Source organism: Schistocerca americana, chromosome 2 (assembly GCF_021461395.2).
Source record: "Schistocerca americana isolate TAMUIC-IGC-003095 chromosome 2, iqSchAmer2.1, whole genome shotgun sequence".
Taxonomy (NCBI): domain Eukaryota; kingdom Metazoa; phylum Arthropoda; class Insecta; order Orthoptera; family Acrididae; genus Schistocerca; species Schistocerca americana.
Window position 1 is genome coordinate 615,003,931 of NC_060120.1, and position 60,948 is coordinate 615,064,878.

The 60,948-nt window shown below is 42.0% G+C and overlaps 1 protein-coding gene across 1 annotated transcript; it reads left to right on the forward strand.

Annotated features, from left to right (window-relative positions):
* Positions 1–19,293: 19,293 nt before the first annotated feature.
* LOC124595912 lies at positions 19,294–60,225 on the forward strand. The gene is made up of 3 exons (XM_047134823.1): positions 19,294–19,449; positions 53,646–53,732; positions 59,873–60,225. Exons 1-3 carry the CDS (start codon positions 19,405–19,407, stop codon positions 60,050–60,052), a joined length of 312 nt encoding a protein of 103 aa, XP_046990779.1. The 5' UTR covers positions 19,294–19,404; the 3' UTR covers positions 60,053–60,225.
* Positions 60,226–60,948: the final 723 nt, after the last annotated feature.

The window sequence follows — 60,948 nt, forward strand, 5'->3', positions numbered from 1 at the left end:
AAATACAAATTACCCATGGCATCTTCTATATTCATGGCGAAGGCAGTAACAATGTTAGAAGCCCTTAAATTTATAATTTCAGCTTCACTCTCTAGGATTTTAATTGTGTTGGATTCCCAGAGTATCCTCAAAAACATCGAGTATCGATGTTGGAATAAAGCACCTAAGCAATACATTCCAAATGTTATTAAGGAAATTAATTGCTTTCATAAGAAAGACCAGATTATTAATCTTCATTGGGTACTTTCTCATACAGGTTTAAAATGCAATAACCTGCTCGACACCTAAGCTAAGCAAACAATATCAATGGGTCATACTCTTGACTACAAAACACTGTATATGAATTGTATTGATGATGTCAAGCATCTTACCCTACAGCAATGGTAAGATAAATGCAATGTATCTAAAACTGAAAGGTAGCTATTACACAATGCTTCAATCTTAAGCCATCTTCATACCATGGTTCATGAGGATGCAACTGAACTGTTCCATGACATCAACCATAATTCATCTTCGATTGAACCATACTTCCTTCTCACTTCAATGGCAAGAGAAATGCAATGTATCTAAAACTGAAAGGTAGCTATTACACAATGCTTCAATCTTAAGTCATCTCCATACCATGGTTCATGAGGACGCAACTGAACTGTTCCATGACATCAACCATAATTCATCTTCGATTGAACCATACTTCCTTCTCACTTCATTTATATCTAATCAACATTTACAGTTTCCCTGCATGTGAGTGTAACGCCGAGACAATCACATATGTACGCTAGTAGCTACTCATCTATTATCCTCTAAAGACATTTATCTGTATAGAGTAATTGGTAATTTCATTAAGAAGATCGGAATAAATCTATAGGACAGGTATAGGTTGAAGTGAGCTAAGCTTCATATTACTAATATGATCCTTTATATTTATGCTGTACTCGATATTGTGATACTCTTTTGATGGCTATGTAGAGAAGATTCTAGGGTCAAATAAATTTGAAAAAAACACGAAAAATCTCAACCTGCTTGAAACCAGCACACTGCGTAGTCACAGAATAGACAACATACAGAAAGGAAGGCTGAGGACAATTCCTTGGTATGAAGTCATTTATTGTTAATGACAACTCGGCCCTAAACAAGAATAACCAATAGTATTTCATGGCATTTGGATCACGCAACGTCGCTTGCTTGTTGGTTTTGGAAGACTGTATTAGATTTCATTGTATTCTGTGCTTTCTGTATTAAAACTTGTATGTTAGCATGCCATTTCAAGGCAATGGCACGTCGAAGATTTATCACGAACGTCATATTTTCATAAACTCAACTGTCAAGACAAAGATCACAGTCACAGCGTATGATAATGAACTTTGTGCAAAACAGAGAATGGAAACTGATGTTATGGCGGCCATTGGCGATTTGTAGCCTAATTTTCATACTCCATGTTTTACACTCCACTAAATGATTATTAAAATATGAAATATGCTTTAAATTAAGTAAACAACACTCTTGGCCAAGACAGCTATTCGATACACTGACTTTTACAAATTAAAACAAATTCTGTGAATCTTTACAAAATGTGAATCTTCCAGAAGTAGACGTCAGAAACAGAAGCACTCACGGATTGAAAATATGGACTAAGTTTTACTTGTCTCCCTTTTTTCACAAAAATAGTTGCAGTGTCAAAATACACTATTTCAGGAATGAGTTGCTGATAAATAGTTCCTGCAGTGTGAATATTCTTTTTTCCTTACATCTGACACACACAGAACATCAAAGATAAAATTGCTTTCTCCAGATCGCTCATAGGATCATCAGAAATGAAACAGTCCTATTGACTTTCGCTATCCTCTGTAACTATTTGTTATTCGAGTATCAGGCTGTTCCTAAAATAAGTTTGAAGCCAAGCTTTGTGCTCAAAACCATAACGAAACCAAGCAAATGTGAAATGATAGTTGTTTACTGCTACAACTTTAAATGGATGTTCTTACGAAATGGAAGTGACTGAATGAAATTCTTTACAAAAGAATGCTAATGAAACAAGTTGTGATAAATGTTTAGTTAAAAAGTTATCACATAAGCTCTTAAATTCATTAATGTTCACATGTACAAAAGAATTTAAATTCATTCCAAGCTGTCACTGCATTCATCTCCAGATAACAATTAAGCTTGTTTTGTAAACATAATGGTAAGGCAGAGATTTAGGAACCAGGTTTTAAATTGTAAGACATTTTCAGGGGCAGATGTGGACTATGACTACAATCTATTGGTTATGAACTGTAGATGAAAACTGAACAAACTGCAAAAAGGTGGCAATTTCAGGAGATGGGACCTGGATACACTGACTAAACCAGAGGTAGTAGAGAAATTCAGAGAGAGCATTAGGGAACGATTGACAAGAGTAGGGGAAAGAAATACAGTAGATGAAGAATGAGTAGCTTTGAGGGATGAAGTAGTGAAGGCAGCAGAGGGTCAAGTAGGTAAAAAGACGAAGGCTAGTAGAAATCCTTGGGTAACAGAAGAAATATTGAATTTAATTGATGAAAGGAGAGAATATAAAAACGCAGTAAATGAAGCAGGCAAAAAGGAATGCAAAAATCTCAAACATGAGATCGACAGATAGTGCAAAATGGCTAAGCAGGGATGGCTAGAGGACAAATGTAAGGATGTAGAGTCATATCTCCCTAGGGGTAAGATAGATACTGCCTACAGGAAAATTAAAGAGACCTTTGGAGAAAAGAGAGCCACTTGTATGAATATCAAGAGCTCAGATGGAAACCCAGTTCTAAGCAAAGAAGGGAAAGCAGAAAGGTGGAAGGAGTATTTAGAGAGTCTATACAAGGGTGATGTACTTGAGGATAATATTATGGAAATGGAAGAGGATGTAGATGAAGATGAAATGGGAGATATGATACTGCATGAAGAGTTTGACAGAGCGCTGAAACAAGGCCCGGGAGTAGACAACATTCCATTTGAACTACTGACGGCCTTGGGAGAGCCAGTCCTGACAAAACTCTACCATCTGGTGAGCAAAATATGTGAGACAGACGAAATACCCTCGGACTTCAAGACGAATATAACAATTCCGATCCTAAAGAAATCAGGTGTTGACAGATGTGAAAATTACCGAACTGTCAGTTTAATAAGTCATGGCTGCAAAATACTAACTCGAATTCATAATAGACGAATGGAAAAACTGGTAGAAGCCAACCTCAGGGAAGATCAGTTTGGATTCCGAAGAAATGTTGGAATACGTGAGACAATACTGACCCTAAGGCTTATCTTAAAAGCTAGATAAAGAAAAGGCAAAGCTCCGTTTCTAGCATTTGTAGACTTAGAGAGTGCTTTTGACAATGTTGACTGGAATGCTCTCTTTCAAATTCGGAAGCTGGCAGGGGTAAAATGCAGGGAGCAATAGGCTATTTACAATTTGTACAGAAACCAGATGGCAGTTATAAGAGTTGAGGGGCATGAAAGGGAAGCAGTGGTTGGGAAGGGAGTGAGACGGGATTGTAGCCTCTCCCCAATGTTGTTCAGTCTGTATAGTGAACAAGCAGTGACGGAAACAAAAGAAAAATTCGGAGTAGGTCTTAAAATCTATGGAGAAGAAATAAGAACGTTAAGGTTCGCCGATGACATTGTCATTCAGTCAGAGACAGCAAAGAACTTGGAAGAGCAGTAGAACGGAATGGACAGTGTCTTGAAAGGAGGATATAAGATGAACATCAACAAAAGCAAAACGAGGATAATGGAATCTAGTTGAATTATGTCGGATGATGCTGAGGGAATTAGAGACACTTAAAGTAGTAAAGGTGTTTTGCTGTTTGGGAAGCAAAATAACTGATGATGGGCGAAATAGAGAGGATATAAAATGTAGACTGGCAATGGCAAGGAAAGCGTTTCTGAAGAAGAGAAATTTGTTAACACCGAGTATAGATTTAAGAGTCAGGAAGTCGCTTCTGAAAGTATTTGTATGGAGTGTAGCCATGTATGGAAGTGAAACATGGAACGATAAACAGTTTGGACAAGAAGAGAATAGAAGCTTTCGAAATGTGGTGCTACTGAAGAATGCTGAAGATTAGATGGATAGGTCACATAACTAATGAGGATGTATTGAATAGAAATGGGGAGAAGAAGAGTCTGTGGTACAACTTGACTAGAAGAAGGGATCGGTTGGCAGGACAGGTTCTGAGGCATCAAGGGATCACCAATTTAATATTGGAGGACAGGGTGGAGGGTAAAAAACGTAGAGGGCGACCAAGATATGAATACACTAAGCAGATTCAGAAGGATGTAGGCTGCAGTATGTACTGGGAGATGAAGCAGCATGCACAGGATTGAGTAGCATTGAGAGCTACATCTAACCACTACAAGAATAACAACAAGTTTTTTTTCCTAGCAGAAATTTTATTTTACTACTTAATTTTCATCTGTCACTTTGAGATGATAAATCAACTACTCTTTCAACAGAAAAAGATGTTGCGTGACACCCAAGGAGTTTCAGGGTCTTTGTCACTGCTGGAATTTTCTTTCGTGTTTTCAGCCTTACAGTAACACATATGTATTGTTTTAATTGAAGCCAGTAGGCTGTATTAAAATTTGATTTATAGGCATGTCTTGAATTAGGCCCCGAGAAGTAAGTTCACTCAAACATATTATGCAATATTAATCATATTTGTTTAATAAATGACAATTGATAAGAGTCATAAAGAAACTTTTGGCAAGTATTATCCTAAATATGTTATTGTTTCAGTTTTTGCTTTATATAACTTTTGGTGTGATATTTCTTCTTTTTCATTTTCTTCCAGCAGTAAGTATAACAATAAATCACAATCAATAATTTGTGAAAAACACGTTTCTATATACAGAACTGTTTACAGTTCAGCTGCAGGCTACCTGTTCATGGCACAGTCAGGCAGCATGCTCAGATAAAATACTTAACTTCTATTTTCTGCATATCGTAGTGAGATGTGCCTTTCGTTCCAACTATTAAAAAAATTCAAAATGTAGCTACATTGAGAACATTGCAACTTGTCGCAGATATAAAATCGTTCCCCATTTGGATCTCTGGGTGGGACTCTTCAGGAGGCTGTCATCCTCATGAAGAACAAAACTGATTTCTGTGGGTTAGAGTGTGGAATGTTGCATCTCTTAGACAGATATGTAGATTGTTGTTGTTGTAGTGGTCTTCAGTCCTGAGACTGGTTTGATGCAGCTCTCCATGCTACTCTATCCTGTGCAAGCTTCTTCATCTCCCAGTACCTACTACAACCTACATCCTTCTGAATCTGCTTAGTGTATTCATCTCTTGGTCTCCCTCTACGATTTTTACCCTCCACGCCGCCCTCCAATGCTAAATTTGCGATCCCTTGATGCCTCAAAACATGTCCTACCAACCGATCCCTTCTTCTAGTCAAGTTGTGCCACAAACTTCTCTTCTCCCCAATCCTATTCAATACCTCCTCATTAGTTACGTGATCTACCCACCTTATCTTCAGCATTCTTCTGTAGTACCACATTTCGAAAGCTTCTATTCTCTTCTTGTCCAAACTGCTTATCGTCCATGTTTCACTTCCATACATGGCTACACTCCATACAAATACTTTCAGAAACGACTTCTTGACACTTAAATCTATGCTCGAGGTTAACAAATTTCTCTTCTTCAGAAACGATTTCCTTGCCATTGCCAGTCTACATTTTATATCCTCTCTACTTCGACCATCATCAGTTATTTTACTCCCTAAATAGCAAAACTCCTTTACTACTTTAAGTGTCTCATTTCCTAATCTAATCCCTTCAGCATCACTCGATTTAATTTGACTAGATTCCATTATCCTCGTTTTGCTTTTGTTGATGTTGATCTTATATCGTCCTTTCAAGACACTGTCCATTCCGTTCAACTGCTCTTCCAAGTCCTTTACTATCTCCGACAGAATTACAATGTCATCGGCGAACCTCATAGTTTTTACTTCTTCTCCATGAATTTTAATACCTACTCCGAATTTTTCTTTTGTTTCCTTTACTGCTTGCTCAATATACAGATTGAATAACATCAGGGAGAGGCTACAACCCTGTCTCACTCCTTTCCCAACCACTGCTTCCCTTTCATGCCCCTCGACTTTTATAACTGCCATCTGGTTTCTGTACAAATAGCCTTTCGCTCCCTGTATTTTACCCCTGCCACCTTCAGAATTTGAGAGAGTATTCCAGTTAACGTTGTCAAAAGCTTTCTCTAAGTCTACAAATGCTAGAAACGTAGGTTTGCCTTTCCTTAATCTTTCTTCTAAGATACGTCGTAAGGTTAGTATTGCCTCACGTGTTCCAACATTTCTACGGAATCCAAACTGATCTTCCCCGAGGTTCGCTTCTACCAGTTTTTCCATTCGTCTGTAAAGAATTCGCGTTAGTATTTTGCAGCTGTGACTTATTAAACTGATAGTTCGGTAATTTTCACATCTGTCAACACCTGCTTTCTTTGGGATTGGAATTATTATATTCTTCTTGAAGTCTGTGGGTATTTCGCCTGTCTCATACATCTTACTCACCAGATGGTAGAGTTTTGTCATGACTGGCTCTCCCAAGGCCATCAGTAGTTCTAATGGAATGTTGTCTACTCCCGGGGCCTTGTTTCGACTCAGGTCTTTCAGTGCTCTGTCAAACTCTTCACGCAGTATCTTATCTCCCATTTCATCTTCATCTACATCCTCTTCCATTTCCATAATATTGTCCCCAAGTACATCGCCCTTGTATAAACCCTCTATATACTCCTTCCACCTTTCTGCCTTCCCTTCTTTGCTTAGAACTGGGTTGCCATCTGAGCTCTTGATATTCATACAAGTGGTTCTCTTCTCTCCAAAGGTCTCTTTAATTTTGCTGTAGGCAGTATCTATCTTACCCCTAGTGAGACAAGCCTCTACATCCTTACATTTGTCCTCTAGCCACCCCTGCTTAGCCATTTTGCACTTCCTGTCGATCTCATTTTTGAGACGTTTGTATTCCTTTTTGCCTGCTTCATTTCCTGCATTTTTATATTTTCTCCTTTCATCAATTAAATTCAATATTTCTTCTGTTACCCAAGGATTTCTATTAGCCCTCGTCTTTTTACCTACTTGACCCTCTGCTGCCTTCACTACTTCATCCCTCAAAGCTACCCATTCTTCTTCTACTGTATTTCTTTCCCCCATTGCTGTCAATTGTTCCCTTATGCTCTCCCTGAAACTCTCTACAACCTCTGGTTCTTTCAGTTTATCCAGGTCCCATCTCCTTAAATTCCCACCTTTTTGCAGTTTCTTCAGTTTCAATCTGCAGTTCATAACCAATAGTGGTCAGAATCCACATCTGCCCCTGGAAATGTCTTACAATTTAAAATTTATGTAGATTAGAAAATTTAAAAAGAAAAATGGATAGGTTGAAGTTAGATATAGTGTTAACTAGTGAAGTTTGGTAGCAGGAGGAACAGGGCTTCTGGACAGGTAAATACATGCATAAATACAATATTGGATAGGGGTAACACAGGTGTAGGTTTTTATAATAAATAAGAAAATACAAATGTGGATAAGCTACTATGAAAAGCATAGCAAACACATTATCATAGCTGATATAAACAGAAACAACAACCACAATAGTACAAATTTATATGCCAACTAGCTCTGTAGATGATGACAATATTGAAGTAGATGAAATAAAAGAAATTATATGCATGGTTAAGGAAGACGAAAATTTAAATGAGATGGAGAACTCGAATTCGATAGTAGGAAAAGGAAGAGAAGAAAAAGTTGTAGGAGAATATGGCTTAGGGGAAAAGAATGAAAGAGGAAGTCACTATCTGGTAGATTTACAGAGAGCATAATTTAATAATCACTAACACTCTGCTTAAGAACCATGAAAGGAGGTTTTATATGCGGAAGTGACCTGGAGACACCATAAACTTTCAGATTGATTCTATAAAGATAAGAGGTTTAATAATGAATAAAAAATAGGAACACGGATCAGCTACTACGAACGGCACAGTGAACGCATTATTGCAGCCAAGATAGCCACAAAGCCCACACCTACCACAGTAGTACAAGTTTATATGCCAACTAGCGCCACAGATGACGAAGGGATGAAGAAATGTACCATTAGATAAAAGAAATTATTCAGAATGTAAAGGCAGACGAAAATTTAATAGTCATGGGTGACTGGAAATCGATAGTAGGAAAAGGAAGAGAAGAAAAAGTAGGTGAATATGGAATGGGAATAAGGAATGAAAGCGGAAGCCGCCTGGTAGAATTTTGCACACAGAATAACTTGATTATAGCTAACACTTGGTTTAAGAAGCATGAAAGAAGCTTGCATATGTTGAAGAGGCCTGGAAATACTGGAAGATTACAGATAGATTATATAATGGTAAGACAGAAATTTAGGAACCAGGTTTTAAATTGTAAGACATTTCCAGGGGCAGATGTGGACGCCAACCACAATCTATTGGTTATGAACTGTAGATTAAAACTGAAGAAACTGCAAAGAGGTGGGAAGTTAAGGAGATGAGACCTGGATAAACTGAAAGAACCAGAGGTTGTAGAGAGATTCAGAGAGAGCATTAGGGAACGATTGACAGAAAAAGGGGGAAGAAATACAGAAGAAGAAGAATGGGTAGCTCGTAGAGGTGAAACAGTGAAGGCAGCTGAGGATCAAGTAAGTAAAAAGCCGAGGCCTAGTAGAAATCCTTGGATAACAGAAGAGATATTGAATTTAGTTAATGAAAGGAGAAAATATAAAAATGCAGTAAATGAAGCAGGCAAAAAGGAATACAAACGTATCAAAAATGGGATCGACAGGAAGTGCAAAACGGCTAAGCAGGGATGGCTAGAGGACAAATGTAAGGGTGTAGAACCATATGTCGCTAGTATATGATATATGCTGCATAAAGGAAAATTAAAGAACCTTTGGAGAAAAGAGATCCACCTGTATGAATGTTAATAGCTCAGATGGAAAACCAGATCTAAAGAAAGAAGGGAAAGCAGAAAGATGGAATGAGTATATGGAAGGTCTATACAAGGGCGATATACCTTGAGGGTAATATTATGGAAATGGAAGAAGTCGTACGTGAAGATGAAATTGGAGATATGATACTGTGTGAAGAGTTTGACACAGCACTGAAAGACCTAAGTCGAAACAAGGCCCCTGGAGTAGACAACATTCCATTAGAACTACTGATAGCCTTCAGAGAGGCAGCCATCACAAAACTCTACCATCAGGTGAGCAAGATGTGTGAGGCCGGCGAAATACCCTCAGACTTCAAAAAAGAATATAATAATTCCAATCCCAAAGAAAGCAGGTGTTGAGAGGTGTGAAAATCACCGAACTATCAGGTTAATAAATCAAGGCTGCAATAGTTACATGAATTCTTTACAGACGAATGGAAAAACTGGTAGAAGCTGACCTTGTGATAGATCAGTTTGGATTCCATAGAAATTTTGGGACACTTGAGGCTATACTGACCCTATGACTTATCTTAGAAAGTAAGCTAACGAAAGGCAGACCTACGTTTCTAGCATTTGTAGATTTAGAGAAAGCTTTTGAGAATGTTGACTGGAATATTCTCTTTCAAATTCTGAAGGTGGCATGGGTAAAATACAGGGAGCGAAAGGCTATTTAGAATTTGTACAGAAACCAGATGGCAGTTATAAGAGTTGAAGGACATGAAAGGGAATCAGTGGTTGGGAAGGGAGTGAGACAGGTTTGTAGCCTATCCCCGATGTTCTTCAATCTGTGCACTGAGCAAGCAGTAAAGGAAACAAAAGAAAAATTTGGGGTAGGAATTAAAATGCATGGAGAGGAAATAAAAACTTTGAGATTTCCCAATGACATTTTAATTCTCTTGGAGACAGCAAAGGACCTCAAAGAGCAGCTGAACAGAATGGACAGTGTCTTGAAAGGAGGATATAAGATGAACATCAACAAAAGCAAAACGAGGATAATGGAATGCAGTCTAATTAAATCAGGTGATACTGTGCGAATTAGATTAGGAAATGAGATACGTAAAGTTGTTCGTGAGTTTTGCTATTTCGAGGCAAAATAACTGTTTAATGTTGAAGTAGAGAGGATATAAAATGTAGATAGCAATGACAAGAAAAGCGTTTCTGAAGAGCATCGAGTATAGATTTAAGTGTTAGGAAGTCTTTTCTAAAAGTATTTGTATGGAGGGTAGCCATGTATGGATGTGTAACATTGATGATAAGTAATTTAGATTAGAAGAGAATAGGAGATTTCGAAATGTGGTGCTACTGAAGAATGCTGAAGATTAGATGGGTAGATCTTGTAACTAATGAAGAGGTGCTGAATAGAATTGGGGAGAAGAGGAATTTGTGGCACAACCTAACTAGATGAAGGGATCAGTTGGTAGGACACGTTCTGAGGCAATCAGGGATCTCCAATTTAGTGTTAGAGGGAAGCGTGGAGGGTAAAAATCGTAGAGGGAGACCAAGAGATTAATACACTAAGCAGATTCAGATGGATGTAGGGTGCAGTAGTTACTTGGAGAGCTGCATCAAACCAGTCTCTGGACTGATGACCACAACAACAACAACAAGAAAGACAACACAGAGATTTTGGAACTAGATTTTACAATTTAAGGCATTTCCAGGGTCATTTGTGGACTCTGATCACTATTTGTTCGTTACGATCTGTAGATTAAAAGTGAAGAAATTGCAAAAAGATACGAAATTAAGAAGATGCGCCCTAGATAAGTTCAAAGAACTGGAGATTGTTGAGAGTTTTAGATGCAGGATTAGGCAATGGCTGACCAGAACAGAGGCAAGGCGTGCAGTAGAAGACGGATGGGTAGTTTTGAGAGACAAAATCGTTAAGGTAGCAGAGGATAAAATAGGTAAAAATACAAGACCCAGAAGAAATTCTTGGATATCACAGAAGATATTGAATTTTATTTATGAAAAGAGAAGATATTAACGTATAGCAAATGAAGAAGGCGGAAGGGAATACAAATGTCTAAAAAATAAGACTGATAGGAAGTACAAAATTGCTATGCAGGAAAGGCTAGAAAACAAATGTAAAGAATCAGAAGCATTTTTCACTACGAGAATGATAGATTCTGCCTACAACATAATTAAAGAGGTTTTTGGAGAAAAGAGAAGATGGTGTAAGAATAACTAGAGCTCAGATGGAAAACAAGTCCTAAGCAAAGAAGGAAATTTGAAAGGTGGGAGCATATACAGGGTGCATACAAGGGAGATGAACTTTAGGTAATATTATAGAAAGGGAAGTGGACATAGACGAAGATGAGATGGGTGACATGATACTGTGAGAAGAATTTGACAGAGTGCTAAAAGACCTAATTCGAAACAAGGCCCTGGGAATAGACATCATTGCATCTGAATTACTGATACCATTCGAAGAGCCAGGCATGACAAAACTATTCCATCTAGTGCACAAGATTAATGAAACAGGCGAAATATCCTCAGACTTCCTGAATATAACAGTTCCAATTCCAAAGCAAGTGGGTGCTGACAGGTGTGAATGTTACTGAACTATCCGTTTAATAAGTCATGATTGCAAATAAAAAAATGAAATCTTCACTGAAGAATGTAAAAAGTGGTAGAAGACGACCTTGGATAAGTTCGGTTTGGATTCTGGAGAAATGTAGGAAAGTGGGTGGCAGTAGTGGCACTAAGACTTCTCAGAAGACGTGTTAAAGAAAGGCAAACTTATGTTTATAACAAATGAAGACTTAAAGGACGCTTTTGACAATGTTTACTGGAATACCCTCTTTGAAATTCTGATAGAATTGCGACTTGAGCAGAAACCAGATTACTGTATTAAGATTTGAGGGGTGTGAAAGGGAAGCAGTGGTTGAGAAGGAAGTGAGACAGGGCTATAATCTATCCACAGTTACATTCAATCTGTAACTTCAGCAAGCAAGAGATGAAACCAAACAAAAATTTCAAGTAGGGATTCAATGTCAAGGAGAGAAAATAAAGACTTTGAGGTTTGCCAATTACATTGTAATTCTGTCAGAGACAGGAAAGGACTTGGAAGAGCTGTTAGATAAAATGGACAGTGTCTTGAAAGAAGGATATAAGATAAACATTAACAAAATCAAAATAGGGATAATGGCATGTAGTCAAAGTCAGTCAGATGATGCTGAGTGAATAAGATTAGGAAACGAGACACTTAAAGTAGCAGGCGAGTTTTACTATTTGGGCAGTAAAATAACGGATGATAGCTGAAATAGAGAGGATATAAAATGTAGAGTGCTTAAGGCAAGAAAAGTGTTCCTGAAGCGGAGAAATCTGTTAACACAGGAATATAGATTTAAGTGTTTGAAAGTTTTTTTCTGAAGCTACTTACCTGTAGTGTAACCTTGTATGGAAGCGAGACATGGACAATGAACAGATTAGACAAGAAGTGAACAGAGCCTTTTGAAATATGGTGCCATAGAATAATCCTGAAGATTAGATGGGTATATCTTATAACTGATGAAGGGAAGAAACGAGGAGACAAGAAATTTGTGTTCAACTTGACTAAAAGAAGGGGTCAGTTGCTATGACATGTTCTGAGAGATCAAAGGATCGCAACTTTAGTACTGGAAGGAAGTGGGGCAGGAGGGGTAAAAATCGTACAGAGAGACAAGGAGATAAGAAGGGCAGACAGATTCAGAAAGATGTAAGTTGCAGTAGTTATTCAGAGTTGAAGAGGCTTGCACAGGATAGAGTAGTTGGAGAGATGCATCAGACCAGACTTCCGACTGAAGACCACAACAACAAGAATGATCTTTTATTGTTTACAGCAAGCAAATCAGAAAACTCATTCCTCTCACGAACTGCTATCAGCCATTTCCTGGAAACCACTCATGACAATCCTGTATGGTCGTCTCTCTTACTAGTGCTCATTACTTACTTCCACCTTTTACAGTGTATCAAGCAACTGTTTACTTGTAGATAGGCCCAGAAGCTAAAAGGCATAGTTAACAAAATAAAGAAAATGTATCCGTTTGCATTTGCCTCAAACAAAACCATTTATTCAGTTTCAATAGAGCATATTTTGCACTAAATTTGGCTGCATGGATTGCTACCAAGTTTCCATTCTGTATACTCTCTATTCTGTAGTAATGTTGTGCTCATGGAGGCAAGAATATTTCCATGGTTGTGCTGTTATTTTTACGAAGTCGTTGGTTGTGTTGTACACTTTCACTGTGCCAATCAGTGAACTTGTTCACTCAGATCATCGATCTATACCATAGAGTATAAATATCTATGGTGTGAGCATTTGGATAACCAGAACGAGAATTCGGTCCACAACACTTGTTCCAGCTCAAGTCACTTGATATTGGGATGGCACATTTTAGCCTTTATAGCACTTAGAGTATTTTGAGTGTTATTACTTCACTGCTACAGACAGATCCCCTTCAGTGTACTGTGAGACTTTGTATTCACTCCTTATAGAAAAATTTGAGACCAAAAACCGAATTTGACTTTAAGACATGAAGAGCAACGGTATCCTGCTTTTCCACTGTGTTATCGTCGCTCAGATTCCACTTTATTTGTGTTTGCTCAGTAACAGAATAAGAAGTGACAGCTGACAATATTTTTTTTGCATTGCAATTGTTCATATTGCCAGATGACTGTTTTATTAATTACATTACAGTGAACTGTAGAAGGCGCTCAAGTGACATCAAAAAACGATGTATTTGGAACTTTGAAATTGTGACAGTAAATACAGTAAGTGATTTGTACCACCTGCTTGTCCATTATTATTTTCAGTTTTTTCTGTATGTATCCTTTTGCTTTTTATAGACATGTAAAATATCTATAACATTTTTTCGCCATCTCGATAGAAAAGTAAAAGCATGCACTATGCAGAAAAAAAGAAAAAATACAAGATCAATTGCTCGAATTTTGCAGTAATTATAGAAGTGTCAACTAACAATATTTATATGTTTTCTATTGCGCTGATTATATTGTTGACTTTGTTCTAATTAATTACTCACAGTTACACTCTATAGAAAATTATCTCATGCAGAAATACATAGATACACACAAGGGTTTAAGAATCTGTATAAATTGGAAGAAATTGATGAGACTGTTGTGTACAAATTTTACTTGCATATGAGCATAGCACTAGCACACTGACTGGTAATTCGCTGGAGCACATTCGCAAATTTATCCCGCACTCATCTTTTAAACACATGGCCATAAAATGCAGAAATTATCTCTACAGTACAAGACTTTATAATACCATGTCTCGATATTTTTCAACATAAAAGGCCATATACGATAATGCTTTTGTTGTACATGCCTATGAAAAGTAACTGGTGCTCCTTTCATTTACTTCTCTTTATATCCATAGCAACGGCAATATCGCACCATAACTGTTTCTAAAACTCGAATATGCAGAAATGTAAATAAAACAAGCCAATATGTGTATTACTCAAGTTTCGCTATTACAGCAAATTGCAGACAAGTAGCATCGTCCCAAAATCATGTGATTCGCGCGGTTTGACATGAGAACATGCACAGTAGGCTATGCTCGCTCGATAGATATACATGCTATAGACTAGACCAAATATAAACTTACTAAAATTTGCAGGATTTGTTGTCAAAAATATGGCAAACAAGTTAAATTGCAATACTTGCATACATTTATTTATTTATTTAGCATGGAACCTGTGGAGTATTCAGAAAAGTTAAGAGGAAAAGATAATGATTGTTTGATCATGCCATCAGCAGTGATTGTTACTGTGGGCAGAGAGGCAGAGAAGCTAATACGGTTGCGATTTCTGTCGTCTGGTGATGTTCTCCGAAAAGGCAGTTTGGTCAGTGATATAAGGTCAAATGTTGTGTCAGTAGTGATGCAGGAAGATTCGTTGCCAGTATTTAACAGAAAGTGTTTTTCCAGCGAATCAGATCTACATTATTGTAAAAAGTGCAGTAATATAATACATTAAAATTCGTTGTCACGACAGAACAAATATATGCAATGCCAATTTGCACAGGAAAACATTTAGACAGACACTGACAGCATTTTTTTTTTTAATAATCACTTATGTATGTCGCACATAAGATGTCACTTTATTAAAAATAAGTTTTTCAAACTCTGAAAACGTCAGTTTTCTTATAACTTTCCAGCTTCTATTTTTTACTTTGTTTGTAAACAATAGCAATCAACAAAATATTAATTATCTTTCTTAATTATTTCGTTATGAATGATCACAAATTCAGAGCAACTGTGTAAATTTAATTATACAGATCAGTGATTTGAGTTTGGTAGTGACCTTATTTCTCTGAAATCTTGGTTATGTTGATTGGTACATTCAGAACAGCTGTGTTCCATTGCAGACAAAAATTGCGACTGATATTTTTGTGCATATCATATCCATATATTGTACTTGTGCTACGAAAAATTGAAGGGGAGGGGGGGGGGCGATACATAACTCTTCTCGAAATTATAAACAGAGTAAAGTTCACTGAATAATTAGGTAGCTAATGTAAATTAGATTACAATGAAAATATAAAAGCATGATGCAGAGATAGATTGAAGACTTATGGCATATAGATGCTTGACATATATTGTCTGGTGGTGTTTGCACTACTCTTGCAAAATGTTTCCTACAGAATCACTTTGAAATAGAGTCCCTTGTACCAACTAGTGTGAGAATGAAATGTTAGGTTAAAGTTATAATGAAGCACACAGGTATTCAAGTCCTAGTAAGGTGGGAGAAAAATACTTCATATTGTGGAAAGGGTGACAGAAATTGTACCACATAAAAATAAGAGCAAAAAACAGACACACATGTTCCCAAAAATTAGATGGAATTGAAAGTGGAAAACATACAATACTATAAAATAATCTCTATCTGTAGAACCTCATAAGTTTAATGTAATTATCTTGAGCTAAAAGTTGTATTTTCGCTCGAAATTGTCAAAAACCAAGGATGTGTACTTGTGTCTTTTGATGGAAACCAATGTGATACAGAAAACTAGGAAAGTTCCTTCATTTAAGAATTTTATTTTGAGTTACAATGCTACTGTTATATCTCATATCTTTCTAATTACTGGGCATTTGGTCACATTCGTCCCTGCGGTCTGGGCCTTCAATCTGGGAGCAATTGCCTCACTTAACAGCTATGGCATGGTAGTGGCCTGATACCAAACAAGGGCTTGAGCAAGAAATATGAACAATTAGACGTGTTTGTAAATGAAACTATGCCTGATGTGCTTGGCATTAGTGAACACAGGTTATCTGATGCCAAATTAGCACTTTTTAAACCTCTAAACACGGTACTAGCTAATAAGTTTTGCAGATCTTCTATCAGAGGGGGAGTGTGTCAATGTGTGTAAAAAGCGCATTTGATTTGAATTCTGTAAATGTAAGTAAATGTTCATTAGAAGAAACAATTGAATTATGTGCAGCATGTATAAAGGTACCAAATGATGAAATTATGTTATATGTTTATATAGGCTGCCAGGCAGAAACTTCGAGGTTTTCTTAACAAAGTTTTGTGACATGATAGATAATGTTTTTATATCACACCTGAGAAAGTTAGTAATTATAGGAGATTTCAACATAAATGTATTAGCAAATAAGTTACACAGTAGACTATTCAAGTATACTCCTCTTGAATAAAATGTAAGATACCTGATAAACACTGCAACCAGGGAGACTGAAACATGCCAGTCGGCAATAGATAACATAATCGCTGGCATTCATCTTTACTATCTCACATCTTCTGTTATTATAAGTGCTTTGTCAGACCACCGTTCAGTAGAACTTAGTGTGCACATAAAAAAGGTTCCTACACACAGTTGCTATAGATATATTAGGATGAATACAGACCAAGATATAGCTCATTTGAACAATATGCTAAGGCATGTGGATTGGAACAGTATTCTAACAACACATCATAGTTATGCAAATTCTCAAGTGAACTATACTACATTCTCAACCAAGCCTGCCCATTAATAAAAAAGAGAATTCAGTCACATCCTGTAACCCAATACTGGATATCAAATTCAGTCACTGAGGCTAGAGAAAAACTAATATGATATGAGTATGCTGTGTTAAATGACTTGAGCAATAAAAAATTAAAAGAAGAGTTCAAAAATTATCTGAAATACTATGTAGACCTCTTAATTTCGGTAAAACAGGAACATTTTGAAAGTGTCATTCAAAACGCAAATAATATCTCCAAAATATCATGGTCACTAGTAAATAGAGAAATAGGTAAATCTGCGAAACATACAACTGAAAATCACTTGCTGATAAACAGCACAATAGAAACGGATCAGAATAGGATATCAGATCTATTTCACAATTACTTTGCTTCTGTTGGCTACAGCATAAACAATCAGCTTAAAAATCATAAATACAAATTCAGAGGAACACCAGTGCCAGGAAGTATATTTTTGACGCCAACAAGCTAAAGAAGAAATAATTAAAATAGTAAGTAGCTTCAAGAATTCCCATGCAGCAGGATATGATGTTCTTAGTCTGGACACTCTTAAGAAATGTATACATAAAATTGCATCATCTTTATCAACAGTTATCAACTCTCATATAGTAGATGGTCTATTTCCAGATATTTGAGAATTGGTCGAGTTGTACCTATTTTTAAGAAAGGAAACAGAAATCTAGTAGAAAACTTTCGAACCATCTCTGTTCTTCCAATAATACCCAAAATCTTTGAGAAAGTAATATACTGAAGAATCTGAAACTTCCTGGTATGCAAAAAAGTGATTTATAAGTAGCAGTATGTGTTGCCGAGGGGTCGTCCGCCATTACAGCAGCGTCCAACTGAATGGAAGGTGTCACTCAAGCAATAGATAATAACGAACATGTATGTGGCATCTATCTAGGCTTACAAAAAGCATTTCACTGTGTTGATATGACTGTATTGTTGGACAAACTGTGGAACTATGGCATTCGAGGCACAACCCATAATCTGATGAGGTCCTACTTGACAAAAAGGAAGCAGTTCATGTCTATTAGCACTACGGAGAGAGCATATAAGTCAAACACCACTGACATAAATTTGGTATTCCACAGGGGTCAATATTAGTACCATCTCTTTTTATTATTTATGTTAATGATATTCAGTCCATAACAAACCATGCAACAGCTATCTTATATACAGATGATACCACATTAATATGCCACAATCCAAGCTATTCGCAGCTCGAAGTGGGATCCAATACTGCAGCAGGCTTAATTCTGCAGTATTTTATTGAAAACAACCAAAATTAAAAACAAATAAATCTGTCTAGATTGAATTTGATCTTGGGAGGCAAAAAACTCATGAATATCAAACTTTAATTCGTGACGAATACATTAAAAAACAATACTTGACCAAATTTCTTGCCCGGACACTTGATGCAGATTTAAACTTGTCTGACCATGTAAACGATATTTGCAAAAAGCTATGCACTACCATATATGTCCTAAGAATACTGACACCTTTTTGTAATATCACCACTCTGCGGCAAATATATTTAGCACTATTTGAATCCCATTTAAGCTATGGGATAGAGGTATGGGGATCCAGCAGTAAAGGTAATATGAAAAGCGTACTTATCTTACAAAAGAAGGCACTTATAATTATGGGAAAGAAATGTGCCAGGGTGTCCTGCAGAAATTTGTTTAAAGAATTTAAAATACTAACTGTTCATATCCTGTGTGTACTGAAGGTAACCATTATGGCAGTAAACAGTAACAGAACTTAATAAAGAAATACACGATCACAACACTAGAGGTAGAGAGAGACCACACATCATCTCTCATAGAACAACACTTTATGAGAAAAGCCCTCGCTATGCAGGCATGAAACTACTGAATTGCTTCCATCCTAATATTTCCAAATAGCCCATTACAAAACTAAAAATGAAATTAAAATTATGGCTCCTAAACAATCCTGTGTATTCAATAGATGGGTTTCTAGATTTAGTACACTCGTGCGATGGAAGACCGTCTATCTAAAAATATATGTAATCTCAGGTCTGTGTCAAAAACTGTAAATATTTGAAGCTCAAATCTGAAAACTATGACACAAACTGTAGATTCCTTAATCTAAGCATTGCAATAACAATTTTTTTATGTATAGTTCATATATGTAACATTGTCCTCTCAATTAAATTTAGAAAAAGTTGTGTAGATAAAAGTGCCAGGCAATAACATGTAACTCTAGTAAGTAAGTCTCTGACTTATCAGAAGACTGGAACAAAAAAAACTTTTTTTGCAATCAGTTGATGTTGAATCAAAAATAAATAAATAAATAAATACCAAAGCAACAGGTTTGTGAAAAGTTCGGGATGCGCCAATTACTGGCGCGAAAACTACGGATTCCTCTATTTGGCAATCAACAAGTCTTTCTTGTTTTGTTCTTAGCCAGGATTCGGACAAGAATTCGAATAAGTGGCGGGGATGGTTACCGGGCTGGAGAGAGTGGTGCAGGATTTCGAAAATGAGGCAAGTATCTCAGTTGTAAATTTAAAGTTGTGGGCGACAGGTAAGCTCCATCGCGAGCAATAGAATTCACGTTCAGCAACATATATTTTTTAAATTTAATTGAATTTTTGTTATAGAAGGTAATAAATAGATGCTCGAAAGACTCTACACTACAATTGTGCAAGAATTATCTATAGTTGTAAAAAAATCCCTATCCAGTGGTATATTTATTATTTATAATTTTAAATGATTATATTACAAATTGTTTGACCGTGAACGGCTTGCGTACAGCTCAATTTCCAATTAGCTGGAAGCACTTTCGTACTATTTGCTTAGAATAACTGTTTGACAGCGACCAGGTATAAAATGCCAACAGAGTTTTTATCTACAAAATCAATCACAGAATCCCAAACTATTTAAATTTGACCTTTCAGATGGCCAGATAAATTCTGTTTAGTACCTCCTCATTACTACCATGATCGACCCATGTAATCTTAAACTTTCTTCTGTATCACCACATTTCAAAAGCATCTGTTCTCTTTTTGTGTAAACTGTTTATTGTCCATACACTTCCGTACATGGCAACACATCCATACAAACATCTTGAGAAAAGATCTCTAACACCCAAATCTATATCAGATGTTAATGAATTTCTCGTCTTCAGAAATGCTTTTCTTGCCATTGTCAGTCTAAATGTTATATCCTCTCTACTTTAGCTATTATCAGTTATTTTGCTGCCCAAATAGCAAAACTTGCCTACTTTGAGTGTCTTGTTTCCTTATCTAATTCCCTTAGCATCCCCTGACTTAATTTGACTACATTTGATTATCCTTGTTGTGCTTTCATTGATGTTCATCTTATATTGTCCTTTCAAAACACTGTCCATTACATTTAACTGCTTTTCCAAGTCCTTTGCTGTCTCTGGCAGAATTACAATTTCACCCGCAAACCTTAAAGTTTTTATTTCTTTCCCCTGAATTTTAATTCCCATTCCAAATTGTGCTTTGGTTTGTTTTACCACTTGCTCAATGTTCTGGTTGAATAACATCATAAATAGGCCACAACCCTGTCTTGTCTACCACTTCTTCCCTTTCATACCTCTTGAATCGTATAACTGTCGTCTGGTTTCTGTAAAAGTTGTAAATAGTCTCATGCTCCCTGTATTTCATCCGTGCTATCTTCAGGATTTCAAAGAGTATTCCAACCAATGTAGTCAAAAGTTTCTGTAAGTCTACAAATGCTATAAACTTAGGTTTCTCTTTCCTTAACGTATCTCCTAAGGTAGCCTAAGACCTACATTTCTAGAATCCAAACTGATTTTCCCGCAGGTCGGCTTCCACCAGTTATTCCATTCTTCTTTAAACAATTCATGTAAGTATTTTGCAACGATGACTTATTAAACTGTCAGCAACAGCTTTCTTTGGAATTGGAATTACTACATTCTTCTTGAAGTCTCATACATCATGCACACTAGTTGGAAGAGTTTTGTCATGGCTGGCTCTCCCATGGCTATCAATAGTTCTGATGGAATATCTTCTATCCCAGGAGCCTTGTTTTGACTTAGATCTTTCAGAGCTCTGTCATATTCTTCTCACTTAACATATCTCCCATCTCATCTTCATTGTTGTCTACTTCCTTTTCTATAATATTACCTTCAAGTTCATCTCTTGTTAATACATCCTCTCTATACCCCTTCCTCCTTTCAACTTTCCCTGCTTTGCTTAGGACTGGTTTTCTGTCTGAGCTCTTGATAATCATTCTTTTCCACAAAGGTGTCTTAATTTTCCTGTAGGCATATCTGTCTTTCCCCTTGTGAAATATGCTTCTAAATCCTTAAATTAGTCCTTAACTTTTCCCACTTAGCCATTTTGCACTTCCTGTCAATCTCATTTTCTAAACATAAGTATTCCATTCTGCCTGCTTCATTTGCTGGATTTTTAAATTTTCTCCTCTCATCAGTGAAATTTAATATCTGTGGTGTTATCCAAGGATTTCTACTAGGCTTTGTTTTTTACCTATTGTATCCTCTGCTACCCTCACTATTCCATCTCTTACAGCTACCCATTCATCTTTTGTATTCCTGTCCCCATCTCTAGTCAGCTATTGCCTAATGCACATTCTAAAACTCTCAGCAACCTCTTGTTCTTTCAACTTATCCAGGTCCTGTCTCCTTAATTTTGTATGTTTTTTCCAGTTTCTTCAGTTGTAATCTGCAGCTCCTAACCAGTAGGCTATATAGTGATCAGAGTTCACATCTGTCCCCTGGAAATTTAAAACCTGGTTCGTAAATCTTTGTCTAAGCATTATATAATCAATATGAAACCTTCCGGTGCTTCCAGGTTTCTTCCATGTATATAGCCTTCTTCTCTGATTCTTAAACCAAGAGTTAACAATTATTAAATTATGCTTTGTGCAGAATTCTACAAGATGGCTTGCTCTTTCATCCCCCACCCCCCCACCCTGACCCCTGTCCATATTCACTTAGTATCTTTCCATCTCTTCCTTTTCTCCTGTTGAATTCTGGTCCCCAATCACAATAAATTTTTGTTTTCTTCAACTATCTAAATAAACTTTTTTATCTCATAATACATTTCCTCAGTCTCTTCATCTGCCGAGATAGTTGGCTTATAAATTTGTACTACTGTAGGCATGGGCTTTGCGTCTGACTTGTTTGCGATAATACATTCCAGTATGGGGTTCATACTAGCTTACCTGCATTCTTGTTTTCTTATTCATTATTAAACCTGCAGCTTCATTACCCATGTTTGATTTTGTATTTATAACCCTGTATTCACGTGATATGAAATCCTATTTCTCCTGCCACCAAACTTCATTCGTTCCCACTATATTTGATGTCAACATATCCATTTTCCTTTTTCAGTTTTCTAACCTACCTGCTGGATTAAGGGATCTAAAATTCCACTCTCTGATCCATAGAATGCCGGTTTTGTTTCTCCTGATGACAAAACCCTCCTGAGTAGTCCCTCCCCCCCCCCCCCCCCCCCCCCCATCAGGAGATCCTAATGGGGGGATTATTTTTACCTCCAGAGTATTTTACCCAAGAGCACACCATCATCATTTAACCATACAGTAGAGCTGCTTGCCCTTGGGAAAAATTATGGTTGTAGTTTCCCCTTGTTTTCAGCTGTTCACAGTACCAGCAAAGCCAGGCTATTTTGTTTGATGGTAAAAGGCCATATCAGTCAGTCATCCAGACAGTTGCCCGTGCATCTGCTGAGAAGGTTGCTGCCCTCTTCAGGAATCACATGTTTGTCTGGCCTCTCAACAGATATCCCTCTGTTGTGATTGCACCTACGGTTCGGATTCATGGGTCGGGGGGGGGGGGGGGTGGGGGGGGGGGTTTAAGACTTACATGACTTACACCAGAAAAAAACTTTTAATGTGAACTGGTGCTTTCTCATCCTAGATTATATGACCTTACTAGTGAAGAGCATACTGCACTTTCTATAAAATCTGCTTTGACATCATAAATGTTGGCATAAGGCATGGACTTACATGAAAATGTAACATATGCCAGCATCACCTTCACTGACATTGGCATTCTGGTGCATAATCTGGTTTGGATGTAAATAAACATGTTGGAGTTTTGGAATTTAAAATATTTTGTGTCTTCCAATACATGTGTATGTAGCAGGATAGGAGGAAAAAGATAATGCATTAATGTTAAGTTTCAGGTAGTAAACATTACAGGTAGTTTTGAGTAATTTCGAAGACCTTCATGTAAATTGTCAGTGTGTTGCCACATTTTTTCACTGAGAAAAATGTGCTGCATTTGTAAGCTACCACATTCCACATCATTGTGAAAAAATTATTATTATGGTCGATGGAGCATGTTACTTAAAAATTTAAGTAGTTAAAGTACTGAACAGTGAATTCAAGACTTCAGTTGTCTATGATCTTGCTGTTGCAAGATTTACATTTTCCTGTTTTATACAATATTCTTACTACTTGCTTGCGCTGAATAAATTCATAATTTTTTCCCTCTTGTACTGTTCTTAAAGATTGATAATTTTGTAAGAGAACAAGGAGTGAGAAACCATAACACAAGAATTATCATTCACATGTTCAAGAGAGCGTAATTGTTGACACTGCCTTGAACAGTACAATCATGGCAAACAAAGCTTCATGAAAAGTTATTTATTAACTAAATTTTTAGCAATTCATATGGATGCAAAGGAAATATATACACCATGTTCCATTAGTGTATGATTCTTGATTTTTTTCTATGTTTGGAATCACCTAAAAACATTTCTATCCATTGCAAGTGTTATGTTCCTTGATTACTTTTCAGGTCCCTTAAAGTATGAAAGCAACAGGTTCCCAGCTCTGCGTATGCTAGAATTGCTCAAAGGAAAATTCTTGAATAGCTACAGTGGTTCACTAAACTCAATCTGGACACACACAATCTTGTGAAAAATAATGACAAGTTGACTCACATGTCTTGGATCCTTGGTTTTAATGGCAGGCCAAAACTTGGCACAAAGGATTTCACAGTTGTTTTTTTCTTTCTCCCCCCCCCCCCCCCCCCCCCCCCCTCCCCCCACTAAGAAATTTGTATGATTGGACACCATGCTGGAAAGTAGTGTAGGCATCTTTTGCTTGCAGTTCTGAACTTAACACTTACAGTGATGCACTAATCTCAAGTTTCCCACTTCATATTTTGAAACTTGTCCAATCATTCACATTATTGCAGTGTGCATCACCCTCCATCTCTGTATCAATCAAGAAAATGGTTCTCCGCCTGTGCCATTTGGTGAAGCATCTGCTCATACACAAGACAGTTTTGCACCCACCGTCCAGTCACTTTATGGTACTGCATACTGTTGTGCATTGTTGTGCAAGCAGGTAGGCTTACATGGCTGGTACTAAGGATGTGTGTCGTGTTATTGACTGTTTACTGTAAATGGGGCCAGGTGACAAAACTGAAACATTATCTGCATTGATGATAATGTGGTACTGTCCTGAATGTTGATCAATATACAGTGATCTTTAGCCTTGTTGGTATTGTTTTGTTTGTTTGTATCCTAGTGAGAGTGAAACAGTTGTATGTGTACTTCATAATTGGTGAAACACTTTCAGAATATAGAAGTTATATCAAATAATGATATTAGAATTTTAACAATTGTGAATGCTAGATGTGGTTTGTTATCTTGTGGAGGCACCTCGGCCATCCATTTCTTGCCATTAGTGTCAGTTTGTGAATCTACACACAACACAATGAATGATTGCTTTTTGCATCCAGTTTCTTGTTTTCATCTGAGTGAAATCTTAATGGCACCTGCCGAACTGCAGACTGGGATTCTTCGCTACGGATGAAACTGCTAATTGATGATGTATAAATGATAAGTATTACTGCCCATTTTGATGTTTTGTTCTGGAACCAGTGTGTCTCATATATTTTGATTATCATCATGCCGCCCCCCCCCCCCCCCCCCCCCCCCCAAAAAAATCCTTATGTTGACACATTGATCTACAGCTTAGCCTGAGGTCTAGTTTAGGTTGAAAGGTGATAACTGGATTGAGAGTTACTGGAGCCAATGAAGGTGAATGTCAAATAAAGATTGAGGTAGAAGACTGACCTGTAGTGCGGTCTAACATTTACGTTCACCCCATATTTAAACACACTTTGCCATTACAAGTTTGTTTGCATGGCCATCATCTTCAGCAAGCACAGAAATATTCGTTTTGTAAATAAAAACCACCTTTTTCTTGCTGGAATGTCTTTTATTTGTTCCAGACACGTTTAACCTTTTGCTTTAAGTCATCTTCAGTGGAATCTAGAATGATACAGTTTGTTTTGATATGCAGACCTTAATTCTTCCCATTTCTTCAGAACACATTGCTGCTACAGCATTACTAAAAACTAAACTCCATCTGAACAGGCCCTGTGACCCTCGGCTGATATTGTCACTGGATGCCGGTACAGAGGGACATTTTATCAGCACACCATCCTCCCAGCTGTTGTTTGTTCTTGTAATTGGAGCTTTTGACCACGGAATTATACTTTAATTGAACTTTGTTTCCACAACATGATCTTTCTTAGATTCCTCTCCCGGTTCCACCCACACTTTCAAACCACTGTCATTGCCAACATGTTAAATTCCTTCCCACCTTAAAAACACTTTTCCAGTCCTCAGATTCCAGTGTTGATACAGATTGAAAAATCGTTTTCTTTCTTCAACATGCTGTTCTGTTACAAGGGCTTTCTTTGCAAGTTTTTTCTTCGTAAGGCTGGGATCAGAAAAGTTATCTTAATACTGTTTGCTGTGAAGTTGAAAACCCCAAACCCCTGCTCAATCTTAAAAGCAATCTGCCTTGAAATCAGTTTTCTTTCTTGCTGTGCTGTCATTTTCATTGCCATGCATGATCTGAGACTGCAGATTTTCTTCTGACCACATTAGTACCTCAAACATGACTTTCCAGTTTCAGCTTGTTTTTCCAATAAATTATGAGAAATATCCTAGCAGCTTCCGTATTTGAGAGTCCTTCAGCCTTGAGTCCCAAAATTATCCTTTGTTTCTTTGGAGAAATGTGGTTTTTTTTTTTTTTTTTCCTTTCTCATAGCAGGTAAAACCAAATATTTGTATAATTAACTATGGAAACACAAAGTTATTGTTACTTATGCTATTATAGCACAATAGATACAAATTTAAAACTGTCTAGATTCTTACCGAATTTTTTCACATGACTCTTCATAAAATGCACACAATTCTCTAATGGCGCTTGGGGTAGCCATGCGGTCTGAGGCGCCTCGTCACAGTCCATGCGGCTCCCCGTCACAGTCCATGCGGCTCCCCCCGTTGGAGGTTCGAGTCTTCCCTTGGGCATGGGTTTGTGTGTTGTCCATAGTGTAAGTTAGTTTAAGTTAGATTAGGTAGTATGTAGGCTTAGGGACCAATGACCTCAGCAGTTTGGTCCCATGAGACCTTACCACAAGTTTCCAAATTTCTCAGACACAGAAGTGGATGGAAGACAAACTAGACACATCTGGTGGAACATAATGAAACTTCCAAATATGTAAGTGTCATCTAGTACTAATTATTGTAACTAATGGATACAGATTTCATTTCGTCTTCATCATATCAAATAAAATATTGACTCTATGAACTGTGCAGTATTTGTTTAGGAATTACTCAAACATTAACTGGCGTGAACACAGACCACTTCAAAAGCTGATACATGTGCTGATCTAAATGAACTAGTTGGCATCAGAACTAAAGTGCTCAAGCAAGAAAGTTCAATAATTAAACACTGAATTTAACAGAAGCTTAAATAGTCAAAACACTTACTGGGGATATAATTTTGGACCGTACTATTCAAATGTTGACACCCCCTGCGGGTTCGGGGGTTAGAATAGGCCCGTGGTATTCCTGCCTGTCGTAAAAGGCGACTAAAAGGAGTCTCAAACGTTTCGGCCTTCTGTGATGGTCCCCTCTTGGGTTTGACCTCCTTTTATTTCCAAATTTCCGTTGTTAGTGCGTGCCATTTGGGGAAGGACACCTTACGTGGTGTTTTTCTATTGGTCCATCATGCTCCACCATCTTGCATGTTACCTATTGTCGTGTGGGGGGGGGACTACGGCCAACATCTTCTGGGTTGTCTCCTTCTCGCCTTGTGCGCACTCTTCTTCTTAGCGCCTACGACACCTGTGGACCCTTTCAACACCTAAAATCCAGCACGGTAGCCAGTCCGTTGTGGTGGGGTCGTCATGTACCCTCTTGGTGGTAGCCCCCTGACCACGCAGGGATTGCACTACAGATGCCAGAGCTGTTTCCTCCCCATGCATGCCAAGGAGTATGTGCCCATCTTGTCTGGGGCACGGGGACTCCAGGCAACGGGATATCGGCCAGGTACCCGTTGCTTTGGCTGGGTGGCGCCCTTGGGGAGAGCCCTCGTTCGGAGTAGGTGGCATCTGGGCGGATGTGGCGCAATGAAGCGCAATAAATCACACCAAGCTGGTGGTCGCATGGCCACCAGCGTCTCTAAGCGTGGTAGAGTCGACTTTGATGCTGCACAATATGGTCCAGGGGATTGTTTATCATCGTGACCTCTTGTTACAATCCGATGACGAGCTGAGAGCCGACTTGGAACGACGTGGCGTCCATTTTGTCCGTCGTGTGCATAGAGGGCCCAAGGCTAACAGGGTGGCCACCGGTGCCTTTATCTTGGCCTTTGAGGGTGATGTCTTGCCCGAGAAGGTCAAGGTAATGGTTTACCGTTGCGATGTGAAGCCATACGTCCCTCCCCCGATGCGGTGCTTCCAGTGCTGGAAGTTTGGGCATATGTCCTCCCGTTGCCCATCCAGCGCTACATGTCGAGATTGCGGACGCCCCTCTCATCCCGATTCTCCATGTGCGCCTCCGCCTGTATGTGTCAACTGTGGGGAGCACCACTCTCCATGCTCGCCGGATTGCCCCGTTCTTCATAAGGAGCGGAAGATCATGGAATTTAAGACCCTGGACCGGCTTACTTATCGAGAGGCAAAACTGAAATATGAAAGGTTGTATCCTGCTTCCCTTCGACTATCTTATGCTGCAGCCACGTTATCGTCGCCCACGCGAGCGACGGTTGTCGCCTCATCTGTGCCGCCTTCAGTGGGCCCTCGGGGCCGTGTATCTCTGTCTGCCCCCCTCGTGCCTGGGGGCAAGCCTTCCTCTGTTGCCCCCTTAGCAGTTGGGGGCAAACCCTCTTCTGTCGCTCCCCCCAAGCTTACTTCGGGAGTGACATCTGCTCCACAACCGGGAGGCTCGATTCCTCCCCCTCCTTCTCCGGCGGTGTTGCCTCCGCCGGTTCCTCTCTCGCGGAAGGGGTCCCTTGGGGCTCTCCCTTCCTCCGTTTCTTCTCCTTCCCAGCCAGATGTCAGCCAGTGGCTGAAGGTTCCACCACCTGCTGGTCGTAGGGCTTCTGCGTCGTCGTCAGCCTCCGACGCTCCTTCAGAGAAGCTCTCCCAGCCCTCTCGCCCTAAGGGCAGACGCGAGAAGAAGGAACGGAATGTGTCCAAGAAGAAGGACGTTCCGGCGGTTTCAGCACCGCCTGCTGTACATAGTCCTGGCTCCGGGGATGAGGTGGAGATCCTCGCCTCTGCTGCGGATCTCGCCCTCACGGATCCCTTGGGGGCCTCTCCTATGGACTCAGCTGACTCTCCCCAGTGGGGGCAGTTGGCTCTGAAGCGCTGTCTGCCTCTTAGTCGCATTCACGCCCTCCCAGTCCCTTCCTGCTTCCATTCTCCAATGGAACTGCGGCGGTTGTTTCCGCCACCTGCCTGAGCTCCGGATGCTTCTGAGTGATTCCCCTGTTCTCTGCATTGCTCTGCAGGAAACTTGGTTTCCTGCACTACGGACCCCCGCCCTTCGCGGTTATCGGGGATACTATAAGAACCGTGCTGCCTGTCATCGAGCGTCAGGTGGGGTTTGCCTCTTTGTTCACCACACTCTGTAGTTCGCCAGTACCCCTTCAGACGCCTTTAGAGGCAGTTGCTGCCAGGGTTGAGCTATCACCGGCTATTACTGTTTGCTCTGTTTACATTCCTCCGGATGGGGAGCTCCCCCGACATGTCTTGGCTGCGCTGCTGGCTCAACTCCCGCCACCATTGCTGCTTCTGGGCGATTTCAATGCCCACAACCCTCTATGGGGTGGGACTGTCTCTGATGACCGCGGTCGGGCCGTGGAGCATTTGTTGGCTCAGCTCGACCTTAGCCTCTTGAACACTGGTGCTCCCACGCATTTCAGTGTTGCCCATGGCTCGTTCTCGGCCATCGATCTCTCTCTTTGCAGCCCCAGACTTGTCCCATCCCTCCACTGGAGGGTGCACCCTGACCTGTGCGGTAGTGACCATTTTCCCATCTATTTGTCACTACCCCAGAGTCGTTCTTCTGGGCGCCTGCCCCGCTGGGCTCTCCACAGGGCAGACTGGCCGGCTTTTACTTCTGCTGCTGCCATTGAGTCTCCCCCACAGGGTGACATTGACGAGGTGGTCCGTGTTTTAACCACATCCATCATTTCAGCGGCTGAGGCTGCCATCCCCCGATCTTCTGGCCTCCCTCGGAGGAAGGCTGTACCCTGGTGGTCGCCGGAGATTGCTGAGGCTATTTGCGACCGTCGGCGGGCTCTCCAGCGTCATAGGCGGCACCCGTCTCTCGAGACCCTCATCGCCTTTAAGAGGCTCCGTGCCTTGGCCCGTCGTCTTATTGCACGGCGTAAGCAGGAGTGCTGGGAGAGGTATGTCTCATCCTTGGGCTCCCATGTCTCCCCCTCACTCGTGTGGTCCCGGATCCGGCGGATTTATGGATACCAGACCCCTATGGGTGTCCCTGGGCTCTCCTTGGACGGCGCTGTCTGCACGGACGCTGCCGCCATTGCTGAACGGCTTGCCGCGCACTTTGCTCAGAGCTCTGCGACTGCCTCCTATCCCCCCGCCTTTCGCTCTCTAAAGGAGCGAGCCGAGCGGACGCCGTTCTCATTCCACACGCGTCGTTCTGAAACATACAATGCTCCTTTCAGCGAGAGGGAATTCCTCGCTGCCCTCGGCGATTGCCCTGATACAGCACCAGGCCCAGACTGCATCCACGCGCAGATGCTGAAGCATCTCTCCAGGGACTGCCAGAGACACATTCTCGCGATATTTAATCGCATTTGGAGCGAAGGCGTGTTCCCGTCACAATGGCGAGAGGGTCTTATTGTCCCCATCTTGAAGCCCGGTGCGGACCCACTGGCGGTGGACAGCTATCGTCCCATTACCCTCACCAACGTTTTGTGCAAATTGCTCGAACGTATGGTGGGGCGGCGTTTGTGTTGGGTCCTTGAGTCGCGCGGTCTCTCCGCTCCATCCCAGGGTGGCTTCCGTCGGGGCCGGTCTGCAATGGACAATTTGGTGCGGCTGGAATCTGCTGTCCATACGGCTTTTGCCCGACGTCAGCATCTCGTTGCTGTATTTTTCGATCTGCGGAAGGCGTATGACACCACATGAGGCATGACATCCTCGCCACGTTGTATGGGTGGGGTCTTCGTGGTCGGCTCCCGGCTTTTCTTCAAACCTTTCTATTGCACCGCTCTTTCCGGGTGCAAGTCGGTGCCGCCTCTAGTTCTTCTTATACACAGGAAAATGGGGTCCCGCAGGGCTCGGTGTTGAGTGTGTCCTTATTTCTAGTGGCCATTAATGGTCTGGCTGCAGCCGTGGGGTCGTCGGTGTCTCCTTCTTTGTATGCCGACGACTTCTGCATCTCATTTAGCTCCACGACTACGGGAGTCGCCGAACGCAGGCTGCAGGTAGCCGTTCGGAAGGCAGCATCATGGGCTCTGACTCACGGTTTTCAGTTCTCTGCAGCCAAGACTCGAGTTACGCACTTCTGCAGGCGTCGGACGGTCCACTCTCATCCTGAACTTTACCTCGACGGCCACCTGCTTGAAGTGGTGGACACTTGCCGCTTCTTGGGACTCGTGTTTGATGCCCGGCTCACATGGGTTCCTCATATTACTCAGCTGAAGCAAAAATGCTGGCGGCACCTCAACGCCCTCCGCTGCCTTAGCCACACGTCTTGGGGTGCGGATCGCTGCACGCTGCTGCGATTGTACAGAGCCCTTGTGCAATCTCGGCTTGATTATGGGAGCCTGGCCTATGGGTCTGCATCACCCTCAGTGTTGAAGTTGTTAGACCCCATACACCACTGTGGGGTCCGGCTTGCAACTGGCGCTTTTCGTACGAGCCTCGTGGATAGTCTACTGGTGGAGGCCGGGGTTCCCCCGCTGCGGATTCGCCGCCATCGACTGCTCGCCGGCTATGCTGTCCACGTGCACTGCTCGCCAGGCCATCCCAATCGTCGCCTGCTTTTCCCTGCCATGGTCCTCCATCTGCCCGAACGGCGACCTAGGTCTGGGCTTTCTGTCGCTGTCCGCGTTCAGTCCCTGCTGTCAGAATTGGGTTCATTCCCTCTTCCGCCTCCCTTCCGGGTCCGTGCACCTACGCCTCCCTGGTGTTTGTCCCGGCCGTCCGTCCGTCTGGACTTGGCATAGGGACCCAAGGACTCGGTTCCGCCTGTGGCCCTCCGTCGCCGTTTTCTTGCTCTCCTCGCCTCATTTTCGGACTGTGAGACTGTCTACACTGATGGTTCCCTGGTTGATGGTCGCACTGCCTACTCTTTTGCTCATGCTGCCCATGTTGAGCAGCGCTCCTTGCCGGCTGGCTGCAGTATTTTTACTGCAGAGCTGGTGGCCATATTGCGTGCTCTTGATCATATGCGTTTCTGCTCAGGTAGGTCCGTCGTCATCTGCAGTGACTCCCTGAGCAGCCTTCAGGCCATCGACCGCTGCTATCCCTCCTCTCCTCTGGTGTCCTCCATTCAGGAGTCTGTTTCCGCCATTGCCCGTTCTGGTCGTTCGGTGGTCTTGGTTTGGACGCCCGGTCATGTTGGCATCCCAGGGAACGAACGTGTAGACAGGCTGGCCAAAGGGGCGATTGACGCCCCGGCTTTGGAGATCGGCCTTACGGCTCGCGACCAGCAGCTGGTGGTGCGCCGTAAGCTGATTGGGATGTGGGCTGCTGAGTGGCGTGGCATGACAGCCCCGAATAAACTGCGGGCTGTCAAGGGGACGACCGATGTGTGGCGTTCCTCCCTGCGGGCTTCTCGCAGGGACTCGGTAGTCCTGTGTCGGCTGCGCATCGGCCATACATACCTGACACACGGCCATCTGTTGCATCAGGAGGATCCCCCCTTGTGTCGGTGTGGGTCCCGGCTGACGGTCGGCCACATTTTGCTGGAGTGTCCTCGACTGCGCACACTCCGGCAATCTTTTAATCTCCCGGGCACTTTGGCTTTGGTTTTATCCGACGATGCCTCCATGGCTGACAATGTTTTACATTTTATCCGTCGTAGTCCTTTTTATGGTTCGATTTAGGGAGGTCCTGCGCCTTTCCCTTTCTGTGTCTTTTGTCCTTGTGTCTGTTGCTGTTCTGGTGTGCCGTCAGATGGTTGACTCTTTCCCTTTTTTTTCTCGTGGTCAGTCATCCAGTCTCCGGCCATCCTCCTTTCTTCTGTTTCTTTCTGTCTGGTGTTCCTCTGTCCTGTTCTTGTCTGTAGTGTTTGTTGCTGCATTTGTGTTCTTTTAGCGCCTGGGGGGACGTCTCCTCCCCCTTTGGTTTTTACCTGCTCTGTAGATTTTCGGCTCGCCTGATTTTGGAATGGGGGACTGATGACCTTCGCTGTTAAGTCCCCCTTAAACGTCCCAACAACCACCACCATCAAATGTTGACAATGCCCCACCTACCTAGGTGGTGTGAGGGCAACAGTAAAGGCGTCACAGTTTAAATTCTACTTATGACACTGCTGCAGCAAAACTGCAGGGCCATTTCTGCCCATTAGAGGGGTTCTGCCAACTGTCTGCAACCTATCTAATGAGAATCATTGCACTACAGAAAACAAATTTCCCATAAGACTAGTATCCTCTCATCAGAAATGACATTGTGAACCGCAATAACTGTGCAGATACAAGTGTAGCATCCAGGGGAATGTGTATTTAAATACACACAGGTGTATTGAGTGAACAATTGACCTGAAACTGCTAGCATAAAAGCGGTTGTGGTACAGGTGCCAGTATCTAGCAAGGTAAAAATCTCCAATATTTAGTTTGCCACCAGGCAAGGACACTCAGCTGCAAACCCTCATGGACATGGATCAGTTACCTACACCATCCCTATGGATAGGAGACTGTGGTGCTCATCACCACATGAAGTGTCCTAGCAGTAACTCCAGCAAAGGGAAACTAAGTGAGCAGCTTATTACTCATTTGATTCTCTCCTTTCCTCTATACCAGAGAATCAACTTGCTTCAGTTCTACATGTAGCACATGTTGTAATATCCAGTTAATTTGCAGTCCAGTTGTCATTCCTGTATTACACTGATGAAGACTTATGGGACAGTGATAGTTTTCCAATCATCCACTCCTTCCCCAATTTTCAACCAGTAAAGTGTCCACCGTGCTGGGCACTCAAAAGGCAAATTGACCAGCCTTTAGCTCCAAAGTACAACTCTTCAATGACCATCAAACTGGAATTAATAATGAACACAGAATTTACTAAATCTATTTTCATGCTGTGTAAGAGATGTTTCCTTTCTTTTTGGCTCCCCCGTCCTGGCGGGAAACTTGTACCATGGTAGTCATAAGACATTGCAGTCACTACCATGGATGCATATGGGCACTTCACTGTCATAAACATCATCTCTCCACAGCTAACTGGATCAATTTTAAAAGAATATGAGCAAAGTCACTTTACCTAATAAAAACTTGAAGGGGGATGTTGGAAACAACACATGTCATCAATGATCATCATACTCTGACCTCCCAGATATGGGCCCACCTCAGTCAGATGAATAAGGCATGCTGAAAAATCAATCCCTATGAATTCTTTATGTGGGAACTCTTAAGGTTTTCTAAATGAAATAAACATTTTGACATTCTACATCTTTATTCCTCATGTCTTCATGTTTATTTCTCAGCTTAGTCACCCTGGTCAAGAACATGTTTCTGGCAACAAGAGACCAGTTTGGTTATATTGTCACTGTTTTGTTTTACTTTGTTGATGGAACCACAACCTCACATCTGCTTGCACCACTTCGTCACTATCAGAGTAAAGTCCTTGAAGGTCTTCTTTAAGTTGTGGAAACAGATGAAAATTGGATGGGGTCAGGTTGGAGCTGCATGAAGGATGATTGATGACAGTGAACCCAAGACGTCGAATCATTGCACATATTACAGTGTGGATGTGTGGTCTGACATTGTCATGCTGAAAAAGAGGGTGCTCAATGTGTGGACGAACTCTTCAGGTTCGAAACTTGATTACAGCACTCTGTTTCTCATTTATTGACATAGTTAAGTTAAACACCTCCATGTTACACACTGCAGTTCAGAGCCCTCTAGCAGCAGGGTGCTGCAAATGTGTAGACATGATGAATAAAGCTGTACAATGTTAATAACATTTGTTTTATTTAAAAAGCTTTAAGAGTTTTCATAAAGAAAATTCAGAGGCATTACATTTCAGCATGCTCACATAGAAGTCGTGAGCTTCCTATAATGATCACCGGAATTTCCATCAACTGCAGCATAGTTACCAATCCTCTTGGCATTGCTGAACACTGTGCTTTGCATTTAACTGAAACTTGTATGGACAGCAATTTTCATCCAATATTTTTATATCATAAATTCATGGCAGAAGCTACCTACACATCATTTTACACACAACAAGTAGAGTAGTACAATGACCCATTCAGTGAATAGCAGCACCTCGGTGCACTAGCTTAGTGCATCACCAGAGCCAGCTACAATCCACATTCAGATGATAAAACACCCACAAACGAAAGCAAAACACACATCCTCAATATTTTAGCTGTATACAAATCCCCTCCCAGTGGCAAGAAAGTAACAACTAGTTTTATGAAGCATGGAAAGGACCCAAACTTACCTCACAGCTACAAGCAGCCTGACAGTGGACTGTGCAAACTATTTGAAAGACTGATAAACCAGTGACTTACATGATGTCTTGAATCACTTGAGCTATTCCCATTGTAATGCTGCTTCAGTGAAACCTTATCTAGCACTGATCATCTGGTACACATGGACACTATTGTTGGAAGTGCTTTCACACATTTGTCGCCCTAAATCAATGTTTTCCTTTCCACACTCTACAGATGAGCTTTCTAGGCCATCTGCTGATGTCTATCAAAAACCTCTTATTTATATGACTTCCATATCCAGGTTGTAGCAAGCTTCACCACAGAATTCCCCAAGGATGAGTCTTGATGATCCACTCTTCACCATCACAATCCATAGTTTAGCATGCACTGTAGGCCCCATTGTCTCGCCAGCACTATACGTGATTGACTTGTGCCTATACTTCTGTGCCATATCAATGTACTATGCTAAATGTCAGCTCCAGAGACTTATTTGAAAGGCACAAGACTGGGCCCAAAAAGATGGCTTCAAATTTTCTCCAAAATAAACCCAAGAGTTTGCATTTCTGTAGGCTCAGAACAGACATCACCACCCTGAGCTCTACCTGGATAATCAGTTACTGGAACTGGTTGAACATGACCATTTTCTGAACCTTCTCCTTGATAGCAAACTGACATGGTTGCCACATGCCAACTGAAAATGACCTACATGATGAAGTTACATGCAATGTGGTTCCTTAGTAGCAGTAACAGTTCCTAGATTTTACAAGTCACTTGTCCTGTCACACTTCGACTATGAGTGCATTGCAAATGGATCTCCAGCTCCGTTGATATTTCAGTGCTTCACTTTGTCCACCATAGTAATGTGAGGTTGGCGACTGGAGTTATTTCTCCAGATCCCCCCAGGGGCCCCGCCCCATTAGCCCCACACCTTCCGCCTGGCCCTCACTCTCCCACTCCCCATCCCCATCAGTTTCCATTCCCCCCCCCCCCCCCCCCCCCCCTACAGGTGCTGCTCCCCCTCCCATGCCGGAGAAGCGCTCCCCTTCTTCAGAAACCGTCGGTACTGGAGCTCCCTCCTAGGACTCCTCTTCCCGGCACCTTCCTGATAGGTGACCTGCAGCTCCATGTCGGCCGCGCGATAAGTGGCCGGTGGGCATCAAGATTGCCAGGTGTAATTCCATGCCCGACCTCGCTGCAGTCTGCCCTTCTCTTCCTTCACATGAGAAAAGCAGAAACACAAGAACATGAGCAAGCCCCTTCCAGTACCCACTGAGGTGCCGCTTTTCCCTTCTCCAGCCAACAGTGTCTGACCCCATCTAGATGGACATTACACCATCCTTAACGGTGACAGATAGCGACTCAGCGGCATGACCGGCTCCAGTCCGTTCACTATTGGACTATTTCCTTCTACTCTGCTGCTTGCATTGCTCTCCAGGAGACCCACTTTGTCAATTCTTACTTACCCACTCTTCGTGGGTTCCACACTTTCTGTCAAAACCTAATTGGCCCCTCGTGGGCTTCTGGTGGTGTTGACACCTTGGTCCGCAAGGACATTGTTAGTAAATGGGTTCCCCTCCATACCACTCTGGAAGCAATTGCTGTCAGGGTCCATCTGGCCACTCCAATCACAATCTGTAATCTCTACCTCCTGCCTGACAGGCCACCCACATCCCTTGCCCTAACCATCCTTCTTCAACAACTCCCTTCTCTCTTCCTGCTTCTAGGGGACTTACATGCCCACAACCCTCTTTGGGTTAGTCACACAACTACCGCCCTGGGCAGGACAGTTGAAGCTGTTCTGGCAGGGCTTGACCTCTGTCTCATAAACACCATCGCTCCCACACACTTTAGTGTGGCACATGTCACTTTCTCTGCCATTGACGTATCCATCTACAGTCCCGGCCTTCTTCCCTCCATTCAGTGGGGTGTCCACAATGACTTATATGACAGCAATCATTACCCGATTGTTTTGACCTTCCTTCAGTATATCTCATTCCGTCACCCTCCCAGGTGAGGCCTTCTCTAAAACTGATTGGGGTGCCTTCTCCTCTACTACCATCCCCCCTGTACTACCACACAGTAGTATTGATGAGTCTACACAGACTTTTGACTGCCACCATTCTTTCCGCAGCTGTTTCAGCCATCACTTCCTCCTCGGGTGCCCCCCTCCCCATCGGATGATGGTCCCTTGGTGGACTCCAGATATTGCTGGGGCCATAAAAAACCGCTGCCATGCTCTTTGGTGCTTTAAGCGGCACCCTTCTACTGCTCTCCCTCTGGTCTTTAAACAATTCTGCACCTGGGCCCGTTACCGAATTTTTGGCCATTGTCCTCCCACTTACGTTGCAGGAATTTCTGTGCATGGTGTTGTCTTTACCCATCCAGTCTTTGTCACATAGCATTTCGCTCAACACTTTGCCCAAGCCTCTGCATCGACTCAGTATCCGTCCACGTACCTCCTCCTGAAGAGCACTTGGAACGACTGCCTTTGTATTTCATTTCTTGCTGCTTGGAGCCTTATAATGACCCATTTAGCGAGTGGGAATTCGCCAGCACCCTCGCCCTAACCTTAGACAGATCCTGGACCGGATCGGATACATAACCAAATGTTCCAACACTTATCGATGGCTGGCCACCGTCGTATACTGACCCTTTTCAACTGTCTGTGGAGTGAGGGGTGAGGGGGTATTTCCTACCCAGTGGCAGGAAAGCATTGTTATTCCATTGTTGAAGCCTGGGAAGCCACCTCTTCAGTTGGATAGCTACCGTCCAATTAGCCTTACCAACACCCTCTACAAGCTCCTTGAACACCTGGTGAGTCGGCAGCTGTTTAGGGTCCTTGAATATCGCGACCTTTTGTCATCGACTCAAGCTGGTTTTCACTGTGGCCGCTCTATGGTGGATAACTGGGTCCACCTGCTATCCAGCCAGCTTTTGCCCATTGGCAACACCTCATTGCAGTCTTCTTTGACCTGCATAAAGCCTACAACACCACCTGGCACCACCACATCACCACCACCCTTCATGAATGGTGCCTTGGTGGCGCTCTGCCCGTTGATATCTGTAACTTTCCTTCTCGTCACTCTTTCCAGGTCCAAGTTGGTTCCTCCTACAGCACTTCCCATCAGCAAGAACATGGGGTTCTACAGGGTTCTGTGCTGAGCGTCCCTCTCTTTCTCATCGCTATTAATAGAGTGGTGGTGGCTGCTGGGCCGACAGTGCCCCCCTCTTTGTATGCTGATGATTTTTGTATCTACGTTGCTTCCTCCGTCGTGGACGCTGCAGAATGCCGTCTCCAGGGGGCAATCTACTGGGTGCAATATTGGGCTCTCTCCCATGGCTTTCAGTTTTTGGTGGCCAAGTTGTGTGTCGTGCATTTCTGCCGTTGCCACACAGTCCATCCCCATCCGGACCTGTTCCTCGATGGCCAGTCCCTCGAGCTGGTGGACACCCATCACCTCTTGGGTCTGGTCTTCGATGCCCAGTTGACATGGCTCCCCCATCTTCAGCAGCTGAAGAGGCGTGCTCGTTACATCTCCAATGTTCTTAGATGTCTGTGCAATACCACCTCGGGTGCAGACCTCTCTATTCTGCTGTGATTGTACAAAACGCTGGTCCAGTCTCGTTTAGACTACAGGAGTCCTGTCTATGGTTCTGCGTCACCTTTGACATTGCAGATACTAGACCCCATCCACCATTGTGGAGTACGACATGCGACTGGTGCCTTCTGGACTAGCCTCGTGATTAGCCTTCTCGCAGAGGCGGGGATTCCAGTGCTGTGAGTTTTGGGCCAACAACAGCAGATATCTTAAGTGCTCTGCATTCGCTGAACCCCAAAGCACCCTAATTGTGATCTCCTTTATCCAGACACGGACATCAACCTCCCGTGGCAGTGGCCACGTTGTAGGCTGACCACATTCAGTTGCTCTTTTCTAAGCTCCAGCACTTCCCTTTATTGCCTCTTTTCTCTGCTCGAGCACGTACCCCTCCGTGGTGCGTCTCTCGGCCACAGCTCTGTCTTGATCTCTCCATCAATTCAAAGGATTCTGTCCCTCTGGAGGCCCTTCGCCACCAATTCTACTGCCTCCTCAGTTCATTCCAGGGTTCAGAAGTGATTTATACTGATGGCTCCATGGTTGCTGGTCACACTGGTTATGCTTGCACCTATGCGAGACACACTGAACTGCATTCCTTGCCAGATGGCTGTAGTGTTTTTACTGCAGAATTGGTAGCCATCTTGCGCGCACTGGACCCTGTCTGCTTGTGCTCAGGACTGTCCTTCACTATCTGTAGTGACTCCTTGAGCAGTTTGCAAGCTATCGGCCAGTGCTTCCCTCGCCACCTGTTGGTCGTAGCTATCCAGGACTCCTTTTCTCTCCTTGATCATTTGGACCCCAGGCCACATTGGGATCCCTGACAATGAACTTGCAGATCGACTGGCTAAATTGGCTACTAACGGGCTATCTCTTGCTATTGGAATTCAGGAAATAGACCGTCCCTCGGAATTACGCCGTCAGGTTTTGGGACTTTGGAATGCAGAATAGCACACTCTTTCTTCGCCAGACAAGCTCAGGGTGATAATAGGATTCTACAGCTATGTGGCGGTCCTCCTTACGGGCCTCTCGAAAAGCCTCTGTCGTTCTTTGCCGGCTCCGCATCAGCCATACTTGGCTTACTCATGGTTATCTCCTCCGTCGTGAGGATCGATGTTGACTGTGGTTCACCTCTTACTGGACTGTCCCGTCTTAGCTGCCCTGCGGTGGTCTTTCAGCTTTCCTGACTTGCTACCTCTGGCATTAGCTGATGATGCCTCAGTGGCTGGTCTAATTTTACGATTTCCTTGTGATGGGAGTTTTTATCACTTTATTTAAGGGTCCGACCTTCAACCCTATCGGTGGGTGGAGGGGATGGCAGGCCTCCTTGCTGCCCCCTTTGCCCCGATTGTACTGGCTTCGACTGGGCTTGGTGGTTCACCCACGCCCTCTACCTTCCCACTCCTTTCTTTATGGGGTCTGTTTTATCTTGAGTGTCTGTCTTGTCTACTTGTGCTTCTTCCTTCATGCCCCTGTCATTAGTCACTTTCTTTCCCTCCTCTCTTCTTCCTTCCTTCTCTGTCAATAATTTGTCATTTTATAGCCATTGTCGTTCCCTCTTATAGTGTGAGGTTTTATCGGTTTTAGTTGTTCCAAGGTCGGAGGGACTGATGACCACATAGTTTGGTCCCTTCTCCAATCCAACCAACCAATCATTTCTCCAGATGTCCAAATACCTATGTCACTCTGTTCTTTTTCGCCACTGTCAGTGTGTGCTTTTTATGAGTTGAACCACATTAGGCACATCAGCTTTTGTATGACCGCAAATTCTGAGAAACAAACTCCAACTTCCTCTGCTGGAATGTACAAGATAGTATCATACTGCTGTACTGTCATGGTACCTGGCTCGTAATGTTTCTAGATCTGTCTTATAGGTCAAAGGAGAACACCTATCTAATTATCTTCTGGGAGCAATTTTTTCTCAGTTCTCAGTGTCTACCAGAACTACCATCTATCTACACTGATTGCTTCAGACTCAGTGACTGATGGAGTTTTGTTTCCATTTACAGCAGTGGCTCTGAAAAACGAACTCTACTGAATGTATATACTGTGTTTACCTCTGAACTTAACAATAATCACTTATCCCTGTGCAGCATAAAAACTCAGGAGACTAAGAGCTTCCTGATGTGCTGTGATGCAGTGAGCTGGTTACAAACTGTTGAACAATACTACACACATAATGTACTTGCACACAAAGTTGTAGCAGTTAGTGGGGATTCAAGATACAATCATACATGTCATATTCATTTAGACACCAAGCCGTGTGAGCATTACATTAAACGAACTGCCTGATCAAAGGACAAGCAAACAACAGCAACAGAACTGACAGACTTAGAACCCCCAGGTGCCTCCCCTCTCTTTGGCGGGTTCGTGCTTGGCTACCATGGGGCCCCAGCCTTTGCAGCATCTTTTCCATTCCGTGCTGCATGTATATCCCCTTGCTATTCTTTCTTCCCTCCCTTGGGGAACATATCTGGGGTGTTATTGGGAATGTTCTGCATTGTCCATCACTGACACGAGAATAGTCTCACCACTATTTTTAATTTCCTTTTCCTTACTTTGTTTACCTTCTCGTATCCGTCCTCGGCTTCTGCGTTTGAGGTTCCTCTTTTTCTTCTTCCTCCCTTTGCGCTCCTGAAGGCTGGTCCATGCGTTTGACGTATGATGGTGACTGGGTAACACATAATTCCCAGTCCCCGGTCGACAGTTGGGGTTCACACGTACCCCCTGGTACATGCCGGGCCCAGGGAGGGGTGATTGCCTGATCTGCTACCTTCCCAAACTGCCGATTGGTCCTTCTGTCACATGTTCTGGAGGTGTGACTGTCACATGTTCTGGAGGTGTGAACAATCACCTAAGGCAGGTGGGGCCCCTTGTGAAGGGGGCCCCCAGTTGGAAGAAGCACCCCATCGGAGGCACTGGCAATCATGAGGGATTTTCTCGCAATGAGCCAATCACCTTCACAATCAACGTCCATGAAACATAAACAGAATGATGATAACAATTCAAAGACCTTTCCAGTTGCACCACGGTTCCTCATGGAGTCATGTACTGAAGAGAGTCAGTCCTGTAAATCAGTTTATTATTCAGGAAGTTGTTGATGCAATTGCTGGCCCTGTGAAATCCTACTCTCGTTTACGGAATGGCACTTGTGATTCTCAAGCACAACTGCTTGCTGCTTCACTTCTCCATGGCTATCCTGTTCGTGTCGAGGCCCATAGAACTCTGCATTCTTCCCGTGGTGTTATTTACACTAGGCTGCTTGACAGTCTGATTGAGGCTGAAATCCAAACATACCTCTCTGATCAGGGTGTCATTGCCATCCATCAGGTCATAGAAAAAGGTGGATTCCTCTTTAGTGCCCACACTTTTGATGGAGTGGTGCTTCCATCCAAGATCAAAGCAGGTTATGAAATTATCACATTTTGACCGTGAATTCTGACCCCGATGCTCTACTACCAGTGTCAGCATTTCAGCCACACTTGAATGTCTTGTGACATGCAGTATGATGTGTAACCTCCAGTAGGTATGCAAACAAGGGCAATTGTCAGTCTCCTCCCCGCTGTATTAACTGCAATGGCGACCATGCTGTCTCCTCTTGAGATTGTCCCATGTATCTCGATGAAGGGGCTGTCTGGGTAAAAGAGAAAGTTCATTACATGGTCGCTCGCAAGTTATTGGCTAGTTGCAAACCCTGTGCTCTACCATCTGGCACTTATAGTACTGTTCTCGCTACGACTCACTCGATGAAGGACATGGCCACATAGACATGCAACCTCAGATTCATCTCTGAGGTTGTGAAATTGCCCAGTGTCAACTTAGCACCACCGTGCCCTCGACCACCTGCACAACAAACCATCAAACTCGCACCTCAAGGGGCGAAGTCACCAGCTACACAACCAGCAGGCTGAAAAGGACAGGAGGAGTACTCCCCTGAAGACTTTCTACATCCCTCCAGCCAACCAACACCTGAGTTTTCCTCTGCTAACCAGAAAGGCTCGAAGAAGTCCAACAAAGGCAAACGGTTTTCTCCTTCGTTGACTCGAAGATCCTCTCTGACAATGTCACCTGGCCGGCCTTCGTATCGTCCGTACGAACTGCCAACTGTTTTTCTGCTGTGTGCCCTGTAGCAGCGAGACTTTGCAGGCTGGCCCTCGGCAGCCGCCGAGGTGACACCCCTTATTTTTTCCTCATTATGACTCTCTTCAAATGGAACGTTCGCGACCTTCAGTCCAACAAAAAGGATTTACAGCTGCTTCTAGAATTGCAGTGCCCCCTTGTACTCTGCCTTCAGGAAACAAAATTGTGTCCTCACGACTGCTTTGAACTTTTGCATTTCTTCCTGGTCCATTTTGACTTTCCCCATGAGTTCAGCATTCCATCTCATGAGGGAGTCATGCTGCTCATACAGTCTTCAAGCTTTCGCAGTTCGCCTTTTCCTTCCTCACCTGATGTTTTCCCTTTGTACCATTCATGTCCCTCCATCATTCGATATTACCAGGGCAGACTTCCTCCAGCTTATTGGGCAGCTACCTCACCCATTTCAGCTGCTCTGTGGCTTTAAAGCACACCTTCCCCTTTAGGGTTCTCCCAGAACCCGTCAGAGAAGTGTCCTCTTAGCTGACCTCCTTAACCAACTTCACCTCTTCTGCCTTTAACACTGGAGCACCCACAATCCTTTCTGACTTCTCGCACACCTATTCCCATTTGGACCTATCCTTCTGCTATGCCCAACCTGTCCATCGTCTCAAGTGGTCCATTCTTTCTGACACTGCTAGAGTGACCATTTCCCGTGTGCTATCCATTTGCTGACTCCTACCCCCTCTATGAGCACACCCAAATGGCAGGTTACTAAGGCTGACTGGTGGCTTTACTCTTCCCTGGTGAAATTCGACGTGCACAGTTTCCCCAGTTGTGATGACCTGGTGGACTATTTCAGAAACATTATCCTTACTGCTGCGGAACGTTCTATTCCCTGCACTTCTTCTTTACCGCACCGTATCCGGTCCCTTGGTGGACTGAGGCATGCCGTGATGCAATCCACACGCGGAGACGTGCTCCCGCATTTTTAACCATCATCCTACGATGGCAAACTGCATTAATTATGAACAGATGTGTACACAGTGTTGTCGCGTTATTTGGGATAGCAAAAAAGCTAGCTGGATTTCATTCGCTAGTTCTTTTAACAGTTCCAGTCCCTCCTCTGCATGTGGGTCAACCTGTGACGGCTCTCTGGGACCAAGATCCATTCCCCTATTTCCAGCCTGACAGTAGCAGATGATGTCATTGTGGCCCCTATTGTTCTCTCTGACACCTTGGGCTGCCATTTTGCAGAAATTTCGAACTCTTCCCACTAGCACTCTGCCTTACTCCATTGGAAATGAGCCGAGGAGGCTCGGACGATATCCTTCTCTTCTCAGACTTGTGAGTGCTACAATGCTGCCTTTACTATGAGGGGGCTAGATCATGCTCTCACTTCATCCCGAACCTCCGCCCCAGGTCCAGACACTGTCCACATTCACATGCTGCAGCACCTTTCTTTTGTGGGCAACACTTTCTGCTTAACGCGTACAACTGCATCTGGGCAGAGGGCACGTTTTCCAGATGCTGGCATTAAGCTACTGTCATACCCATACCTAAGCTAAGTAGGGACAAACACCTTCATTCTAGCTACTGCCTCATCTCTCTCACCAGCTCTGTTTGCAAAGTGATGGAACGTATGATTCATGCTCAGCTGGTATGGTGGCTTGAGTCTCACAATTTATTAACCGCTGCAGAGTGTGGATTTAGAGTGTGCCATTCTGCAGTTGACCATCTAGTCACTTTGTCCATCCAAGTCATGAATGGTTTTCTGCGGAAATCCTAGACTGTTTTTCGATTTATAGAAAGCCTAAGACACCTGCTGGAGGACTGGTACCATCTGTACTCTTTACACATGGGGCTTATGTGGCCGCCCGCCCCGGTTCCTTGAGGAATTTTTAGCAGACCAAGTTCTGAAGGTCCATGTGGTTTCTGCCTTACCGGACACCTTTATCCAGGAAAGCAGTGTACCTCATCCGCTTTGCTATCACCACTAACTCTATAATGGTCTGTTTCCCATCAGGCCTCTCCGGCTCCCTTTTTGTTGACGATTTTGCCATCTATTGCAGTTCTCCACAGACATGTCGCACTGAGCGACGTCTTCAGCGATGTTTCGATTGTCTTTACTCATGGAGCGTCGACAATGGCTTTAGTTTTTCCAATGACAAAACCGTTTGTATGAATTTCTGGCCTCGCACTTGGTTTCTACCATAATCTGTACTACTTGGGCCTGTTGCCCTTCCATTTGTTGAAACTACAAAATTCCTGGGGCTCGTGCTCGATAGGAAACTCTCGTGATCTCCCCCCGTGTCTTACCTGGCACTCCACTGTACATGGTCTCTGTGTTCTACATGTCCTCAGTGGTACTTCCTGGGATCCAGATCGAGCCACCCTCTTCTGTTTGTACCGCTCCCTTGTCTGTTTGAAGCTAGACTATGGGTGATTTGTTTATGCATCTGCACGTCTGTCCCTCTTACAGTGTCTCAATACTATCCACCATTCACTGGCGCCTTTTACACTAGACCGGTTGAGAGTCTGTATACAGAAGCTGCCGAATTACTGCTGTCCTAGTGCTGTGACTTTCTGCTCAGCAGATATGTATGCAGTTTGTCTGCCATGCATGGCCACTCATCCTATGCCTCCTTCTTTGATGACTCCTTTGATCGCCTGTATGGGATGCATCCCTCTTCCCTGTTACCTCCTGGTGTTCGCTTTCAGCGATTGCTTCGCCAGTTTAACTTCTCACTCCCTGCAACTTTTCCAGTGGGTGTGAAACCTTCACCACCTTGGCTTAGTGTGGCAGCCCATTTTCACATTGTTCTTGATTCACTTCCTGAGGACACTAAACCAGCCTTTCTCTATCACTTTCAGTTTCATGAACTTCTCATGGAACTTCACGACTATACCTTTGTGTACACTGATGGCTCCCGGACAGACCGTGGTGTCGGGTGTGCCTTCGTCATTTGCGTTTTTCAGTACAGCTTCCAGCACACTGCTCCATATGTACAGCAAAACTCTTTGCCCTGTATCAGGCCACTGAGTGCATCCGGCGACACAAGGTTTTCAATTGTGTCATCTGCTCAGACTCTCTCAGCACCCTACAAAGCTTCTGAGTACTGTACAATGCCCATCCCTTAATGCAACAGGGGACTGATGACCTCAGATGTTTAGTGCCATAGTGCTCAGAGCCATTTATAATAAGAAAAAAAGAAGAGCCTTAATTCAACTGATCCAGGAAAACCGTCACTTGCTCACTGTTGATGGAGCCACTGTAACTGATATGTGGGTTCCTCGTTTTGTCGGTCTGACAGGAAATGACGCTGCTCATGCTGCTGCCATAGCTGCAGTCCTCGTGCCCCAGCCCACTAATTCTTATATTCCCTCTGATGATCTCTGTGTTGCCACCTGCCAGGGGGTGGTGTCATGTTGGCATCACCACTAGTCCTCCCTCCAAGGGAATAAGCTCCAGGTAATTAAGCCTCTCCCAGCAGCTTGGACGACCCCCTCTCGGTCCTCCCGCTGCGAGGTGGACATTTTAACTAGGTTGCGTATTGGGCGCTGCCTTTTTAGCCATCGTCGTTTAAGTGGCGCTCCCCCACCACTTTGTACACATTGCACCCAAGTGTTAACTGTCCGCCATTTCCTGACGGAGTGCCCACTTTTTAATCATTTACATTTCCGCTTGGGACTGCTGTCTGAGTTATCGGCTGTTTTAGCAAATGGACAGGTTGTCGACCGTGATTCACTTTTCATCCATTGCAGCAATATGGAGAAGGCCATTCAAATTTTAGTTGTGGACCTCCATTTCACTATGGTCTATTCTATAGACCTTTCTCCATGTCCTTGTTTTTAGCTGTCTTCTCTTATGTCGATTGGGATTGACGTGTAGTTGTTTTATAACTTACCCCTGTCTTAGTGTTCTATAGTTTTGACATGGGTGCGTATGACCCTAGTTGTTTTTGTGCCCTAAAACAAAAACAGACCTAGAAACTGTGCCACTGTCAGGACCATCAGGACTATGACAAATAAAAGGATGAGAAGAGAGAAAGTGAACTGGAACACCACCCATCAAATGAAGATCGTTTACGGGACCATCACTGTATGGAGGATGTCTCAGAGTCTCTCTCAGAGAAATTCAGTTTTTCTACGCAGACTACTCATTGCACCCATGAATTTATTCTGAAAGAAATGCATCTACCCCATTCTGAATGAGGTGCCCCCCATTGACAGTGGCCCATACACTTGAAGAATGCACCACTTTGGCCAACATTAGCAGAGTACTAAAGTTGGAGACTTACTCACTCACTCACTCACTCACTCACACACACACACACACACACACACACACACACACACACACACACACACACACACACACACACACACACTGACAATAAAGCAAAACTCCCCATATTTATGAGCTGGTGTTAGGGGTGGGGCATGGATGGTGAACCTCTCCCTGCAGTGTCAGCCTGGAGCAGGCTCAGATCGCCACCCCTCCCTCCCCCCCCCCCCCCTGCCTCCCCCTTTCCCCACTCTAACTCTACCTGTGTGCTACACCACCACCACCGCCACCACCACATCTGAAAACCAGCCATCCTACTTATCATCCTAGGCAGTGGAACTGCTTTAACATTGTCACAACTATTGGTCACCTGTAGAGAAAAACAACCTTGTTTTTCCTTCACACTGTTTACGACATGAGAGAATTACTTACCATCAACAAACCTGAGGCTATAATTGAGCCAAACTGCCTCCCATATCCACTTTCCTGGAAATATAAGTATACAAATTATATAGTTTTTCCTGTCTAGGGTTCAAAATGCAGTGTAATATTCTGGTGCAATAGTCTATAACTGTTTACTGGCAGGCATAACACAGGAAAGGCAAGATATTCAGAAACAAAGTGTAAGACTACGTTATTAGCAAATCCTGTAATTTATCATAATCTTTTGACTTTTGAAATGTTAACCTGCTTATGCCATTGTTTAATATCAACAGGATTTTAACTTTTGCCATGTATAGGCAGCTGATAGTGCTATCTGTTATCAGTAAAATGATGTTAAGGCTTAGTGTGAAATAATAGATAAAAATAGCACCAAAGTGGTACATTTGTCACTTCCATGCAGCTGTGGTGAAAAATCTTAACCATGTGAAAGAGTAATTAGAGATTATAAATGCCAAATTTTGTTGGTTGCATCTCCCTTCAGTCAATATAGCTGTCTCCTTTGGCAGTTTGCTGTGGCATATCCTGGCACTTCTTCAGCATGTACATTTAAGCCAAGTATATTTTATGTTTTAGTAATTGTCTGTTGATATGCTTCATTGAGTACATTTTCCCTGTCATATAATCAGTTGTGATATGTCCTATAAACTTTCATATGTCGGGCGCCCTACTGAAACTAAGTGAGAAAAAATAGTGCTGTTTCACACCTGTTGGCTCATCTGGTCATTTAGGGAAGTTCTGAAAAGCATTAGACACTATACCCAATCACTGACTACTAACAAAGATATAGATACATGAAGTATTGTCATAGATATGTGATTGTCTCAATGAAAATTGACTAGTAGAACCCAGTATGGTATAATGGACGCTGAATGTTCTTCAGAAACAAAAGGAGGACTGGATATGTCTGAAGGAAGTGTAATAGTATCTATAATATCCTCACTATATGTGAAGAATTTATCAGATAGGTCCAGCAGCACTATAAGATTATTGCTGACAATGCTGTTTCCTGCAGATAAGGATTGTCGTAAGGAAATGTAGGAAAATTTGGACAAAATTTTTGTTGGTATACTGAATGGCAGCTCTCTCTAAATATAGATGGATGCAAGATATCACTTATAATAGAGGGAACTCAGTAATATCAGATTATGGGTAAGATCTTGAGCAATATTTATGGCCAGCACCAACAAGCATTGTGAAGTGGGGTGATCACATAACATTTCTATTAAGGAAGGCAAATGAAAAGCTTGGATTTATTGGAACAGTTCTGGTTTGTTAGTTTAATGTTCCATAGATCACTTTACATGATAGATCTTACTGATGTGGAATGAGTCATTTTACATCCACATTGCAAATTAATTTGTACATATGGCTACATTCTGGTCATTTCTAAGGTTTTTTTTCCAAAAAGAAAAAAAGATATAAAAACGTTGTGAGTTAATAAGTCCTAGCAACCACCTTTTATAGGTTACAGTAATAGAAATTATTGTACAGAATAGGAGTTGTATAGCAGAAACGTTCTCAGTTTGTTTTCACACTTTACTTTGCTATCAGTCAGACATTTTATATCACTAGGCAAGTGATCAAAAATTGTTGTTGCAGCATTTTGCACCCTTCCTGTCCTAAAGACAACCTTAATGTGGAGTAATAAACGTCACTGTTCCTTCTGATATTGTAATTATGTGCATCATTGTTCTTTTTCAACTGTAGTGGACTATTTATAACAAACTTCATGAAGGAATAAATACACTGTGAAGCAGTAGTCAGAATGCCCAACTCCTTAAACAGATATCTACAAGATGATCATAGGTGATCACCACATATTCTTATGGTACATTTTTGTTCAATGAAGACTTTTTTCCTTAAAAATGAGGTACCCCAGAGCATTATTCCATATGTCAGCTTACTGATTTGTCTCTACCTAAGATTATCAATGATTCTAAGCACAAACATGGCTGAACTAAGTTGTTTTAGGAGTTCTGAAATGTGCTTTTTCCAGTTTAAATTCTCATCAATATGGATGCCTAAGAATTTTGATGTTTCCAAACCAATATATCATTTCCACATTGTGTGCTACACTTATCACTTGTGTAATACCCCTAGATGTGCAGAACTGAATATGTTGTGTCTTTTTAAAATTGAGGATGAGACCATTCACATAATACCAGTCAATGGTACTTTTAAGAATTTTGTTTACCATTTCTTTTGTGTGTGTATGTGTAATGCAACTGTAAAGGAAATAACATAGAAGATGCTGTTTTTATATTTTTAGAGTATTGTTCCAGTGTTCAGAGTCCTCATCAAGTAGATGCGACAACAGATATCAAATGAATTCATAGAGATACTTATAAGATCAGAGATCAGTGTAGTCTAAGAAACTGTGACAAATGATCAGGGAACTTTAAGAGAAATCTTTGGAAGAAAGGTGATGCAGTTTATATGAAAACATTATGGGTAGATTTAAAAAATGTGTAGTCAAAGAAGACTTTAGACTGTTTTGCTGCCACCATCACACAGATCCTGCAGGGATCATGAGAACCAAGTAAGAAGTTATAGGTCACACTATGAGACACAGTCATCTTTCTCTTACACATTGTGCGATTGGAACAGGACAGAAAGTTATTGAAATTAAATCTCTATTGCATTTTGTTGACATTTGACAACAAACTGTAAATTTACATACAATTTCAAGGAAACCACTCGCTTATGCATGATGATGCCATCTGGCAACACACACAGTCTAGCTACAGTGAGCTAGGTTGTGTTTAGCATAATTATGTTTTGCAGAAACAATCCAGAGTTGATGATCTTTGCTGTAAATCGAGTGTACATAAACAAACACGAAAGCAGCTGAAATAGAGAATTATTTATGCCACTAAGATCACATCTAGTTAGTTTTGTAAGGTATGTAACATCATGCTTAGTATTAGCACAGATTATGTTTCCATTTCTCTGCAACAGAATTATTAATAACTAATCAATATTTTTGGATGACAACAAACCTAAGTTATTGAGTTAATCAAAATTGTTATGTTCAACCTGGATCATAAAAAAAAAAGGGGTCATGCAATATAGGGTTAATGTGAAGACCCTCCTCTATACTTAGTACTTTGGCTTTCCAAATATATATTTAGATTTATCAGATGGGCCTTTTTTTATCTGATTTCATTTTATTTTTAATTCTCTGCTTGATTATGCCTATTTACCTCTCCCAGCTCCCATCATTGCCCAGTCCTTATCCCAACCCTTTCTCCAGTTCTCTGCACCCCATTCTCCCCTCCATCTCATCCCACACTTCGCCCACCCCCCTCCTGCCTCCTGTCCCTGCTTAGGCCACCCCCAGAGGGGTCACAGTTCTTTTATGGGTACATGTGTGGCATTCACAGGTCCCTGAGCTATTGCAGCCTTTCTTGTTCTGGGTTGCTTTATCTTCCCCTTCCTTCTTCCTCCCTGTCCTTAATCCTTTCCCTTTGCCCCCCTTCCTTTCCCTCTCTAGGTGTTATTTATGTTCACCCAGCTGTCCTCCTGACTTTGTTTTGTCTTAAAGTTTTGGTTTGCTTGCTTTTCCTCCTCCTTTTGGCTTTTCTTTTTTTGTCCTCCTTAGGGGCTTGACCTCCACCTCTAAATTTTAAATCTATAGTGTGAACCAGATGCAGAACAACTCACTTCCTTGTGTATTTGCCATGGGTCTCCCCCTCCCCCTCTCCCTCTCCCAGCTCCTCTTGGAAGAATTCCACTGTCTTATGCCATCTACACATTGGTCATATCAGGCCCCACAGTGTGGCTGTGGAGCCATGGTGGCAGTATCCCATATATTGGTGGAATCTCTCTTTCTTTTAGGCCTTTGTACCAAGTATAGCTTTCCAGATTTCTTGTCTTTATATTAGCAGACAATTCATGGATGCTTCAATTGGACCTTTTTCCTACATGAAAGTAGTGTTCATTTTCAGTTATAAGGTTTTGCTTTACTCCTGTTGTAGGGGCAGGGTGGTTGTGGTTTGGGCCTCTCTTCGTGTTTTCTGGGAGTGGTGCTCATGACCACTCCCCCTTGCAAAGATTGCTCTTATTCCTCTGTTTTCTGGTTTTTACCGTATCTACTCGAATCTAAGCCGCACTTTTTTTCCGGTTTTTGTAATCCAAAAAACCGCCTGCGGCTTAGAATCGAGTGCAAAGTAAGCGGAAGTTCTGAAAAATGTTGGTAGGTGCCGCCACAACAAACTTCTGCCGTCGAATATATATAGCGCTATACAGGCATGCTTTGCAGGCACAAAGATAAATACTGGCGCCAAAACCTCTGTATCAGTAAATAAATTAAAAAAAGGTGGAAGACGAGCGTTTCCTCTGCCCCGAGTTTCGACCACAGCATTTTTCATACATTATACAACGTAGTAAATACAAATTCCATATTGTTCATCTTCGAATGTAGCAGCATTTCAATGTACTACGAAAATCCGACTGGAAAGACTGTTTGGGGTGTTTATCAATATGAACAACTCCACGTTCTGAATTTTTTCCAACCTGTGAGAAGAGATCGTTGCTAACAGGAATTTTATGAATTGTGAATCACATGCAGTACTCTCTGCACCATAAGAGTAATACGAATATAAACATTTTGCCATGTATTCTTTCGTGTTTGCTGCTATCTCATTTAAATCCTGTCTGCCTAATAAACTACGAAACTAGAGTGAGTGAGACAACAGCAAACACGGAATAATATACATATGTCGTGTTTATATTCGTATTATTCTTATGCCTAACAGTGACACAGTCAGAAATGAAGCACGGCAATTGACTAGATTTTTAAATCTACGATGACTAATTCCTGTGCAGAATGTAATGTACTGAAGAGGCGTCTGCAAAGATTTTCAAACGGAGAAAAATTCTCGCTAAACTCTAGTTCAGAACATCATCTATCATACGCAGTCTATTATTTGGTTCTTGTTGATCATTATCAAAGAAAGCAGCAGTGTAAGTAACAACAAATAGCCGTCTCTTGCCATTGTTTCGCTAATGAGAAGATTCCTCTTTAAGCCATGGTTGCGCGCACAACAGCAAGCCGTGCCGCGAGCGGCGACAGGCCTTTAACACTCATTAACAGAATGCGATAAACAATGCATGGCACAGTACAATAATACATTTTCAGCTTAGAGTGACGTAAACACCTATAACATAGAGAACGGCACTTATCAGATCAAAGAAAAATAAGCAATCAATTCAAACCAGACGAAGCACGTGAAAAAGGAAGGGTACCCATATAAATACGGTCGGAGCACCTGACGCATAGCAATGCCTACCTGGTAAAGCTTAACTGCTAAGCTTACGACTCGGACCAAACTACTGTAGCTGTATTGTCATTCATTCGACCTAAATTGTGTCTCATATTACAATGGACCAACTTTGTTTCGATTTTGAGGTGTGGCCTAAAACTTTTCTTTCCCCCTTGAATTTCGAGTCTCAAATTTCAGGTGCGGCTTAGATTCGGGAAAATTTTTTTTTCCTTGATTTCAAGTCTCATTTTTCACGTGCGGCTTAGATTCGAGTAAATACTGTAGATTTGGCCTACCCTTTTGTGTGTTTTTTGCTTTCTCGCTTCATAGCTTGACCCCTCTGATCAGATCCACCCACTTTTAGCAGAAAGCTTTACCTTACGCTTGTAACTTTTGAATTGCCATTTAGTCCCATAAACTCCCCCCCCCCCCCCCTCCCCCCCCCTCCCTCCAACCAACCAACCTGCTTAGGCCACCCACTTGTCCCTGTATAGGCCGACACCCCCACCCCACTCGCTCCAACTCCCACCTCCCACCTCCCACAATAAGACAGTTAGACATAGAGGTGGTAGCCTAAATAGGGATGGGTCCCTAATTAGGTCACCCTCTCTATGTCTCTGTCTTATTGTTTGACAGTGGAAAATCCAGGGACAGTCTTTTTGCTGTGCCTATCTGTGACTCAGCAGCTCCACTATATGGTGAATAGTAACTATCTTTCTGTTTATTTGTCATATGGCACAATGTGTTCTTTAATACAGACAAAAAGTAACCTGGCAGCTACATAGAGGGTCACATGTGTCACCGACTAGTTGATGCTATTGAGCATAAAAAAGTGCTTGTCGTGCTGTTACTCATCCTTTAGTCAGGATGCATATTTTGTAAGGCAGTGTACGACTACTACACAATAATTTTTGCATTGGTTTATACTTTAAAAACTTATCCACTGTTAAAGTAATACTTATGTTTCACATCAACATCTACTTTGACTACTTATGTTGTGTGATGCCTGTTGGATACCTCGAGAAAAATACATCTAGTTTCGCAACCGTCAGCCATATGTTTTATTCATAATTCCATTAAATTGTAGGCACAGAAGGCAAATAACACGATAGCTGCTGTGGAGTGGAGATTGGCAGAAATTGCAAGACCGCGTCTTGGCACGTGTGATGTAAATGTAAGTGTACCTCAATGTATAACAAGTGCAGTCTTCTGTGCTGACGATTAGTGTTATTTAGTGCATTAAATCTTAATCTTAAGCTTACTGTTTCACTGATTAATTGTATTGTGAATGCAGATCCCCATGTAGTGCTCTTTGTTAAGAATTTCAAAATTGGAATAATAGAGAATTATTGTGCAGGTGGTTTGATGAACCCTCTGGCAGGCACTTAAGTGTGACTTGTGGAGTATCCATGTAGATTTAGATGTAGATGTTAATGTTTGGTATTTAGTTAGGATGCACCACCTTAAGTCTGCAAACATAATTTTTTTGTAATATTTATATCGAGCTATAAGCCAAATGGATTGTGATAAGGTCATGGTTGTTTTTTCTGTCCAGGGAATGTACTTCTGATATTTTGGATATTGATTTGGTGTATGCTGGATTATACAGCAATTATATATATAGTGTGATACCAAATCATTATCTCTTCTCTACACGGAAACTTAAGGTGCACTATATGCAGCCAGTTCTACTTTCTGGGATCTATTGCACCTGTTCTCTTACAATCCTCCACTTATCACAATACAAAGTTTTGTTAGCCTTTCAGTGACCAAACCACAATCATCTGCTTACACTACGAAAAAAGTTATATTCACTTTTCAATGACAGCACCGTATTGTATTTATGTAACTGATTTATTTTACACTTTTGCCTAAAATATTTAATTGATGTTTGGTAGTTACAAAAATGTTAAATTCATAGTGTTGCAAAATCATAAAGTACTTAGACTAGAAGCTATTTGGACACTGGTACAACTTGGGCAGAGCTGCGGAAACAGGTTTTGAATGTACCTGTGACTAGAAGATGTTACTCAATGAAATGTCAATATTATGCTACTCACCATATAGTGGAGATGAGGGTCACAGATAGGCACAACAAAAAGACTACTAAACATGTAAACTTTTGCAGGTAGAAGGCTTTCTTCTGAAATAGACAACACATTCACACAAATGCAGCTCACATGCACATGACCAGTGTCTCTGGCTGCCGGGCCAGACTGAAAGAGACTGCACATGATGGAAGAGGCAGTCTGGGTTGTGGGAGTAAGGAAGAGGCTGGGGCAGGGATGGCAAGGGGGGGGGGGGGGGAGCAGGGTATGGGTGGGGGATGGTAAAGTGCTGTTCATGGGAGCATATAGGGACGAGGTAGAGAGAGGGTAGGGCAGTTAGGTGGAGTCAGGAGGTTAGGCTGTGGACTGGGAGAAGGAAAGGGGATAAGTGGGTGAAGGACAATGACTAATAGAAGTTGAGGCCAGAAGGGTTAAGTGAATGCAGGATATTTTGCAGGAAGGGTTCTCATGGGCGCAATTCAGAAAAGCTGGTGTTGGTAGGAAGGATTCAGATGGCACAGGGTGTGAAGCAGTCATTAAAATGAAGAACATGGTGTTGGGCAGCTGCTTAGCCATGGGTTGGTCCAACTGTTTCTTAGCCACAGTTTGTCCGTGGTCATTCAAGCGGACAGACAGCTTGTTGGTTGTCAATCTCACATAGAATGATGCACAGTGGTTGCAGCTTAGCTCGTAGAACATGTGACTGGTTTCACAGGTAACCCTGGCTTTGATAGGATAGGTGATGCTTGTGACCAGACTGCGTAGGCACGACGAGAGGTAGTCAAAACCCTAGTGAAGAATGTGGTTCAGGTGCTCCATTCCTGGATGGTACTGAGTCAAGTGGGGAATGCTCCTCTGTGGCTGGTAGGTGTGATTCCGAAAGTGGTGGGTGACCTGAGAAATAAGGCATGGGAGATATGTTTCTGTAAGAGGTTGGGAGCATAATTACAGTCTGCGTAGGCCTCAGTGAGATCCTTGATATATTTGGAGAAGGATTGCGTGTCACTACAGATGGAACGGCCATGGGTGGATGGGCTGTATGGAAGGGACATCTTGGTATGGAATGGAAGGCAGCTATTGATGTGGAAGTGTTGCTTGTGGTTTGGTAGGTTTGATATGGGTGGAGGTACTGATGTAGCATCTTTGAGGTGGAGATCAACATCAAGGAAGGTGGCTTGTTGGGTTGAGGAGGATTAGGTGTAGTGAATGGGTGAGAAGGTGGTGAGGTTCTGGAGGATTGTGGATTGTGTGTCCTCACTCTTAATCCAGGTCACAAAGAAATCATCAATAAATCTGAACCAGGTGTGGGGTTTGGTGTTCTTGGTGGTTTGAAAGCATTCCTTTAGATGGCCCATGAATAGGTTGGCAAAGGATGTGCCATGTGGAGGCCCCTTGCTGTACCCTGGATTTGTTTGTAGATGATGCCTTCAAAGTAAAAGTAATTTGGGTAAGGATATAGTTCGTCATGGTGACCAGTAAGGAGGCTGTAGATTTGGAATCAATTCGGTGTTGGGAAAAGTAATATTCAATAGTAGCTAGGCCGTGGGCATTAGGGACATTAGTGAAAGGCAGGTGGCATCAACAATGACGATCGGGGCACCGTGTGGTAAAGGAGCAGAAACTTTGGAGAGCCGGTGGAGGAATGGTTGGTACCTTTTATAGAGGAGGGTAGATTGTAGCTAATAGGCTTAAGGTGTTGATCTACGAGAGCAGATATTCTCTGAATGGGGCACTGTAACCAGCCTAAATGGCATGTCCTAAGTGGTTGTGTTTATGGACCTAAGGGAGCATGTAGAGGGTAGGAGTGCAGGGAGTGGTTGGGGTGAAAGGGGTGGGAGGGTGGGGAGACAGAGACAGAGAGAGAGACTGACTCTTAACTCTACTGGAGGTCCTGCTGGATTTCTGGAATGGGGTCACTTTGGTGAGGTTGTAGTGGATGAATCTGACAGCTAGCAGACATTATCATTCAGAATATTCAAAACAATGTAAAGTTCTCTTTGTACAAGCACCATATCAGTTTATCACTCTTTGGGGATAGTACTGACCCATACCAGTTGTCACCATTTAATAAATCAAATCTACAAATTCCTATTATACAAGAAAATAAATTACACTGCAATTACCTTAATCTAGAAACACATTATTGTATTGACACAATCAGTAAATTAATAAATCATTAAAGTTTTAGTAGAGTCACAAGACCATGTCCCCACAGGATTTCCAAATTACATTTTACTTTTACTGTTATTACAAATGTCTACTTATGTAAGCACTGATTCAATATTTTTCACTCGTTCATGAATGAAATGAGACAAGATTTTGTAACAACTGGCATTGATATTGTGGTGGTTTATTTCACAACATTACATGGAATTACAGGATTTTGTAGCTTGAAGATTTCCCAGCCATTCTCATGTCAGTAAAATAGCATTGTTTGAATATTTACGTACTTAGCACATCCAGCTTTGCTTAAAAGACTAGCATTAATACCCCAAATTTATTACTAGCCTGGCCAGGAACTACATTGACTTATCTACCAAAGTACATTTAACTTCAGTGCCCATCTTGTTAACCTACTGGGAGGACCTTTGAAACCTAACTACCACTTCAATACATTGTGATCCATCACTACTTTCAAACTTTAGATCTTTCAAATAACAATCGAAGTAAGAATTGCCATAGGTAACTGCTAACATTTTCTTCTCTGTAGTGGAATAATTTCTCTTTCTTTCGTTCAGTTGTCTGGATGTGTATGCTACTGGACGTTTCTTTTTATCGATACTCTGGCTGAGAATGCATCCCACTGTCACAGTGCTTGCATCACAGGTCAAAATGAATTCCTTTTCAAAGTTGGGAAATAGTAAAACTGAATCCAATGACGGTGCCTATTTCAAGGTGTCAGATGCTGTCAGGCAGTCAGTAGGCCATTCAGATTTTGCTCCTTTTCTTAGTAAATGGTTCAAAGGCATGGCTATCTGGGCAGAATTCATTACAAATTTTTCTATAATGGTTACAAAGCCCTACCATGGTGGTAGATCACCTCACCAGGGAACAACAGTGAGGCCTGCAGCGGCTTAACGTTGGAAGGCACCAAAGTCTTTCCATCATTGAAGGTCAGGATGAGGTTGCAGCAGCTCTTGACAGCAGAGCCCATCAGCTATAGTTGGTGGTGGCATTATAGGTAGTAGTCGTTTCAGTAGGCTGAGGATGGAGCATCAGAGTGCCCACCTCGGGACTGGTTAGCTGCAAGACTGAGGTTCTAGCTGTACAAGTCAGGATATTTGTACTTGTTGGGCTATACCACTGACATTACCCTTCAGCATGGATGACAGAATGTGCCCCAGTTTTCTGAGCTTGTCAGCACTCTGCATCGTGCTGCAGTGTCACAACTCTTTCTTTCAGGCCTTCAGCCTGTTTATTTCTACAGTGTCAGTGTGCTGTAAAGCCATTATTGCATCAGACTTAGGCATTGTTGCTTCATCGTGCATGGTCACTAGAATGACGTTATGTTCTCTTCTCAGTGAGATTGTTCATTCTGATGCATCGGCATCTTGGTCGTGCAGCTCAGGTGGAATGCAGGCAATTGACTTGGTGCTGTGCCCATACTACATGCAATATTGGTTGTTCTTCCAGGTTAATATTGGTTGTACTTCCAGGTTAGCTTTCTCATGTAGGTATTGTGCATTTGCCTGTCTTGACTTCCTCTCTGGCTCTGGCACTGTACAGGGAAAATGTTAACAAATTTTAATATCTACCTGGAATATGATTCTAGGATGCAACAATATTAATGACTTCCCATACATCAAGAAACTGAAAATCAGAAAAGTTTTAACTCAAAAATTATGGAACAACCATATTCTATCAAACTCACTGACAACTAGGATAGTGTGTATTAGTAGTAGTTTGACCAATTCTGGGCAGGCAGCAGCACTGTTCAGGGCAACTTTTCACACCCTGACCACTTCACTCAACCTTACTCAATAATTTTTAAAGTGCAATATCTTGAGAAGCAATAAAAATGTTTCTACATTTTTTTCTCTTTACTTAAAAGGCCACTCTTGTAACCTTTATCTACTTTTTCTGGACAAATTAGTGTTATATTGTAAGCTAGTGGCTGTGTTAGTTCCTTTTATCTTTGTATCATTCTGCTGATGCTTGAGAAGTAGATTTTTCATATCTTTATTATGTTGAAGTAAGGTCAATGTTTGTAATGAACAAATAGCTCTCAGCTATTGCTTGAGAAGTAGATTTTTCATATCTTTATTATGTTGAAGTAAGGTCAATGTTTGTAATGAACAAATAGCTCTCAGCACAATGGATTAATAAAGATACTCCTACTGTATTCTTTACAACACAGGATACACAATGCAAACACCCCAATGGAGCTGTTTTTCAGGTTTCAGATGCTGCCTTTTTCCTTTTTTTATATATACATCTGACACTTTATTAACCAAATTACCTCCTCTTTGATACAAGAATACCCTCCCCCCAAGTGTTATGTCACTACTGTTGACTGTAAGAATGGGCACTCACCTCTGAACCACTACTGAAAAAAGAAAAGGAAATCGATGTCCATTAGATTCTATAAGCTGGGTTAAATATCAGTGGATCAATGTGCTGCAATTGTTGTCATATATTAATTTATTTTGGTCACCTAATAAGGATGAATAGAGTAAAAACTACTTTTCCTAGAAAGGGTGGGCAGGAGGCTGGTAGACACTAGGTAAGAATTGTATTATTTTTTCATGTTTCCATAGACACATAAGAAAATGAAGTTAAATGCTGTATTCTAATTGATGTATGGAATTGTTTTAACTTACCTCTATTTGCTTCAGTAAATTTAGAATTGGTCAACGAGTGCTGAATGGCATCAGACAGAAGGTTGCTTCCCCCCCCCCCCCCCCCCCCACCCCCCCCCCCCCACTCTAAACTAACCCGGAGGAGTGAAAAAGTGGCGTGGTGGTAATAAAGAACTTTGTCTAGAAACAGACTTTGTACTTGCTATTTGCCTCTGGACGCTAGATGTGAATTATCTGCACTTTGCATTGATGCTTGCTAGTGTTACCACTCAGTGAAGAAAGCTCAAATTAGAAGGGATGGACACACAAATGATTTTCTTAAATTTGGATGTGGTGCTAATAGTCTAGTTTTTATGTTTCATTACATATGTTTTATTTTTTTACTTATTTTCGTGTTTTAATTTTTGTTGTGTTCTGTTTTTTAAGTGCAGTTTTATTAAAAGCTGTTCTTATTTTGTAATCCACAGGTGAGAACATTTGCCGAAATATCTCAACTGAAAAAGGAGAGAACTGATTTAGCTACACGTAAACACAACTTAGATGATGCGCAAAATAAGATCCAAGACAGTGTTTTAGCTATCAGTCAGAAAGTAAAGAGAAAAGTTCTTGATATTGAAAGAATAGTGGGCATTAAGAAGAATGAGTAGTGAAGACATTGTTGCTGCCCTCACAATGTCAACAAACAGTTCCTTTTGCGAAGAGTGATGTAAACGGCTACTTCCTTCAGTGTTACTGCTGCGCTTGCCACTGTAGTCATAAGTGCCATCCATGTAACTCTTTGTATTCGAATAAATATTATATACGATGGTCTTTTAAAAAATTGTTTTTTGTGCGTTACAAAAGCAGCCTCATCCTTAAGTGATATTTAGGATCTAAATCTAAGTACTAAGTATCCATGGAAAACAAAATGTATATTAATCCAGTTGTCTTAACCTCTGCACTATTTCACGTGTTTCATAAATTTCACTGTAGCTTAACATAGGTACAGTCTTTTAAGAAATCCATCCATTTTGTATTTTCTCCTGCTAGGCAAGCTGATGTGATGGTAAAAAGCCCTACGCACAATTGTTTGTAAAAATTGAAATGCCAGGAAAGAGGCATGCAAATTAAGTGAACTTGCAGAACTTCCAATTAGTGTACGGCATGTAATTAACAAGTATAACAGCAAAAACACTTGTGGGGAGAGGATCACTCTTTGAATGACCAATGCAGTATAACAATGGACAATGGAGCAGTATTGTGTGGCACTGTGCTCTCTTACTCCCCCCTTCTCTCTTCCTGAACCCTTTCGCGTTCTTTCCATTTCCAGCATCATGAATAATGTGTAAATTCATTCCTTGCGCAGAATCCCTTGGTGTTAAGTCAAAGCTATATCTGGGCATAATAGGCTTGTTAGTAGACTAAGCACACTAACTAGTATTTACCCATCTCTTCAGTTTGGTTGTGCCCAAGTTTGAATGTGCCTGCCACACTATAAAAGCAGTTGAATGACAATAGTCAGCAAATATATGATTGTGTACTGCCTTAGGTCACTGTTGCATAT

Coding starts and splice junctions, on each gene's coding strand:
- LOC124595912 (XM_047134823.1), top strand. CDS start 19,405: ATGGTTACCGGGCTGGAGAGAGTGGTGCAGGATTTCGAAAATGAG. Junction 19,450..53,645: donor TGCAGGATTTCGAAAATGAG/GCAAGTATCTCA, acceptor ATTAAATTGTAG/GCACAGAAGGCAAATAACAC. Junction 53,733..59,872: donor TTGGCACGTGTGATGTAAAT/GTAAGTGTACCT, acceptor TGTAATCCACAG/GTGAGAACATTTGCCGAAAT.